Source organism: Nicotiana tomentosiformis, chromosome 12 (assembly GCF_000390325.3).
Source record: "Nicotiana tomentosiformis chromosome 12, ASM39032v3, whole genome shotgun sequence".
Taxonomy (NCBI): Eukaryota; Viridiplantae; Streptophyta; class Magnoliopsida; order Solanales; family Solanaceae; genus Nicotiana; species Nicotiana tomentosiformis.
In genome coordinates this window covers 31,290,739-31,362,827 of record NC_090823.1, presented here as the reverse complement: position 1 = coordinate 31,362,827, position 72,089 = coordinate 31,290,739, and the positions used below count along the sequence as shown (strand labels likewise).

The window sequence follows — 72,089 nt, the reverse complement described above, 5'->3', positions numbered from 1 at the left end:
TCCTGAAAGTTCAAACCGGATTTAAGTCTGAGGATAAAAGAAGAAGTGACCAAACAGATAAAAACAAATGTAGTAAGGGTCACCAACTATATAAGATGGTTGGCAAACATCGTCCCAGTGCCAAAAAAGGACAGAAAGATCAGAATATGTGTAGACTACTGAGATCTCAACAAAGCTATTCCAAAGGACGATTTCCCCTTCCAAATATCCACATCCCCATCGACAATTGTGCTAAGCATGAACTGCAGTCGTTTGTGGATTGTTTTGCTGGATACCACCAAATCTTAATGCACGAGGAAGACGCAGAGAAGACAACTTTCACCATGCCTTGCAGAGTTAACTGTTATAGAGTTATGCCGTTCGGTCTCAAGAACGCCGACACCACCTACATGAGGGCCATGACGACCCTCTTTCACGACATGATTCATAAGGAGATTGAAGGGTATGTGGATGACATTATCATAAAATCTCGAAGGAGTTCAGATCACTTGGACGACTTGAGGAATTTTTTCGAACGTCTGCGAAGGTAAAGTTTGAAGTTGAACCCAGCAAAGTGTGCGTTCGGAGTCCCCGTTGGGAAACTATTGGATTTCATTGTAAGCATGAAGGGGATAGAAATGGATCCATCAAAAGTTAAGGCCATCCAGTAATTACCGCCACCAAAGAGCAAAAAAGATGTCATGAATTTTCTGGGCAGACTTAATTACATTAGTCATTTCATAGCCCAGCTCACGGTAATCTGTGAACCCATTTTCAAGCTGCTAAAGAAGGATGCTGGCACGAAATAGACGGAGGAGTGCCAGAAAGCCTTCGACAGAATCAAAGAGTATCTTTCGAACCTGCCAGTGTTGGTTCCCCCTGAACCAGGGAAACCATTGTTACTCTATTTGTGACTCTTGGACAATGCATTCAGTTGTGTGTTGGGGTAGCATGACAAAACTTGGAGAAAGGAACATGCCATCTTCTACTTAAGCAAGAAGTTCACACAATGTGAGGCCAAGTATACCTTAATAGAATGCACTTATTGTGCTTTGACCTGGATTAATCAGAAGGTAAGGCATTATATGTCGGCATACACTACGCATCTGATATCTCGGCTCGACCCGCTCAAGTACATTTTTCAAAAGCCAATGCCTACCGGGAAGCAAGCTAAATGGAAAATTTTCCTCAATGAATTTGACATTATGTACATAACTCAGAAGGCTATCAAAGGGCAAGCTTTAGCTAACCACCTCACCTAGAATCTAGTAGATGGATATTACGAACCGCTTACCACGCATTTCCCCGATGAAGAAGTACTATTTGCCGGGGAGGATATTGCTGAATCATACCTTGGGTGAAGAATGTTTTTCGATGGAGCAACAAACTTCAAAGGAGTCAAAATTGGGGCATTCCTAATTTTGGAATCTGGACAACACTATCCAGCATCGGCAAAGATAATATGGCTGAATACGAGGCGTGCATCCTTGGGATCAGAATGGTAGTCGACATGAACATCAAAGAACTTTTGGTCATAGGAGATTCCGATTTGTGGAAACACCAAGTCCAAGGAGAATGGTCCACCAAGAATATTAAGATACTGTCGTACCTTCACTGCGTGAAGGAGCTGTGCAAAAAGTTCACAAAGATTGAGTTCAGGCACGTCCCCAGAATTTAGAACGAGTTCGCCGACACCCTTGCAACCTTATCATCTATGATTCAACATCGAGACAAGAATTACATTGACCCAATCGAGGTAGAGATCAAGGATCAACATGCCTATTACTTCCATGTGAATGAAGAACCAGATGGTAAACCATGGTAGCACGACATCAAGAAATTTCTTGCCACCTAGGAGTACCCAGAAAATAATACTAATGGTCAAAAGCGAGCCCTCAGGAGGTTAGCAAACCACTTTTTCCTCAACGGGGAAGTCTTATACAGGAGGACCTCAGACTTAGGTTTGTTGAGATATGTGGATGCCACTGAAGTGACCAGACTGTTAGAAGAAATACATGTAGGGATGTGCGGACCCCACATGAATGGGTTGATATTAGCCAAGAATATTTTGAGAGCTGGATACTTTTGGATGACTATAGAAAGAGATAGTATCCCCTACGTGCAAAAGTGTCACTAGTGCCACATTCACGGAGATTTCATCCGGGTTCCACCAAATGAGTTAAATGCAATGGGTTCACCCTAGCTGTTCGCTGCCTGGGGCATGGACGTGATAGGACCCATAAGCCTGCAACATCAAACGGACATCATTTCATTTTGGTAGGTATCGACTATTTCACCAAATGGGTCGAGGCATCTACTTACAAGGTCGTCACAAAGAAGGTAGTGGTAGATTTTGTCCGAAACAACATCATCTATAGATTTGGGATACCGGAGTCCATTATCAGTGACAATGCCGCTAACCTCAATAGCGACCTCATGAGAGAAATCTGCGAGAAGTTCAGAATCGTCCACCGCAATTCTACATCCTACCGACCGCAAATGAATGGGGCAGTTGAGGAAGCTAAGAAGAATATCAAGAGGATTCTGCGAAAGATAGTGGACAATCACAGACAATGGCATGAAAAGCTACCCTTCGCTTTATTAGGTTATCGAACTACCATGAGAACATCCATTGGGACAATGCCATACATGTTGGTATACGACAGTGAAGCGGTGATACCTGTATAAGTTGAGATACCGTCCATAAGATTCATTCAAGAGGCAAAATTAGACGACGCAGAGTGGATACGGGCAAGGAAGGAACAACTCATGATCATTGACGAGAAAAAATGGATGAAGTGTGCCATAGACAGCTATATCAGAACAGGATATCCAGTGCATCTAACAAAAGAGTGAAGCCATGCCAATTCACACCGGGCAGTTGATTCTGAAGAAAATATTTCCTCATCAAGAAGAAGCCAAAGGAAAGTTTGCACCAAACTAGCAAGGTACTTACGTGCTTCACCGAGCACTGTCTGGTGGAGCTCCAATCCTGGCAGAAATGGATGGAAGAGTCAGCATAGAGCCTATCAACCCAGCCGCAATCAAGAGATACTATGCTTGAAGATGAATAGAGTTAGGGCTTTTGATGTAACAGAACTACGTTTAACCTAACTTCCCACGGAGGGATACATAGGCAACCCACATAGGGTTCCATTTTTCTCCCCTATTTCTCTTATAATAGAAAAATCAAATATCACTTTTGTATGTTATTCAGGAACTACGTTGACTTGATTTCCTCAGAAAAGAATACGTAGGCAATCCTCATTGGATTCAGTCATCTTTTGCAACTGAACTACATTCTGGCCTAATTCCACTTGGATACGCAGGCTGTCTGAGTCATACTCGGCCATTTTCATTCTTAGTCTCATCATTTTGCATGTGTTGCAATCGAACTACGTTTCGACCTGATTCCGTTTAGATATGTAGGTTGCCTGTGTCAGGATCGGTCATTTTTATCATATTTTATCATCATCCCACGAACTACGTTCAAACCTGATTCCATTTTGGATGTGTAGGGAACCTGAAAGGGTTCGATCATAACCTTAGAAAAGCCTTTGTAATGCATTAGTTCTAATTAGGACGCGGTCACAACAACAAGGTGCCGCATTGTTAGAGACATCACCTAAGATCGACTTCAACATGATCCGGAATGACGACATTTGCCTTAAATGAAACAACTATTTTCAAAATGTTTTCTAATATATATATATATATATATATATATATATATATATATATGTGTGTGTGTGTGTGTGTATGTATGTATATAGTTCCATCTACCGAACTTCGCGGCACAATCATGTTAAAGGCCGGGGCAAACCAACACTGTGGTCGACACAAACCAACTTCCCCCCCTCCCCCCCAACACTAAGAAGTTTTCTTTGAGTGCAGGGTCAACAGGGAAAAGGAAGCGCTAGGACCACACTGGGGAAAATAACGGATCCGCCACTTGCCTAATATTATATCTCCTCCTTTTTGCTTAAAATTTTCTAGTACATCTAAATCTAACTGTTGAATCCTCTACAAGTGCCTCGAAATCAAACAGTTGACACAGAAATTTGTACATAGAGAACCGTCTGCTCAATCAATCGGAGCACCCTATACAAATTGCACCTCGGCTTCACCAAGCGAAGTCCTGTATATAGCATACCGGCAGCTCAATCAATCGGAGCACCTTGTACAAATTGATCATTGGCTTCACCAATCGTCATCTTGTATATAGCAAACCGTCTGTTCAATCAAATCGGAGCGCCTTGTACAAATCGAATGACAGCTTCGCCAACTGGATCCTTGCATATAGCAAAACTGCAAACTTCGCTAGCAAAAGCAGTTTGCAACACCACCCCGTCAATCAAGGACACCTGATCCTCATTAAGCCCGAGGTATGTAAGCAATTCAAAGCCAGAATTCGGCCCAATATCCCCAAATCTTTCTAGATTCTTCCTCAATTCAATCCCACAAATTCCCCATCTCCATTTCCTGCAATACATGCTTAAAAGTCTGGAAAAAATTGGCTTTGGTTCAATTTCATTGCCCGAAAACTCTTTTATCGTCGCCTGTCAAAAAGGGGAAGCTGTTGACGACCAATTTTGACCCTCCCTTTTAAAATTAATTTATTTATACTTAATAATTTGCAATAAATATTTTCAAAGTATTTTTCAGTAATGAATACCTATTTCTATAAATTAATTTAGTGTTAGTTTCAAAATTAATCATTTGACATTAGTATTATGTAATTATAAATATATTTACTATTTTAGGATTATTAAAATAATGTCTATACGTAAGTTCTATAATTAATTCAATAAATTATTTCTTAAAATAGTTAATTGGTTTACTACTTCAATTATTCAAAATTAATGTCTCAGTGAAGTATTTTTACAAATAATCAATTAATTACATTAATTAGTACTATTTAAAAATTGTAACGTTTTACCACATTTATTAAAAAAACTATTATGTTTATTTAAATTAATTTCAAAAGGGGTTAAAAGACCAAAAATGCCACAATTGCAATTCTTGAATCAAATGTAAAATGGCTACCCTTTAAATGCTTTTTAGCCCAAATACAAGGCCCAATTCGGACCTGACCCAGTCTAAACACCCATCTCCTTCTCCACTTTGGCAATCCAAGTCACTCTCCCTAAACCAATCACAACGTTCCACATCACTCGCCTTTCTCACTCATAAAGAAAGCACAATGAATCTGGACCGTTGATCTATCTAATCAATGACACACGTTTTATTTCTAAATTTTCCTTTAATTTTTGTATCTCACCAGACTCAATCTCAACCCTCCAAATCCAACCATACAATGAACGTAACGTTTTACATCCTTTATTCTTTAATGCCTAAATTATCATGGCCATTGATCATTATATCCAACGGCCCGGAACCTATCTCTCACTCTTAAACCTAGATCCACCTCCAATACCCAAAAACCCTAAATCATTCTAACACTCACCCGGCCGCCTCACCTCCCCCTTTCCTCTTCTTCTCTCATCTCTCTCAAACCCACAAACCCATCAATCACCCAAACCTTGCACTAATTAGTGCAAGGTCACAAGTTCATTAGAGAAACATGCTTCCTGTCTCTCATGTCCGCGATTCTCGCCGATTACTTCCCAGTTTTACCATTCCATTTCAAATCTCCCAATTCTGAACCCTAGGGTTTAAACACGAAACATCAAATCTTCGAATCGCTATTTTGTTATGTTAAATAAAAGCATGCATGAGGCTTCTTCAGAGATTTCATGATGAATATTCTATATCCAGAGGTCAAACACAGTGACCTCTGGGTGTTCGAGCTTTGTTCGCTGATTCTCACTTCCAACGATCAACCTTCTCTCCTATCAGGTAAAACTCCTTACTGATTTTCCCTCTGCTCTCTTTCAATTTCACCAAATCGTGCTCATATCACCTGGTAATCGTCATTTTCCACTATCTTAGTTTGAATCATAAAACCCTAAGCTAATGAATGCCACTATAAATAGGGCTTTCAATGCTCTCACCGAACAGGGGATAATCACGAACCAACTATCTAACATTAAAGAGATAGCCACACAAAAAACATTGAGAATTTTAGCCTTAGGTTTCTCACTATTTTCCTTTTCCTTTTTGTTGAGTACTATGGCTGGTCTAAACTTGAGTGTTCTGGGATCTTAAGCAACTGAAAAGAATTCTCGTTTGGTCTAGTGCTCTCAAAAAGGTCAGCACCTCTCACCTCTCTCACTTTTCTCTTCTGTTCATTTTCTTTGAATGATATAAGTATGCCAAGTTAGGTTATGTATATTGCAATGGTTCTATGGTGTTTAATATGTTAATTAATATTTGTGCTCTGTTAGTTTAATGACTACTTGTGATTAGTTGTCCTCCTATAAGTCTTTAAATTATGGTTGATTAAACTATATGATTGATTCTTGTTGTTCTTATTCCCAGAGTTCCAACAGTTTACATACTTAAGTTGTTATATGTTCATGTTCACATGAACCTTATGAGCTTTGTTGGCATACAATAACCTTTATCCTTGTATGTTGCATCTTTGTAGATTGTGAGTTTCTGAACCGATATTCTGATAATTATGATTGAATGGATCTTAAGGTATTTTAGTTTATATCTCATATCCTTTAATCTTAAGAAGGAACCCTAAGTGTTTATATGTTATTTCCTTGCTCATGTCTGTTAGACTGTTTCTGAGTTGCTACTATGGTCTTTCATTTTGTTTAGTTGTTTGTTGCTTTTGTTAACATGATCTTATTTGAACTAAACCTCTCATTTCTTCTCTCTATAATCTTATGGTACACACTTGTTAAGGTTATGTCATCTTTCCTCATAATGTGATTAGGATTATGTTATTTCCTCTCTGTTATAAAGAATGGTAATAGGATAAACTGAACATAACTATTTTCTTGATTAGTCAACTCCCTAAGTAACATGTTTATTTGATATCTCCTACCTCTTATATTTAGGGTCATCATGCATATTTATATTTTTAAGAACCTAGCTACTCTTCCCTATTTAAGTAATAACTTATAAAAAAGGAAGTATGATCAACCCTGTATTCATGTACTGACTTAGAACAAAGTTTTTAGTTAAACCTGTGTTGATGTAGTGTCTTTCCCTTATCTGTAACCTTTTACTTATTTCAACTCTCAAAATGTATAAGGTTTTCCCTTGTTTACATAAGAAGCATCACTGCATTTGAAATGTTTTAGTACCTGACTGAATGTTGCATGCTCTTGTTTAGTTTATCATTATATATCATGTGCAGAACTGCCCAAATCCTTGCTCTTTTGATAACTCTAAAACCATGTGGAATCCCTAAAGTCTCATAGGGATCCTGGTTAACGTTATCTGAACTTGATGATATATTAGGAGTATGATTTGTAGAAATCCTTTGGAACCCCTGTTGTGGTATGCAAATTTATACTTGTTGAAAGCCTTGATCATGTCCTTGATGCCTTCAACAACCACTGAAAAATGACTAGTCATGACTGTGTTGCCTGAATTTACATTGCTCATTCTCTTTAAAAGTATTAATGTGGCAGTGCGAACCTATGTATGTGCTGAAAACAAAGTCATCCAGTTCACACTAGGTTTACCATACACAAGGAGCCTCTATATATGCTGAGTTGCTGTTGTATAGCTTTACCTTTCTTTGGAGTATTGCATTACTGTAAATTTGGAGTGTTGTAACATGTTGGGGATGTTTTTAATGTTCACATGTATGAGTTTCAGAATCAGAATTTTTCTTTCATGTGATGTATATGTTTGTTTGGTCATCCAGTATAGTCTATATGTTCTTATGATAGGAGGGAAGGTATATATTTTGTGGTAGGTAATGCTATAGCACTTGATTTGCATTGGAAGGGCCTCATTGGCATTTAAACCCATAAGAAAAATATGTTGTTAGTGTTTAAGGGTATTTGGGAGCGGAGTTCGACTCTAGGTTGGGCTGCCCTCCCTAGCACAAGCATTGCCCCAGGCCTTGAGTCCCTTGGGAACTTTGAAATGTCGGGGGATCCAAAGGGAGCATCCACCTCGAGTGGAGCTTCCTCCTTAGCCCTTAATTCATTGACACATTTAGTTCTTTATGGGTTTAATGTTTAATGACAACGAAAGATTTTGTGTGAATTATTTGTTAAGTAAAACCACCACATAAATATATAATTTCCCATAGTATTAATCATTTACTTGTTTCAATTATTTGTTTATATATTTGTCATGTATATTAGAATATGCTGAGAATATGAAGTATATTTCTAATGACCTTCTTTTTTCTTTTGGGCATGTGTATATTTGGGACAGCTGAGTTCTTAAGGAACTCAAGCCCAAACCAGCTCTTGTTGCATTTTGAAGAGTTCAGTATTTCCATGGCCGCATCTCTCAAGTCGCTGGGCCTACCTTGTTGGGGCCTAATTATCAGAGTCCAGTCCTCCCTCTGTACCTCATTTGTTATTGTTCTTCATTTCCATAGCTTAGTTTACTGCTTTCATCATCATTCGCTTATTGCCCTTGTTGTTGTTTTTATCATATGATGTCCTCTTGTATTTAACACTCGTATATTAGATTATGTACTTTACTTCCATGATCTAGTATTACATGAAACTTAGGTAAACCTTAATTAATATAGGACTTAAAAGGAAATAGCTAGTAATTGATCTTCGCTCCTGTTAATTCCAACCTGTTCATCTTATACTCTCACTTTTCTTAAAGGTTTTGAAGCTCATGTCTTTAATTAGAACTGCAGCTCGTTTTCAAAGAAAATTAGGAAATAATCACTGATTTTCACTAACAAGTAATGAAATCATATTTTCATGAAAAAGTAGTTACGGATAGTCTCAAATGAATTTCCAAAGACTCGCTTCTTCAGATATTTTGAAAACCAAGGTACATTTAAAAATCAGCTTTCTTACAACAACTCTTAAGATTACTCCCGCATCTATTCTTCAAAGATAATCACTTTTCCTAACTTAATAATTCAAGCTTTAAAATATAAACCACTTTCAAAACTCTCTTAGCCTCCAATAAATCTTTTATTATCTCATACCCTTCTTAAGTTTTACATATACACATTCCCTTTAGTATATAGCGAGCCCTGTCTTAGTAATAATCAAAGCATAGTATAAATAACCGAGCCTTTAAATTAGTCTAAAGTCCTATGGAGCTACCTCAGGTAGATTTTAAGGGGTGCCTATAACACCTTCCCCTTAAAAGAATAAAAACCCTTACCCATAATCTCACCGGTTTGCAGAACTATAATGAACATAACTTAGTAATTAAATAGGTACCCTAGTATCCCTTTAAATATTAGATGGCGACTTTCTTTCACCAACAACAGAGAAACCACAAGTTGAATCCTGTCTTGACTAGTGCAAAATAGGGTGCAACATAGACAGTGTGTGTTCCAGTCACATGACGGGTGACAAAAATCTGTTCAAAGAAGTTACAACAATAAATGAAGAAACTGTCAAATTTGTTAATGATTCAAAAGGAAAAATAGTTGGCATCGACATAGTTCCATTCAGCAATAATTGTGATATCACAAAAGTATACCTTGTAGATGGACTCAACTATAATCTCTTGAGTATAAGTCAACTATGTGATTCGCGGTGTCAAATTCAAGAAAACATGATGTGCCATTGAAGATGAGTTAGGTAAAACCATTCTTCTAGGTATAAGGTATGGAAATATTTATATTCTTGATGGAATTGAAAATCTATAGAGTCATATCTGTTTAGCATCCATATATGATGATCCATGTCTAAGGCATAAAAAATATGGTCATGCAAGCATGCATCTAATTGAAAAACTCTCCAACATGATTTAGTTATTGGCCTTCCCAAACTCAATTTTTCTATAAATCATGTGTGTGATGCATGTCAGATTGGTAAACAAACTAGAACTGCTAGTATTGGAGGCAAACGATATGCTTTTGTTATTGTTGATGACTACTCACGTTTTACATGGGTGATTTTCTTATCTCATAAAGATGAAGCCTTGAAATTTTTGAGATATTATGTAAAAGAATTGAAAGAGAAAAAGGGTATCTCTTCACAACCATCCAAAGTGACCATGAAGGAGAATTCGAAAGTAGAGCCTTTGAAGAATTCTGCAATGATCAAGGATATACTCACAATTTCTTAGCTCCAAGATCACCCCAACATAATGGAGTAGTTGAGTAGAAAATCGACCCCTACAAGATATGGCCAGAACAATGATATTAGATCATTCATTGCCAAATCATTTTTGGGCAGAAGCAAAAATTACATTATGTCATATTCTCAACATATGTCTTATAAGACCCATTTTGAAGAAAACTCTATATGAATTATGGAAAGGCAAACAACCCAATATAGGCTACTTTCATCCGTTTGAAACTAAGTGCTTCATCCACAATAATGGTAAGGACAACCTTGGAAAATTTGATCCAAGGAGTGACAAAAGTATTTTTCTTGGTTACTTTATTAATAGTAGATCTTTTAGAGTTTATAACAAACGTACTTTATCTGTAGAAGAATCCGTGCATGTTATATTTGATGAAAATTACATTACGGTCAAGAAAGGAATCATTGTATGTGATGAAGATATCAGCCAAGAAGCACCACATGCAAGCAAGTCACAAAAGTCGACTGATAGCACAGATACAGTCACAGATCAACTAGTGAACCTGCTCGTTATCAAACTGAACCACAAAAGGAGCCAACTACTCCTACAGTTGGAACAGGACCAAATGAATGGAGAAGTGTAACGACTCGGCCGGTCGTTTTGAGTATTACAACCCTGTTTCCCCATTTACTGCTCAGATTATGCTTTACTTTTGTTATATGACTTGTCGGGGTAATTGGTTCAGGTCCGATGAGGTTTTGGAATGAATTAGAACACTTAGTTCCAAGATTTAAAGCTAAAGTTGAAATAGTAACTAGATGTCGACCTATGTGTAAACGACCCCGAAATAAAGCATTGATGATTCCAATAGCTCCATATGGTGATTTTGGACTTAAAAGCGTGTCTAGAAAATTATGTGAAGGTCCGTAGTGGAATTAGGCTTGAAATGGCGAAAGTTGAATTTTTAGAAGTTTGACCAGGGGGTTGACTTTTTGATATCGGGGTCAGAATCTGATTCTGGAAATTTGAATAGGTCTGTTATGTCATTTATGACTTGTGTACAAAATTTGAGGTCAATAGAATGTGATTTGATAGGTTCCGGCATCGTTTGTAGAAATTTGAAATTTCAAAGTTTATTAGGCTTGAATTGGGGTATGATTCATGGTTTTAGCGTTGTTTGACGTGATTTAGAAGCTCGACTAAGTTCGTATGATCTTTTAGGATTTGTTAGTGTATTTTGTTGAGGTCACGGGGGCCTTGGGTGAGTTTCGGATGGTTAAACGAATTAAATTTGGACTTGGAGCAGTTCTGGAATTTTCCAGTTTAATAAAATGATCACATATACGGCCTGGACTAGGAAGGGCACTGTCCACAGATGCGCACTCATTACCACAGAAGTGGAGTCGCACCTGCGGCTTCGCGATCGCAGAAGCGGAAAAAGGGAAGGGCCAAGCCTCATCGCAGAGGCGGACTACTTCTTCGCAGAAGCGGACAACTTCTTCGCGAAAGTGAGTCCGCAGAAGAGTGAAGGCCCTCGCACCCTCGAGACCGCAGATGTGGCTAAGTGCATCGCAGATGCAAAAAATGCCTTGGCAGAATATAAACGTAGGGTCCGAGAGTTTTTCTCATTTTTTTACTTTCAAGCATGGTTTGGGGGCGATATTCAGAGAGAATTCACGGAAAAACTTGAGGTAAGTCACTTGTGATCAGTGTTAGTCAATAATATTGGATTATCATTGAGTATTTTGGATAGATGACATGTTTTTGAGGTAAAATTAGAGGATTTGGACCTAGGGATTTCAAAATAAGAATTTGAGATTTGAAGGTCGAGTTGATGTCGAAATTTGGTAGCATTTGTATGGTTGGACTCGTGGTTGAATGGGAGTTCATATTTTGTAACTTTTGTCGGGTTCCGAGACATTTTTTGAGTCAAATTATGGATTTTTGTTGAAAAATCTGTATATATGAAATTAATTCCTATGATTCGTATTGACTGAATAGAATTAATTATGACTAGATTCGAACCGATCGGAGTCAGAAAATTAAGGGAAAGGCATACTACTTGACTGATTGAGCAAAATTTGAGGTAAGTGTCTTGTCTAACCCTGTGTGAGGAAATTCCCCTAGGATTTGATACCGTTGTAACATTTTGTAATATGTGAACGCCGTGTACGCGAGGTGACGAATGCGTACACGGGCTAAATTTGGAAATATCGGCTCTTGATGAATAATCTTCGTTTAAATTCTTTAACTGAGTTTCCTTAGTATATGTAGTGATCATGATCAGTCTAGTATCACATGTCTACGTGCCTTAACTCTTACTTGCAATATGTGCAACATGCTTAGCTGAATTACCTGCTTTCTTCGATTTGATTTAAATCTTTATCTGTAAGATTTATGGCTGAAAATTTGTTGTTCTTCCGATTACCCACTGCATATTTATTTTGGGAGTACGAGGTGGTTCCTCGAGAGATCCCCTTGTACTGTAGATTTATTTTGGGAGTACGATGCGGTTCCTTGGGAGATCCTCCTGTATTGCATATTTACTTTGGGACTACGAGGCGGTACCTCGGGAGATCCCCTTGCATATTTACTTTTGGGACCACGAGACAGTATCTCGGGAGATCCCCTGTTGAGAATTTACTTTTGGGACTACAAGACGGCATCTCGGGAGCGCCCCCTGTTGTTTACCTCTATTTGATGTGTTGTTCACTCCTCAGTTATTTCATTATATTATTATATCCTTTGTCTTAATTTTTCTATTTCCAGTAGGACCTGACCTGACCTCGTCACTACTCTACCGAGATTAGTCTTGGCACTTACTGGGTACCGTTGTGTCTACTCATGCTACTCTTCTGCACACCCTTTCGTGCAGATCCAGGTACCGCTTACCAACCCATATATCAGTGAGCTACCTGTATACGGAGACTTCAAGGTACATCTGCCAGCATCCACAGACCTCGAAGTCCCCCATCTATCCTTATCATGGTGTTTCCTTGTTTTAATAGACTCTAATGTATAGAGACATTTAGTATTTCTCTTAGAAGCTTGTGACTTGTTTTTACCGGGTTTTTGGGAGATTGTAGTTCTTTGACTTGTACTTTTCATCTATTACAACTATTGAGGTTTAAGTTTCAGACTCTTATTATGTTATTCCCCAATTTGTTAGGCTTACCTAGTCTTCAAGACTAGGTGCCATCACGACATCCTACGGAGGGTGAATTTGGGTCGTGACAAGTTGGTATCAAAGCTATAGGTTCATAGATGTCATGAGTCACAAGCCAGTTTATTAGAGTCTCACGGATCGATATAGAGACGTGTGTACTTATCTTCTGGAGGCTACGGAAATGTTAGGAAAATTTCACTTCCTTGTCGTGCGAAAATTCTTGACTTCAAAAAAAATCTAAACTTCTGTATTCTATTTTCTCATAGATGGTGAGGACACGTACATGCGGATTTGATGACCAGGCACTCGCGCCCCTTGCTAGATCCACGAGAGGTCGAGGCCGGGGTAGATGGCGAGGATGTCCAAGCGGTGCAGCCAGAGCACCCACACGAGCTGCTACAGAGGAGCCCCCAGTAGCTCCAACTGGAGGGCAGACACCTGAGGTACCTGTTGTTGCACCAGCCCTCCAGGAGACTCTAGCCTAGTGTCTGAGAATGTTCAGCACCTTGGCTCAGGCTGGCTTGATTCCACTTTCTCCTGCCATATCTCAGGTCGGGGGAGGAACACAGAATCCCGACGCCCGTACTCCAGAGAAACGGGTTCAGGTCGACTATATCCATAGATTATACCGATGTAGCTGGTAGCTCCAGCTCAGCCCGAGGTTAGGGCAACAGTTTCTGAGACGGAGCAACTTAGACTTGAGAGGTACAAAAAGTACCACCCTTCTACCTTCAGTAGATTGGCGTCAGAGGATGCCAGGTTTTTCTGGAGGAGTGTCATCGTATTCTCCGTACGATGGGTGTAGCGGAGTCGAGTGGGGTTTCTTTTCCTACATTCAAGCTTAGAGGAGCAGTCTATCAGTGGTGGTGTGCTTATGAGTTGGGTAGTCCGCCTGAGGCAGCTTCACTTACATGGACCCAGTTCTCGGACATGTTCTTGAGGGAGTATGCTCCCTAGAGTCTTAGAGACGCATGGCACGCGGAGTTTGAGCAGTTGCGCCAGGGTGTTATGACTTTGTCAGAGTATGTAGTTCGCTTTAGTGATTTGGCCTGACATGCACCAGCCTTGGTTGCTACTCTTCGAGAGCGGGTTCGCCGATTTATTGAGGGGCTCCACCATAGTATCAGATTTAGTATGGCCCGAGAGTTGGAGATGGACATCGCATACCAGCATGTGGTGTCTATTGCTAGGAGATTGGAGGGTATGTGGATTCGGGAGAGAGAATAGAGGGAAGCTAAGAGACCTTGAGATTCTGTCACGTATAGCAGTTCTCATGCCCCATCTACAGCTCGTCAGGGTAGGGGTTATGGGAGTCGTCCTGTTCATTCACCACTTCCAACCTCCAGTAGTACTCCTGTCACGACCCAATTTTCCCTCTGTTTGGGTATCGTGATGGCACCTAGTCTTAGAGCTAGGTAAGCCTAACATTTATTGAAACAACAACATTATTTAAATAACATCTAACAATTTGAAATAGAAATCTCTTAAAATTTACAATTCCCAAAACCGGTAGTACAAGTCATAAGCTTTACAGAGTGTTTGCTAGAAAACTTCTAAATACAGCTGTCCAGAAATAAGAATAAACAGTGCAAAACGAAAACTTGAAGGTGACTCCGAAGCATGCGACCGCAGCAGCAGGTTTACTTTGAGTCTCCACAGCAACGACTAGCACAGCTACTAACGAACAAATACCTAGATCTGCACAAAAAATGTGCAGAAGTGTAGAATGAGCACACCACAGCGGTGGCCAGTAAGTATCAAGACTAACCTTGGTGGAGTAGTGACGAGGAACAGTCAAGACACACACTGGTCTAATAAACTGAACAAGTATAAGTATATGAACAGCAGAAATATGATGTCTACATAAAGACTATGCAATATGGCTCACAATACCATAATGGCAATAAGAAAAGAAACAACAAGTATTAGCGGAATACCATAAAAATGACATAGAAAAGTGAATGGCACACAACCTAAATCCGGAATCACAAATACAACAAGGACAAATAATAACTCAATAACTACAACCGCTTTTACATCAGGTTTTAGTCAACAACTCCACGAGGTACCGAACCTCGGACAAATCACAGCTCACGGGTCTCAATACCTGAACCCTAACACTTGGCATCCTGTGCCCTCATAATACCTCATAACCGCACTGACGACTCACGTTCCAATAGAGACATTCTCACATAGAATGCAAGTAAACAAGGGTGAGCATATATGCTCAACAATATCAAGAACACCTCGTATCCGATAAGAGTGCTTAACTACGTGTATGCTTGTGCAAGTGTCCTACCATAGTCCATATCAGCAAATAAGCATAAGGAAAAAGAACGGACAGTACGAATACTACTCCACAAATATCAACAACAAGAATGCCCCCACTCCACAAATCATCACAAATCAATCCCTGACATAGCCTACCTTGTCTCGCCACTTGTGCAATAGTAACATAAATGCCCGCCTTGTGTCGCCACACGTGCATAATAATGTTCCCACCTTGTCTCGCCACATGCGCAACCCCCCCCCCCACACACACACACACATATATATATATATATATATATATATATATATATATATATATATACATATCCCGCCTTGTCATGCCGCATATGCAAATATCAATGGTAACAATAGCACGGCAGAAACCTCGTGCAACCCCATAATAACAACCGCCCAGCAAAAACCTCGTGCATCACAATAATAACAACCGCATGGCAGAAACCTTGTGCATCACCACAACAAGTACAACAGCAACAATGACAAGAATACAAAGTACGACAAGTAAATCAACTCAAGAACTTTAATTCACAATGAAACGGTAGAACCAATTCACAAGGAATAACCACAGTAAAAATGCTAGGCGTAAAGAGAACAGCTCAACAAAGGGAAAACTAATGCGTAGCAACGATCCCACAATATACACTTCAACAATAGGGAAGCTAACACGAATCAAATAATTCCATTAAAACAAGTCGACTAAGATATAGGATATCTAAACTTCTTTTAAGGTTGAGGAAATTACAAAGGATATTCGACAATTCAATTAAGGATAAGCAGCGAAAAATAATCATAACCTCAATTAAGAACAAACAATTATAGGATGAAATAATATTAATTCCAAATAAAGATAAGCAGTTATGAAAAGATAGCATGACTATAAAAGAGATAACAGTTTCAATTAAGGCACATATGAATCAAGTAACAATAATAGTGGATCATGAAGCAACTGTTTCTAATTAAGCAGGTAGGTGTGAATCTAGTAATTTAGATATATAATCATAACAAAAACAACTGCATATTCAATGAATACAAGGACCTAAGAACCCAAAAAGGCCAACTTTCCACAAATAAGTCTGTGCACACACTCGTCACCTCGTGTACACGGACTACAATCAACATAGAAGACTCAAATCCTAAGGGGAAATTCCCCACACAAGGTAAGGCAAGATACTTACCTCAAAGAAGACAGACCGATACTCAAAAATGAACTTCTCGGGTGAAATGACCTCCGGACGGCTCAAATCTAATCAAAATAACTTCAAAGCACAAATAAAACTCATAAGAGACTATTCCGGATTATAAAGTCTCAATCTTTATTAAAATCTAAAAATCGGTCCAAAAGTCGACCCCCGGACCCGCACCTCGGAACCCGTCAAATTTTACAAAACCCAAACACCCATTCCGATATGAGACCAACCATACAAAAAAATATCAAATTTCGATACCATTTCGTCCCTCAAATCATGTTATTTTTCATTTTGGAAATTTTCTTCAAAAACCAACATTTTCCTTAACTCAAAACACAAATTAAATGATAAAAATAAAGATAAAATCATGGAATATAATAAATTCTAGGTGAAGAACACTTACCCAATCGATTTGCTTGAAAAACCCATAAAGAATCTCTCAAAACCGAGCTCTAGAACTCCAAAAATGGTGAAAATGGCAAACCCTCGGAATAGAGGACTTTATATTCTGCCCAGGTGTTTTGTGCATCGCGAACGCGGAGAAAGGGACGCGTTCGCGAAGAAGAAAAACAAAAGCTGCCCAGTTGTTCTTCGCGAACGCGACAACACGTTCGCGAATGCAGAGAGGAAAAATATGATGGCCCAATGACTGCTCTTCGCGAACGCATGAAGTAGTACGCGAACGCGAAGAGTGTAATGGAATAGCTACGCGAACGCGTAAGCGACACGCGAACGCGAAGAGGAAAATGATCACCAGTGCCTAGGGCCTGGTTTGCACTTCGCGGATGCGAGATAGGGAATGCGAACGCGAAGAAGGGGGTGGCAGAACTTCGCGAACGCGAGAGGGTGACTGCGAACGCGAACGCGAATGCGATGAAGGAAACCAGATGACAGATAACAATAGTTCAAAATAGGGGGAAATGACCCGTAGCCCATCCGAAACTCACCCGAGGCCCCGGGACCCCGTCTACACATACCAACAAGTTCCATAACCTAACACGGACTCGCTCGAGGTCTCAAATCAAATCAAACAACGCCGAAAATACAAATTGCACCTCGAATCGAACTTATGAACTTCCAAAACTTCCAACTTTGAAAACTCGTGCCGAAACCAATCTAACCAACCCGTAATGACGTCAAATTTTGCAGGCAAGTCCCAAATAACATAACGGAGTTGTTCTAACTCTCAGAATCGTATTCCGACCCTGATATCAAAAAGTTCACTTTCGGTCAAAATCTCCAAAAATTTATCTTTTGCCATTTCAAGCCTAAATCAACTATAGACCTCAAATTCACAGTCCAGACACGCTCCTAAGTCCAAAATCACCCAACGGAGCTAACAGAACCAACGAAACTCCATTCCGGAGTCGTCTTCACACAGTTCTAACTACGGTCAAAATCCTAAGACTTAAGCTTCCATTTTAGGGACTAAGTGTCCCAAATCACTCCGGATCATCCGGTAACTAAATTCAACCACGTACGCAAGTCAATACACATAATATGAAGCTGTTCAAGACCTTATGCCGCCGAACGGAGCTTAAATTCTCAAAATGACCGGCCGGGTCGTTACAACCTTCCCCTCTTAAATAAACGTTCATCCTCGAGCGTGCTAAGAATCGCCTCGAAGTCTTCAAATCATTGAAAGTACATATCCAACATACACCCACGGGCGACTCCACATCACCCCAATCTACATAAGCCTGACGACACCATCCCAACTATAATTCATCCTTTCTGCCACCACCAATAATCCTTAGAGTCAAATATTCTCACCTTCCATTTATCTTCAAAAGACTCGATTCTAAATCCATAACCGGTATCAGTTTCAACTAGCTGTAACAACTCATGCCTACACCCACAAGGTACGACCATACAACAAGACACACCACACATAGGCCCATAATAACATTTCAGATCACAATAGCTGCCCGTAATCAAAACCATCACCGGCAATTAGCCTCATATCCGTTAGAACCCTGTTCAAACCTCTACAACACTGACAAAGATGTAAGAAACACGAACATCTCTTAACTATACACCCAAATCAACAAGTCACAACTAACCCCAGCAGACTCACACCCCGCAAGCTAAAACTCGAAAAGCACAGAATAAAAATGACTGAATATGTAAAGAGAAATACATAAGGGAAATATCAAACAAGCCCGACAGGCACAACTCTATAACAGTATCATACTACAAATCAATTCAAAAGGAAAAGTCAAAGTACATGAACAAATCATAAGGATCTCATCCTGGTATAACCTTCCACCGCGGCACGCAGCCCGACTCAAACATATCAAATCACATGGAATCGCGAGGGTCTCACCCTCAACTCTGAATCACAAGTCGAATATACATCATACCAATGGAAATATTCCACTAATTCAATTCTGCCAATAAAATCACAACACTTACTAAACCCTCACCTCGGTACAGTATCAAATCAAAAACCGTAACCAATTTACTCAGGAATCGCATCAAACCTGCCATAATGGACAACATGAATTCACTTCTAGTCTCGTAACTTTCAATAATGAATAGAAACAAACGATAGACACAAGCTACCACTCATAGAGTCTCCCAACAGGGATAAACACCTAAACACAATACTAAGTCATGAACTCACCCATAGGTGGGACAACAAATAGTGGAACTCGCCCGATAAGCAGAATCGAATCAAAATACGAATGGTGCCCCTCTGTAACAAATCAAAACCATACCTGTATGACATCATCTAGCGTAGTGGCCTCAAGCCTACTATATGAAACACATCAACGGGCCGGGCCTTCCCCTCTTGGGCGCCCTGTACTCGCCTGAATACTCCGCTGTGATACACTTGTCTGGAGTCTAGGACTATCTCTTACCCTGTGGCTGGTATCTCCACACTCGAAGCAACCTCTCTATTGACGTGGCTATGGGAACTGTACGGTATGGGTACTCTAAGACCCGTGAGCACCTGAAACACTATGCGAAGCCTGAAGTGCAAACTAAACTGGCTGACCCACAAAACCTCTACCATGTCGTACCTTGCCTCCAAAATAAGGACCAGTAGATCTCTCCGGTCTACGAGGCCTCCCCACCTCTCCCTGTTCTCTCTCACCTAATCTCGCCTGTACTCCCTCTCATGGCCCTGCATGTCCTCTCTCTCCTGATCCCACATGCCCTCTACACGGCAAGCGATCCTTACCACCTACTGAAACGAAACATCTGACTCTAACTCCTGAGCCATGCTGAACCAAATATCATGCCTAAGTCCCTTAATGAATCTACGGACATGCTCTCTAACTGTGGAGACCAAAGCAGGTGCATGCCTGGCCAAATCATTGAATCTCACGGCATACTCTGACACTAACATAGTGCCCTAGCGCAGCTGCTCAAACTCTGCGCGCCATGCATCGCGAAGGGACTGAGGTACAAACTCTCTCAGGAACATCTCTAAAAACTGAACCCATGTAAGTGAAGCTAACTCGGCTGGGCTACCCAACTCATATGCCCGCCACCACTGATAAGCCGCTCCCCTAAGCTGGAACGTAGTAAAAGCAACCTCGCTCGTCTCCACAATACCCATAGTACGGAGAATGCGGTGACACTCCTCCAGAAAACCCTGTGCACTCTTTGAAGCCAAACCACTGAATGTAGGAGGGTCATATTTCTTGAACCTTGCAAGTCCAAGCTGCTCTTCCTCAGATACTACTGCCCTGACCACGGGCTGAACTGGAACCACATGTTGTGTCGCCATGACACCTGGAACCTGACCAACATGAACTCACTGCTCTGGGGTGTGGGCGACGGGAGTCTGGGTTCCTCTCCCGGTCTGTGAAGTAGCTGGCGCATCCGGATACCCCGCCTGAGCCAATGTACCAAACATGCTAAGAACTGTGCTAAGTTCTCCTGAAGTCTGGGGGTAACAGCAGGCGCCTATGGTACCTGCCCCCCCAACTAGAATTACTGGCGGCTCCTCAACTGCTTCTCTGGTAGGTGCTCTAGCTGCGGCACGTACTCCTCATCGGCCTCTGCCTCTACCCCTAGCGGCATCTACTCTGGGGTAACGTTATCAGCAACTGCAGCTCGTGTCCTCACTATCCGTGAGAGAATGGTATGATAAAAGTTCAAACTTTGAGATCAATGAACTCGCACGATAGAAATAAAAGAAGTGAGATTGTTCTAGTAGTTCCGTAGCCTCTCGAAGATAAGTACATATGTCTCCGTACCGATCCGCAAGACTCTACTAAACTCGCTTATGACTCGTAGAACCTATGAACCTAGAGCTCTGATACCAACTTGTCACGACCCAATTTTTCCTCCATTTGGGTATCGTGATGGCACCTAGTCTTAGAGACTAGGTAAGCCTAACATTTATTGAAACAACAACATTATTTAAATAACATCTAACAATTTGAAATAGAAATCTCTTAAAATTTACAATTCCCAAAATCGGTAGTACAAGTCATAATCTCTACAGAGTCTTTGCTAAAAAACTTCTAAATATAGCTGTCCAGAAATAAAAATAAATAGTGCAAAACGAAAACTTGAAGGTGACTCTGAAGCCTGCGAACGCAGCAGCGGGTTTACCTTGAGTCTCCACAGCAACGACCAGCACGGCTACTAACGAACAAATACCTGGATCTGCACAAAAAATATGCAGAAGTATAGAATGAGCACACCATAGCGGTGCCTAGTAAGTATTAAGACTAACCTCGGTGGAGTAGTGACGAGGAACAGTCAAGACACCCGCTGGTCTAATAAAATGAACAGGTATAAGTATATGAACAACAAAAATATGATGTCTACATAAAGACTATGCAATATGGCTCACAATACCGTAATGGAAATAAGAAAGGAAACAACAAGTATCAGCGGAATACCATAAAAATTACATAGAAAAGTGAATGGCACACAACCTAAATCCGAAATCACCAATATAGCAATGACAAATAATAACTCAGCAACTACAACCGCTTTTACATCAGGTTTTAGTCAACAACTCCACGAGGTACCGAACCTCGAACAAATCACAGCTCACAGGTCTCAATACCTAAACCCTAACACTTGGCATCATGTGCCCTCATAACACCTCATAACCGCATTGACGACTAACGTGCCAATAGAGCCATTCACATATAGAATGCAAGTAAACAAGGGTGAGCATCTATGCTCAACAATATCAAGATACCTCTTATCCGATAAGAGTGCTTAACTACGTGTATGCTTGTGCAAGTGTCCTACCATAGTCCATATCAGCAAATAAGCATAAGGAAAAAGAACGGACAACGCGTAGAATATTGTCTCACAGCTTTCACAAGATAAAGCTCACACATGTACGTATACCACTACACAAATAACAACAACAAGAATGCCCCCAGGCCACAAATCATCACAAATCAATCCCTGACACATCCCACCTTGTCTCGCCACGTGTGCAATAGTAACATAAATGCCTGCCTTGTGTCGCCACACATGCATAATAATGATCCCACCTTGTCTCGCCACATGCGCAACCCACATATATATATATATATATATATAGATATATAGATATCCCACCTTATCACGCCGCATGTGCAAATATCAATGGTAACAATAGCACGGAAGAAATCTCGTGCAACCCCATAATAACAACCGCCCGGCAGAAACCTCGTGCATCACAATAATAACAACCGTACGGCAGAAACCTCGTGCATCACCACAGCAAGTACAATAACAACAATGACAATAATACAAAGTATGACAAGTAAATCAACTCAAGAACTTTAAATCACAATGAAACGATGGAACCAATTCACAAGGAATAACCACAATAAAAATGCTAGGCGTAAAGAGAATAGCTCAACAAAGGGAAAACTAATGCGTAGCAACAATCCCACAATATACACTTCAACGACATGGAAGCTAACACGAATCAAATAATTCCAAATGAAACAAGTCGACTAATATATAGGATATCTAAACTTCTTTTAAGGTTGAGGAAATTACGAAGGATATTCGACAATTCAATTAAAGATAAGCAGCTATGAAAAGATAGCATGGCTATAAAAGAGATAACAGTTTCAATTAAGGCACATATGAATAAAGTAACAATAATAGTGGATCATGAAGCAATTGATTCAAATTAAACTGGTAGGTGTGAATCTAGTAATTTAGATATATAATCATAACAAGAACAACTGCATATTCAATGAATACAAGGACCTAAGAACCCAAAAAGGCCAACTTTCCACAAATAAGTCTGTGCACGCACTCGTCAACTAGTGTACACGGAGTACAATCAACATAGAAGACTCAAATCCTAAGGGAAAATCCCCCACACAAGGTTAGGCAAGATACTTACCTCAAAGAAGACAAATCGATACTCAAAAATGAACTTCTAGGGTGAAATGACCTCCGGACGGCTCAAATATAATCAAAATAACTTCAAAGCACAAATAAAACTCATAAGAGACTATTCCGGATTATAAAGTCTCAATCTTTATCAAAATCTAAAAATCGGTCCAAAAGTCGACCCTCGGACCCGCACCTCGGAACCTGAAAATTTTTACAAAACCCGAACACCCATTCCGATATGAGTCCAACTATATAAAAATTATCAAATTTCGATACCATTTCGTCCCTCAAATCATGATTTTTTTCATTTTGGAAATTTTCTTCAAAAACCAACATTTTCCTCAACTAAAAACACAAATTAATGATAAAAACAAAGCTTTTATCACGGAATATAATAAATTCTAGGTGAAGAACACTTACCCAATCGATTTGCTTGTAAAACCCACAAAGAATCTCTCAAAACCGAGCTCTAGAACTCCAAAAATGGTGAAAATGGCAAACCCTCAGAATAGAGGACTTTATATTCTGCCCAGGTTTTTTGTACATCGCGAACGCGGAGAAAGGGACGTGTTCACGAAGAAGAAAAACAAAAGTTGCCCAGTTGTTCTTCGCAAACGCGACAACACGTTCGCGAATGCGGAGAGGAAAAATATGATGGCCCAACGACTGCTCTTCGCGAACGCGAATAGTGTAATGGAATAGCTACGCGAACGCATAAGCGACACGTGAACGCGTAAGCGACATGCAAACGTGAAGAGGATAATGATCACCAGTGCCTAGGGCCTGGTTTGCACTTCGCGAACGCGAGATAGGGAATGTGAACGCGAAGAAGGGGGTGGCAGAACTTTGCGAACGCGAGAGGGTGATTGCGAACGCGAAGAGGAAATATTTCACCCTCCAAAATAACACTACGCGAACGCGAAGGCAAGGACGCGAACGCGATGATGGAAACCAGATGACAGATAACAATAGTTCAAAATAGGGGGAAATGACCCGTAGCCCATCCGAAACTCACCTGAGGCCCCCGGGACCCCGTCTACACATACCAACAAGTTCCATAACCTAACACGGACTCGTTCGAGGTCTCAAATCACACCAGACAACATCAAAAATACAAATCGCACCACGAATCGAACTTATGAACTTCCAAAACTTCCAACTTTGAAAACTCGTGCCGAAACGAATCTAACCAACCCGGAATGATGTCAAATTTTGCAGGCAAGTCCCAAATAACCTAATGGAGCTGTTCCAACTCTCGGAATCACATTCCGGCCCCGATATTAAAAAGTCCACTTCCGGTAAAAATCTCCAAAAATTTAACTTTTGCCATTTCAAGCCTAAATCAACTACAGACCTTAAATTCACAGTTCGGACACACTCCTAAGTCCAAAATCACCCAACGGAGCTAACGTAACTCCATTACGGAGTCGTCTTCACATAGTTATGACTACGGTCAAAATCCTAAGACTTAAGCTTCCGTTTTAGGGACTAAGTGTCCCAAATTACTCCGGATCATGCGGTAACTGAATTCAACCATGTACACAAGTCAATACACATAATATGAAGCTATTCAAGACCCTATGCTGCCGAACGGAGCTTAAATTCTCAAAATGACCGGCCGGGTCGTTACAACTCCGGCCATTCCTAGGCCCCAGGATTCTTAGTATACACCGCCAGTGTCTAGTGTACCTCCTATACAGAGTGCTTCCAAGGGCCAGTCTAGTCGATTAGGACCGAGCCAGTCACAATATCCACATCCTCTGAGAGATAGTTTTGAGTGTGGTGACACTCGTCATATGGTTAGGGATTGCCCCAGATTCAGGAGGGGTGCACCTCCATAGATTTCGCAGGCCCCACCTATTCCACAGGGCTCTCAGGCTTCTCAGGCCATGATTAATGCTCCAGTTGCCACTCCACCTACACAGCCATCCAGAGGTGGAGGTCGGATAGGTAGAGGTCGCCCTAGAGGGGGAGGTCAAGCCAGATATTATGCCCTTCCTGCTAGGACGGAGGCAGTTGCATCTGATTCTATTATCATAGGTATTATTCTGGTCTGTCATACGGATGCATCAATCTTATTTGATCCAGGCTCCACATATTCTTATGTGTCATCTTATTTTGCCCCGTATTTAGGCGTATCCCGTGATTGTTTGAGTTCTTCTGTTTATATATCTACACCCGTGGGTGAATCTATTATTGTTGACCGCGTGTATCGGTTATGTTTGATTGTTATAAGTGGTTTTGAGACCAGAGCTAATTTATTATTACTCAGTATGGTAGATTTCGATATTATTTTGGGCATAGATTGGTTATCCCCCTATCGCGCTATTCTTGATTGTTACGCCAAGATGGTGACGTTGGCTATGTCAGGTCTGTCGCGGCTAGAGTGGAGAGGTACCTTGGATCATGTTCCTAGCAGGGTTGTTTCCGCGGAGTCAGTTCCTATAGTAAGGGATTTTTCTGATGTATGTTCAGTAGATCTTCTAGGTATGCCACCCGACATGGATATTAACTTTGGCATTGATTTGTTACCGGACACTCAGCCCATTTCTATTCCACCATATCGTATGACCCCAACAGAATTGAAGGAATTAAAGGAGCAGTTATAGGGGCTTCTTGATAAGGGTTTTGTTCGGCCCAGTGTATCGCCTTGGGGTGCTCCTGTCTTATTTGTGAAGAAAGATGATGGTTCAATACGGATGTGTATTGATTACCGCCAGTTGAACAAGGTTACAGTGAAGAGCAGGTACCCATTGCCACGTATTGATGACTTATTTGATCAGCTTCAGGGTGCCAGAGTGTTCTCTAAGATCGACTTACGTTCACGCAATCATCAGTTGAAGATTCGGAAGCCAGATATCCCAAAGACTTCTTTCAGGACTCGGTATGGTCATTACGAATTCCTTGTGATGTCTTCTGGGCTGACCAATGCCCCAACGTCATTTATGCACTTAATGAATAGTGTATTTCAGCCCTATATTGATTCTTTTGTCATTGTGTTTATTGACAACATTTTGGTATATTCCCGGAGCCGGGAAGGTCATGAGAACCACCTGAGGACTCTGCTTCAGACTTTCAGAGAAAAGAGGTTATATGCAAAATTTTCAAAGTGTGAATTCTGGCTTGATTCAGTGGGAGTTTTGGGTCATATAGTTTCATGCGAAGGGATCAAGGTAGATCCGAAGAAAATTGAAGCAGTGCAGAGTTGGCCCAGACCGTCATCAGCTACTGAGATCCGGAGTTTCCTTAGTTTGGCAGGGTATTATCGCCGATTTGTAGAGTGTTTTTCTTCTATTGCTGCACCTATGACTAAATTGACCCAGAAGGGTGCTCCGTTCAGATGGACAGAGGAATGTGAGGAGAGCTTTCAAAAGCTCAAGATAGCCTTGACTACAACTCCAGTATTGGTGTTGCCTATAGGTTCAGGGTCTTATACTGTGTATTGTGATGCATCACATATTGGTCTCGGCGCAGTGTTGATGCAAGATGATATGGTGATTGTCTATGCGTCCAGACAGTTAAAGGTACATGAGAAGAACTATCCGGTTCATGATCTTGAATTAGCAGCTATTGTTCATGCCTTAAATATTTGGCAGCATTATTTGTACGGTGTCCATTGTGAGGTTTATACCGATCACCGAAGTCTACAATATCTGTTCAAATAGAAGGATCTTAATTTGCGGCAGCGGAGGTGGATGAAGTTGCTTAAGGATTGTGATATCACCATTCTCTATCATCCTGGGAAGGCCAATCTGGTGGCCGATGCCTTGAGTCGTAAGGCGGAGAGTTTGGAAAATTTAGCATGCTTACCGGTAGCAGAAAGGCCTTTAGCCTTGGATGTTCAAGCCTTGGCCAACTAGTTTGTTAGATTGGATATTTGCGAGCCGGGACGAGTTTTGGCTTGTGTGGTTTCTCAGTCTTCTATTTATGATTGTATCATGAAGCGTCAGTATGATGACCCCCACCTGCTTGTCCTTAAGGACACAGTTGAGCATGGTGACGCCAAGGAAGTCACTATTGGAGATGACGGTGTATTATGGATGCAGGGCAGGCTATATGTGCCTAATATAGATGGTTTGCATGATTTGATTCTCTAGGAAGCTCACAGTTCTCGGCACTTCTTTCATCCAGGTGCTGCAAAGATGTATCAGAATTTGAGACAACACTATTGGTGGAGGCGGATGAAGAAAGCCATAGTAGAATATGCAGCCCGGTGCCTAAATTGTCAGCATGTGAAGTATGAGCATAAGCGACTGGGTGGATTGCTTCAGAAGTTAGAGATTCCAAAATGGAAATGGGAGCGGATCACTATGGATTTTGTTGTTGGGCTCTCACGGACTCAGAGGAAGTTCGATACAGTTTGGGTGATTATGGATAGATTGACCAAGTCAGCTCATTTCATTTGGTTATATCTTACTCTTTGGAGCAGCTGGCTTAGGTTTACATTCACGAGATTGTTTGGCTTCATGGCGTACCAGTATCTATCATCTCTAACTAGGGTACGTAGTTTACATCACGGTTATGGCGAGCCGTACAACGAGAGTTGGGTAATCGGTTAGAGTTGAGTACAACATTTCACCCTCAGACGGACGGGAGTCTGAGCGCACTATTCAGATATTGGAAGATATGTTACGCGCTTGTGCTATAGATTTTGGGGGTTCTTGGGATCATTTTCTGCCACTTGCAGAATTTGCTTACAATAACAGCTACCAATCGAGCATTCAGATGGCTCCGTTTGAGGCTTTATATGGGAGGCGGTGTCGGTCTCCGATGGGCTGGTTTGAGCCGGGTGAGGCTAGGCTATTGGGTACTGATTTAGTCCAGGATGCCTTGGAAAAGGTTAAATTGATTCAGGAACGACTTCGCATGGTGCAGTCTAGACAATAGAGTTATACCGACCGGAAGGTTCGCGATGTTGCTTACATGGTAGGGGAGAAGGTACTACTCTGAGTTTCGCCTATGAAGGGTGTTATGAGATTTGTGAAGAAGGGCAAGTTGAGTCCTAGGTATATTGGACCTTTTGAAATACTTAAGAAGATTGGAGAGGTGGCTTATGAACTTGTATTGCCGCTTAATCTATCGAGTTTTCATCCAATGATTTATGTATCTATGCTTCGGAAGTATTTTGGAGATCCGTCTCATGTTTTAGATTTCAGCACAGTGGAATTGGATGGTCATTTGACTTATGATGTAGAGCCGGTGGCCATTTTAGACCGGTAGGTTCAAAAGTTAAGATCAAAGAACATAGCTTCAGTGAAAGTACAGTGGAAAGGCCAGCCAGTCGGAAAATCTACTTGGGAGACCGAGCGGGAGATGCATAGTAAATATTCACACCTATTTGAGGCCCCATGTATGATTCTAAACCCGTTTGAGGACGAACATTTGTTTAAGAGAGGGAGAATGTAATGACTCGATCCTTTGACCAGGGGTTGACTTTTTGATATCGGGGTTGGAATCCGATTCTGGAAATTTGAATAGGTGTGTTATGTCATTTATGACTTGTGTGCAAAATTTGAGGGCAATCATACGTGATTTGATAGGTTCCGGCGTCATTTGTAAAATTTAAAATTTCAAAGTTCATTAGGCTTGAATTGGGGTATGATTTGTGGTTTTAGCATTGTTTGACATGATTTGAAGGCTCGACTAAGTTCGTATGATATTTTAAGACTTGTTGGTATATTTGGTTGAGGTCACGGGGGCCTCGGGTGAGTTTCGGATGGTTAAATGGACCAAATTTGGACTTGGAGTAGTTCTGAAATGGTCGCAGGTGTGCGACTGAAAAAGAGACAAAATGGTCGCAGATACGGCCTGGACTAGGAAGGGCAGTGGCCGCAGATGCGCAGTCCTTACCGCAGAAGCGGAGTCGCATGTGCGGCTTCGCGATCGCAGAAGTGGAAAAGGGAAGGGCCAAGCCTTCCGCAGAAGCAAACCGCTTCTTCGCAGAAGCGGACTGCTGTCCGTAGAAGCGCCTCAGACCGCAAAAGCATGAAAACCCTAGCATCAACGAGACCGCAGATGAGGCTAAGTGCATCACAGATGCGAAAAATGCCTAGGCAGAATATAAACTAAGGATCTGAGATTTTTTCTCACGTTTGGACTTTTAAGTACGGTTTGGGGCGATTTTCAGAGAGAATTCACGGGAAAACTTGAGGTAAGTCACTTGTGATCAGTCTTAGTCAATAATATTTTATTATCATTGAGCTGCCTGCTACAGTGTCATACAGTGCGATGCAAGTGACACAAAAGCGACCCATTAAACTAATGAAACAGTGATTTCTCTACTGTTCATCACAGAAAAGCTGGAATTTTGAGCTTCAATGGCCACAATGGCCGGCGGCCAGCCATCTCTTCCGGCTGGTCAGCCCTCATCCAGTGTCGCACAATAACATACAACAACAAACACCAATCCAGCCCCTCTAGATTACTCAAAGATTTTGAAACCAAATACACTAAATCCTCCAGCGATGGCTACTACTGCAACTTCAGTGCAGCCCATTCCGATGCGACAAGCTACTTTCTTGAATGGTCATCCAGCTATTAGATTCACATCGGCAGAATTAGAGAGGATGAATGTTATTGAAGGTCTTCAATATGCCGTCGTCGGAAAACTCTCATATGGATCTTTAGAGATTCATGAGCTTCGTCGAATCATACCAACACAGTGTGGCATCAAAGCAGAGTGCAACATCGGATTTCTTAAAGATCGTCATGTGTTAATTAGATTAACTCTTTGTAAATACTTCCTCAATTTCACATCAAAGAGTACGTACTACATCAAAGCCAATGATGGGTACGAATACTAATTGCGAACTCTTATTTACGATGCAAAATTTAAGGCGGGTAAAGAAACTCCGATGGCGATGGCGTGAATTTCTTTCCCTGGACAGCTGCCTACCATTTTTGTAAAGAAAACTCTATTTTCCTTAGCTGCAGCTGTGGGGAGGCCCCTGTGTCTTGATGCGGCGACGATAAACAAAATTAGGCCGAGTTGCGCGAGAGTAAAAGTTCTAGTTGATTTATTGGCCAAGCTACCTAACAAGATACATCTGGACATTGATGATGAAGTTATTGGAGGGGTAAGAACAGATTGGGTAAAGGTTCACTATGACAAGCTGCCGAAATATTGTAAGGAGTGTAAGCTTCAAGGCCACAATGAAATCGAATGTTGGCGTTTGCACCCCGACCTAGTCAAAAATCGAAGCAATGACAAGACGGTTGTTGCTGATGATCTTTACGATGTCAAAGCTGCAATGGAAGACCATGGAAAAAAACATAATGCTCCTTTAATGATTCTCACAAGCGGAAAGGTTATCGGGAATGTGACTAAAACTTGGCAAGAAATCGTGCCAGTTGAGAAGACTACTCAATAGGTGAAAACAGCTAATAAATTTGCAATCTTGGAGATGGAGAGTAGCGAAGATAATGAAAAAAATCAGTTAGTTGTGTTAGAGGAAAATGCTTGGCAAAATGGAACTCCTAATCCTAAGGAAAATGGGATTAGAAGTACTGCAACACCTGGTACTAATCCTAAATCTGCTGGGGACAAAGCAAGGAAAGGGAACAATGTGAATCCATCTGGAACAGGGAAAAGACTCAACCTAGTAGCTCCATCTACTAGTCCTAGTCCACCTGGGATATTTGCACAAAATGATCGTGAAGTATCAAGGCTTAAAAGAAGAAGGACTGAGGAACAGGCAAATAAGGAAACTATTGCTCAATGGGTTCAGAGAACTTTCAATGGCAGTGTGGTTACAACTAATACCTCATGCCAAGATATTCCATCACAGGATACTAGAGTGGAAGGTGAACTGGCAAAGAATATTACTAAGGAACAGATTGTTGATGATGAATTTGAGAATTTTAAAAGCAATGAGAAACTTAAATGGAGTAGAGGGAGATTATGGACTGACCAAATAGAAGAAGATTCAGAGGAAGGGGAAATCCCAACTGAAATGCAAAGTGATGAGGAAAATGGTGGGGATACAATCGAAGAGGAGGATCAAGGTGTAAATGGTATTGCTAATGTTTCAAAGACCACTAAGGAACAGAATCTAATCAATAATGAGGTTGATCTCAATGAGCAGCAACATATCAATGTGGGTCAGAACAATACTGTGGGAAATAAGTCAGAAGCAGTGATATCAAAAGTCATTGATCCAGGAGGGACTGGGCAGGAGACTATTGCTGATATGGCTGCTAATTCCAAAACAAAAGAGAGTGTAAAAGAAGTTAAAAAATAGATGCCAATGCCTCAAGGTCAAGATTTAACTAGAACAAATGTTCCATTGAATCTCAGAATGTTGCAGACTAAGGAAAATTTTAGAGAGCAGGCTGTGATCTCCACTCAAAAGAACTCCAATATTGTGGTTGCAGAAGGTGATAAAGAAGTAGGAGTTCATGCCGATCATGCAGGCAAGGATTTAGATGAAGAATCTACTGCACAAAATTTTCTTAATGTAGCTAAGCAGGGAGATCTTTCTCCTAGGCACATTGAAAAGGTTAAATCAGCTGTCAAAGGAAGAAAGAAACAAGTAAAGGAGATTTTCTCTTCCACAACTGGTGGAGTACAAACAAGGAGAACACTGAATAAATCTCACAATCAGTAATGTAAGCAATCATATGGAATGTCAGATCAGTGAACACTATGCAAGCCTTTGAGAGGCTGATCACAATGCACAGGCAGAAAAATTTCGAGTTTATTAGGATTCTTGAACCTATGCAACAGTCTAGCAAGATGGAGAAATATAGAAGAAGAATTGGATTGGCACAGGCTGTGGTGAATGTGTCAAACAAAATATGGGCATCTATTGATAAAGTTTTTGAAGTTATAATTCTGTATAATATGGTGCAACAACTGACTTTGAAGCTTTTCTACACTGAAACTCATGTAGAACTTATACTCAATTGGTGTATGCCAGATGTGATGCTATAGAGAGGATAGAGTTATGGAATTCTTTGTACGCAATGGCTAAGGATATGACTGTCCCATGGCTCGTGGGAGGTACTTTTAATGTGATTTGGGATGAGGAAGAGAAGTTTGATGGTCTGCCAGTGTCTTTGAATGAAGTAGATGATTTTAGACATTGTATTACCACCTACAATTTATCAGATTTGGGCTTCAAAGGAAGTATATTTACCTGGTGGAATGGAAGGGCAGAGGAAGATTGCATTTTCAAAAGGCTTGATCGTTGTTTGGGCAATCTGGAACTACAGCAAACATTCCCAGGTTTGGAGGCTACTCATCTATCCAAGATAGGATCTGATCACAGCCCTATGTTATTAAAATGTGATATTGAAGTTGCTCCTATTAAGAAATCTTTCAGATTTCTAATTTTCTAGATTAAGCATGAAACTTTCAAGGATGTAGTAAGGGAGAATTGGAATGCAAAATTCAGTGCTAATCCATTTATACTTTTCAATTACAAATTAAAGAAGCTTAAGAAAGCATTGTCTACTTGGAGTAGAGCAACTTTGGAGACATTTTTCGGAAAATTGCGAGCTTGGAAGAAGTTGTACTAGTACATGAAAGGCAATTTGAAGCATATCCTACTCAGATGAATAGAGCAAGGTTGCATAAGGTTCAAGCTGAAATGATAAAATACCTTGCACTTGAAGAAGAGTTTTGGAGACAAAAATCTGGCATGGCTTGGTTCAAGGATGGTGACAGGAAAACAAAATTCTTTCACGCTCAAGTCAATGGTCGAGGGAAAAGATTGAAGCTCAAAAGGATCAAAAATAGTCTTGGCAACTGGATTGATGAGGAAAAACAAATTGCAGCAGAAGCAGTAAACTTTTATAAGGATCAATTTTGTGAGACTGTAGTCCCTACTGCATTCGATATTATTGATCATGTATCTTGTTTGGTGGAGATGGAGCAGAATGAAAAGCTGATAAGTATGCCTACAAGATAGGAGGTTCAACAAGAAGTATATGGATTGAATGGGGAATCAGCAGGAGGGCCAGATGGTTTTACAGGTGCCTTCTATTATTCTTGTTGGGAGATTATTGGAGAGGACATTTATGCAATGGTGTTGGCATTCTTCAGTGGACGGCAACTTCTGAAGTGTGTGACACATACAAATTTAGTGCTCTTGCCAAAGAAGAAATATGTCAGTACCTTCTCAGATATGAAACTAATAAGTCTCAGTAACTTCATCAACAAAAATTTTTCGAGGATGATCCATGTGAGATTAGTGGGACTACTTCCTAATCTGATTTCAGAGGAACAAGCAGGATTTGTAAAGGGGAGAAGCAATGTCGAGAATGTTCTATTAACTCAGGAAATTATCACTGATATTAGGCTTAGAACTAAGGCTGGACCTAATGTTGTGATCAAGCTCGACATGACAAAATCATATGATAGGTTGTCATGGTTGTTCCTGACCAAAATGCTAAGGAATCTGAGATTTTACAAAAGATTTATTGGGCTGGTGTTCGATATAATAGGAAATAACTGGTATTTTGTGCTCATCAATGGACAACCCCATGAATTTTTCAAATCATCGAGGGGTGTCAAGCAATGAGATCCCTTATCACCAACTCTTTTTATACTAGCTGCTGAAGCTCTTTCCAGAGGATTGAATGCCCTGCATTTGAACTTATATTTTTGTGGTTTTGGACTGCCTAAATGGAGTCCAAAAATCAATCATCTTGCCTACGCAGATGACACTGTCATATTTTCCTCTTCAGATGCAACATCGTTGCGTTTAGTGATGGAAGTTTTGCATGCTTATGAGACTGCATCCGGGTAGCTTGTGAACAAAGGTAAATCTGCCATTTACATGCATCATTCGACTGATTTAGAGGTGGTTAGGAAAGTCGAGAGGATCACTAGTATTGGAAGGCAGGAATGCCCATTCATTTATCTTGGTTGCCCCATATTTTATGTAAGAAGGAGAATGGATTATTACCAAGGCTTGATCACAAAGGTGTTGGACAAACTGCAGGCTTGGAAAGGTAAACTACTATCGATAGGAGGCAGGGCAGTTTTAATATTTAATGTCCTGCAAAGTATGCCAATACACTTGCTATCTGCTATTAATCCTGCAAACTTTATTATTAATAAGCTCCACACGATTTTTGCCCAGTTCTTTTGGAGTAGTTCTGTGGGAGGTTCTAGTAGGCATTGGACTTCATGGAACACTCTTTGTATGCCATGTGAGGAGGGAGAATTGGATTCAGATCTCTGCATGATGTGACTAAGGCACTTTTCTGTAAACTATGGTGAAATTTCAGGACAAAGCCAAGTCTTTAGAGCTCTTTTATGAGTCAAAAGTACTGCAAAAAACTCAACGCATTAGTAGTTCCATTGAGAGAAAGGTCGCATATGTGGAGAAAAATGGTGGAATGTAGAGACTTAATTGAGCATCAAATCACTTGGCAGCCCAAAATGGGATCCTCACTGTTTTGGTACGACAACTGGACTAGATTGGGAGCCTTATATTTCCTAGTTCCTCAAGAATTTGGGATTAATAAAGACATTCACAATGTATGTGATGTGGTGGAAAATAGTTATTGGAATGTAGATAGATTATTAGAAGTTCTGCCTGAAGAATATGCAATGCACATTGTAGAGAAGATTAGACCTCCAGATATGAATAATGTCCTAGATACTTCCTACTGGATGCTTGAAACTAGAGGCCATTTCAGTGTAAAATCAGCTTGGGATTATCTACGAAGGAGGGACGATCCTAAAAAAGCTTACAAGATGATATGGGTGAAGGGACTGCCATTTAAAATAGTTTTCTTCATGTGGAAGGTATGGAAAGCCAAACTACTTCTTGATGATTTCATGCGAAGACTGGATATTTCATGCCACTGAGGTCCTGGTGCTGTGCTGATCCTAAGGAGGAAACTTTAGTCACCTGTTTTTCACATCAAAGGCTACTACTACGGTGTGGAGATACTTCCTAATGAGGGCAGGAGTTGCAATGGAAGATTGTCTTTGCACCAAACCATCACTAAGTGTTGGACTGCACAGGTGTTACCCAGAATTAAGCCATTAATGCAGGCATTACCTTTGTGTATCATGTGGGAATTGTGGAAGAAAAGAAATAGCGTAAAGTATGGGGAGGCAGTCTCAATTAGCAGAGTCATTTACCAAGTTTCAACAACTCTTCAAGCTCTAGTTCAAGTAAGAAAACCAGGCCTACATGTGCCTCACAAGTGGCAAGATCTGTTAACTATGTTGGAGAACTATACTCCACGATTGAAGTTTGAGAAAGTAATCTGGGAATTTCCATTAGAGGGTTGGATCAAATTTAATACAGATAGAGCATGTAGAGGGAATCCAGGAAGAAATGCTATTGGTTTTTGTTTGAGGGATGAGGCTGGTGATTTGAGATATGCACAAGGATTGGAAATCACAGAAGGATCGAATAATGAAGTAGAGGCAATAACAATTGTGGAAGCATTGAGGCTGTGTAAAGTACTGAACTACACACAAATATGGCTGCAAACTGACTCAATGCTACTGAAGAACATAATTGTGGGATCATGGAAGCCACCTTGGTGTATTGTTGATCAGGTAGAGGAAATTCTAAGAATGAAGGAGGAGTTTAGTATCAGGGTGTCACACATCTTCAGAGAGAGGAACAAATTGGCAGATCACTTAGCAAACTATGCTCTTGATGTTGGCAATATTGAGTGTTATGATTTCTGGCACCTGGACACTCAAGGTAGGAGGATAGTGAATGAAGACAAGATGCAATGCCTAAATTTAAGAGTAAAAGTCGCAAAGAACTAGGAGGTGAAGAAGGAAGAGTAGAAGAGGGGGAAACTGGAGCTTACACAATTAATTACTATGCTCAAATCCTTCTGGAAGAGAGCATGGTGATGCAATATTTTACTAACATTGTCTTCTTTTTTGCAGGAAAAGCTAATGTCTCGTTGCTCTATTATTTGAGGAACTTTCAACTGGTGGTATTAGTAATTTGTACTCATTCCACTGGAAGGGAATAGAATATAGGCACAAGCATAGCAGCAAGGGGGAGCATTCTGCTCCCCAGAATTTTAATTGTATACAGATGTTTTTGGCAAACAAAATTGGGCGCAATGAGGGTGTTATGGGATGATTTTCAACTTCATATTTACACCTCAAGGTCACGGGAAATGAGTTACTTAGGTGGTCACTTAGATCATCAGCGGAAAACACACGCAAACTCAATCGAAATGTGCTGGTTCAATTGTTTATAATATTGGTGCATAATGCAGAATATGAACAATTTTGTAGCAATGCCTTATCTATTGACGAACCTTCAATTGGTGGCTCATTCCATTTAAGGGGAATCATGGATTAGCACAAGCATAGAAACAAGGACAGGAAGGGGCAAAACTGTTGCTCAGTTTTTACAAATGAAAGTTCATTCAAACAGTTGGAGTTGGCGAATTTTGCTGGGTAAAATGGCTATGTTGAGATGCATAATCTCAATGCAGCATTCTCATGCAACAACCCAGAGATCAAATCATGCAAAGATTTCAAGTAAAGACATAGCTTGTCTGACAACATATCTCGGACTCATTTGATCCAAAATAGGTGTATATCTCAATGCGACATAATGGTAGTACAACCCAGGAGGGATTCCATACAAAGACTTCAACAAAACACAGAAGGAGGTCATGCAAAAGTGAATGCAAAAACAGGAATGATATTGTATCCATGACCTACTATTTGCTACAACTTCAAAGGGTGGTATTAATATTTGATGCTCAGTATCTTGAAGGTGTAATAATAGTAGGCACAAGCATGGAGGCATAGAGACTAATGCCCAGAATTGTTAACACAGAGGGATGTTGAAGATCACACGATCACCTACTCAAACAGGGCACACGCGAGCAAAATATGCCCAGTTTGTTGGCCGACTCCCTATTTGACTGGAAATTTTGGCAATAAAAAATGGGGCAAAAGGCTGCAGTGTGGAATAACACCCCAATGCATCTCATTAATTTGACATCCCAAGAATGGTGCCAACCACTAATAGCAACAGATGACATCTTCAGATCACACGATTTTCTCCACAAACAGTGTATGCTCACACATGCTCGTAAGTGCTGGACGTTACAGTCATTGAGAGGTGAGTATTGTTGTACCATATTTTTGGAGAAAGCAGATACATTTCCGGTTTCAAGAGAAAATGCAAATGTAGACATAAAAACCAGTTGGACATGCATGATACTGGATTCTTTCTTCTCACAGTTGATTCACCACTGGGAATATGATCAAACGCGTAACAAAAGAAGATTTCATCTGAGCTTCAACTATGAAGACATTTCATGGCTAGTTTTTATAAATCAGTTCCTTTACCCTATTAGGTTGCATAATGTGATATCAATGTTGAGTTCATTACTCAACAGTGATAATAGCAACTGTGTACTCTTCAAATTTTATTACTTTCATCATCTAAGACCTCCTAACACTTTGTTTTTTGTTCTTTTTTGATTTATATATATAAAACCTAGCCTTAGGCACACCATCTAGTGGATTTAAAAATAATAAAAAATAATAGCTGAAAAATATAATTTATTTTATATATATATATATATATATATATATATATATATATATATATATATATATATATATATATATATATATATATATATATATATAAAAAATAAATATGTTGCATAGTTTTTAGCTAGAGAATGCAATTATTTTTGGTCGAACGACCAATTTTATATTTTTCCAAAAAAAAACAAAAAACCCCCCACAACACTAGGGATTCCAATAAAATTGGTAACGTTAAGGACTCCATCAAGAAAACGACATAATATTTTGCAAAATTAAATATTATCTGACTTTGCATTCCCAAAGCTCAAACGCAAAACGTCTAGTTAAATTCATTCCCAAAGGTTTTTTCCCATTTCTCTTTGTCTTTTGGTAAGAGTTTTAAAAGGCGTTTTTGGGCGAGCCCTGGGGCAAGGCGCACCAAAAATGTCCTGAGGCGATGGTGTGGGGCGAAAGTTTTAAAAGGTGTACGCCCAACAATTCGGGGCATATGCCCGGGCGTTCGGGGCGTACGCACGGGTGTTTGAGGCGCGTTATTTTAGTGAAGCGTAAGCCTCATAAACTTTTTCAAATTAAAATAAAATTTGGTGAATAAGTTCTTCATATAATACCCAAATTCTCAAAAGTCAGCTTGTTAATTACTCCAATGTTTTAAAAAGTAACTGAAATGTATTAAATTAAAAAGTTAAGAACTTTTTTATTGATTGAAGCCCTAATTCATGGTCTTTCCCAATTCTTTATCTTGTCCGCTAGTCTGCTAATATCTCCCAAAAGCAATGAATATTTAATTTTTTTTTATAAATACAAAGAGAACTTCATTCTCCTTCGTAACAGCAAGTTCAAAGTTCAAATTGCAGGTTAGTCATCATTTTTGTTCCTTCATGTAGAAAACTATATTCTTTTAGACTCAAGTTACTTATGCTTATAAGTAGAGTATAATAGATTGTTTTGACTATTTTTTGTGGGGATGAAGCACATATATATATATATATACATATATACCACATATTTATAGTTTTCTTCAATGTTTATGTAATTTTACCTGTTTATAAATATTTACTGTAATTATATTATTTTATAAAATATTAAAAATTAAATATCTATGGAGCTTACGCCCCATGTCTCGAGGCTTGCGCCTCACTGATGCATATGTAAAATATCTCGCTTTGCGCCCATGCCTTTTAAAATATTGTTTTTGGTTATTTGCTAAATGCAAATCCAATCTGGTCTGCAGCTTCTAGTGGAGCACTTATGTTTCATGCATGTGGAGACTTATCAAGTAAAGTTTGAATAGTGAATCATGGGAATGCAAATACTTCATTCTTTCGTCTTTGTGGCTCTTTTTCTTTAACTTTTTTCTTTTCTTTTCTTGTTCTTGTCCTTTTCTAATTTTCGATTACCCAAATAGTTGCCCTAATATGCTTCCAAAAGTTTAGATGAAGTAACCATTGACTAAGATTTCGAAATGTTTATTTTTGTAATTATAAACAAAAATATAAATATTAGCTGCTCCAAAAAATAATAGCTGAAAAATATATATTTTTTGTATATATGTAAATTATATACATAAAATATAAATATGTTGCATAGTTTTTAGCTAGAAAATGCAATTATTTTTTATCGAACGATCAATTTTATATTTTTTCTAAAATTAAAAAAATAAAAACACAACACTGGGGATTCCAATAAAACTGGTAACGTTAAGGACTCCATCAAGGAAACGACATAATAGTTTGCAAAATTAAATATTATCTGACTTTATATTATTAAATGAAAGTTACATAAAATTAAATACTTACTTATAATATGTACACGTAACCATGTTTTCATCGACCACGAGAGCATGTTTTAGCTTAACTAGCTAATTTGCCAGGCAAGTACATGTGAAAATACCCCCCCCCCCCCCCCCCCAAAAAAAATACTACCTAGAATCTTCTCTTTGGCTTTTGGTTATTTGCTAAGTGCAAATCCAATCTGGCCTGCTTCCAGTGGAGCACTTTTGTTTCATATTTCATGCATGTCTTGTGATTTCTTATCACTTGAAAAAAGGGTCTGTTTTGCATGTGGAGACTTATCAAGTAAAGTTTGAATAGTGAATCATGGGAATGCAAATACTTCATTCTTTCGTCTTTGTGCCTCTTTTTCTTTCACCTTTTTTTTCTTCTTCCTGTTCTTGTCCTTTTCTAATTTTCAGTTACCCAAATAGTTGTCCTAATATGCTTCCAAAAGTTTAGGTGAAGTAACCATTGACTAAGATTTCAAAATATTTATTTTTGTAATTTTAAATGAGAAAAACATAATATTATATTTAACGTTTTTTGGCATAGTATTTAACTACCTATATCTTATTATAGAAAGTAATATAACTCAAAGGCTGATTTCATTCTAAAATATCAAATGAATTCCAAAGAGCAATATTTTTTTTTATAGATACGGATCATTCAGATGCAGAATTAATATTTTAATTTGATGAATTTAACCTTAAAATATCTTAATTAATATAAAATTTACCGTACGTACTTTTAATTGTGAGTTTATAAAGATCCAATACATTTTGATTTTTTTTATAGTATTTCACATATATACCTATATATTCTGCGTAAAATATTGCTGGGATCAATAATCCGTAGAACTAAGACTATATCACTTCTTTAAATGTCGATATTGACTGTACGCCACTTATTATTTTACATCTTTATGCTCTAACGTGGTAGAGCCCGGAAGGGGCGGAACCACAATGTTGGTTGCGGGTTCGGCCGAATCCAGTTTCTTTTGTTCAAATCTTGTATTTGTATTAAGAAATTCAATAAATATGTATGAATTATTAATTTATAACTCAATAACATAAAATGATTATAATCCCGAACTCATCCTAGCTCCGCTTCTGGAACTAGCCCTAGATATCACAAAAAGTAAGACTGAGAGTATAGTAAGAACAAAAATGAAGTAAATTTTTCACGTGAAGAATAACAAACTAAACCAAACAGTCCAAGATTTGCACGGCATAATGGATATACTTATAATTTCCAAAAACATTTGACTTCAGCTTAATTATAAAAAATAAAAACTTGTGAAGAGGGATGGTTCCTCGTACAATAATTGAGATTTTCTAATTTATTCGAGCATCAGGCGTGCAAGAAGTTGTGCTACCTCCACCAATGCATGCATGCGACATGCCTAGTTTTATCTCAATCTTTTCATTTCCCTTTGTCAGTGCCGGCCCAAGGGTAAGACCGCTAAAGCAGTTGCTTTGGGCCTCATAATTTATTGGGTCCCAAATATTTCTAATAGGTTATATATTAATTTGTTTTTAAAAGAATATTTAGTGCTTTAAATGAGAAAGTACAAATTTTCATAGTAAAAAAGTAGGATTAAATTGTTGATCATAAATTGAGAAAAATTTCTTTTTGGGAATCACTCTCTAGACCATAAATTGAGAAAGGATTCGATTATTAATTCATAACTCAAAAAAGATTAAAACTTTAATACAGTCCCACAACGTGTATATCTCAAGAGAAATCAAATGGATTAGATAAAATTATTAATAACTTTGCATATGAAAAACTAGAGATACAGAATTAAAATAAAATTATATATGAATTTTTTCTTTTATATAAAAAAAGGTCTTTCATTGAATTTTTGCTTTAGGCCTCCATATTTATTGAGTCGCACCTGCCCTTTGTTGGCCCACTAGTGTTAAATTTTTAGCCCAGTATTTTTGACAGAGAACATAAATATATATATGTGAAAAATAATATAATTTTCATAAATAATAAATTTTAAACCCATAATTTTAAAATTTTAGTGAATTAATTAGCATTAAAACTTAAAGATTAAACCCATTTATGTAATGTGCATCCAACAGCCGAAGGCCGACATCAAGATGAAGTTACAAAGCAGTAAAAATAAAAATAAAAAGAGACAATAAGGAGAAAAGAAAAACACCAACAAACAAAAATTGGAAACAATTGATTGCCCATATCAATTTCTGCTATAAAAGATAGAGTGTTGGAGAAGAAAATATACTTTTTATAGTGAAGCAATATTTGATGGAAACCGTAATTATCACTTAGATATTATCTGGTAGATATTCAGTATTGCATCGTATGGCGATGTGAAATTACAAAGCCAGATATTTGAAATCTCCGGCAGAAATAGCAAAGGTTAGGCGATTCTTCTCATTTGTCTAAATTTAGACGGATCAATCATATGATATGAGAACAGATATTCAATAGTCGAGGTGTGCGCAACTTAACCAGATACTATTGTTATAAAAAGTCGACAGTTATGCATAGTAGAATTAGGGTATATGTGAATGTGATCATCACTTGTATACAATGTTATTATAATTTATCTCTTGTTGGTAAAAACAATTACTTTAAGAGTCTATTTGGAGAGTCTAGCAATAATAAGAAGAGGACCATTATAATGGCTAGAGAAGGGTCAAGGTTTCACTAACAACTTGTTTGGATGGTTGTTACATATCATTTCATAATATATCGTATTGTATTGCATTGTATTATATTGTACTGTATCGTTTGATGAATATAATGTTTGGATAAATTGTTTCATTTGCCGTTATTTCATATGTTACGTACAACCAATATGAAGAATAAACTTGTAGTATTACAAAGAAAAATTATGGTTTAGAGTATAATTATTATATAAAAAGGTAGAATAAAGGATTATTTAATAATAATAAAGGGCAAGGATAGAGAAAAAGTCAGGTAACGACGCGACCGTACCAAATCGGTCGTTACATAAAGTGACACTTTTCGACGTTACGTAATAACGGATTTAACAATACGATAAAATAAAATTTAAATAACAATCAAAACAAACATTGTATTTAAAGTAACAATACGATTCAATACAATAAATAACAACCATCCAAACAAACTATAATTTAAAGGTCTCCAACCGGCAGTTCAGCACCTGAACCCTTTGAGGATATATACAAAAGAAAAATTAAAAGGATTATTCAATTCTCAAAAGTAATTTTTTGACATTAAAATATTACGCAAAATTTACTCATAATAAGTTACATTTCTCCCCAAATCGACAAGATTGAAAATACATTTTAAAATATTTATTCATTTAGTCTAAATTTCGAGAAGCAAGTGTTCACGAACTCTCAAGGTTTTATGTTACTGGTTTATTGATTACACATGGTCTTATCAACTTCTTTTTCTAATTTAATCACATGATATTTCGGAACCCAATAATTCAACTAATGTAGATTTTTGTTGCGCAAAACTTATTAAAATGAAAGCATTTCCTCTCAGGGATTTTTATGTTCCCAATCTCAAACCTAAGACATCTGGTTAAGGTCAAGGGATTGATATGCATCGCACAGCATCTATTTGTATTATTCCTTCAATTGGTTAAGAGTTTCCAGTTCTATTCTTCTTTTCTGACAAAAATTTGGACCAAGATATTGTAGACGGATAAACTTTATACGTATGATTCCCAGATCACACTCGAGATTCAAATGTTCTTAATAAATCATGACTTCTTAAAAACATTTTAAAAATAATATGATTTCCGTAATTAGACTAATCTTTTCACCAAGGAATAGAACATTTGAGAAGGGTATAATTGATGCATCATGGTTCGCAGAAGATATACTATTTTCTTTTTTAATTTAACTATATGATATTCGAACCAAAAAAGGGAGAAACTTACCCTACTAGGGGTTTCTTAAAACCCAAAGCTCAAATCCCATATATCTGGTAAAGGAATTTCATCCTTTTATATACTCAAGATAATGAAAGAAAGAACATACACCTTTTATCTCTTTCTTTTTGGATCTTGATATTCCCTTTAATCTTTCTTTTCTTAAGGTAAGCAACACTCATGATTTATTGAAATGACTAGCCACTGTGAATTGAAACAGTTTAAAGCTCGATTCTCTCTTCACATATCTTCCTATATTGGAAAAGATAAGTACACTATCCGGTACACTAACGTTAATTAATTAATTAATTATTAGAGCCTAAAATTGTCACTTTAACAAACCTATTTTATGCCCATTCCAAAGAACTTTCTTGTCCCTAATTGAAACGTGTCCCGAGAAAAGTGATTTTAGTATGAATATTTTTTGAAAATATTTTTGGCTAGCGGATGTTTAAATAAATTAAAGTTGCATTTGACGAAAGCTTAATGGAGGTCTTTTTTGCTTGTACTTCTCTATCTTATCGGTCAAACATAATTATTCTTGTATCAAATTAAAGCGCTAACTAGCAAAAAAACAAATGCTTAGTTAAAGTGTACTAATTATATATCAGAAACACCCCTGATTAAAATAAAGAATAAAATTTTGCCTGAAATTAGAAATAATAAATTACTACTACGTGCTACTTTTGTAGGGAAACTAACTACATTTCCAGTTATACCAGCAACAGTTCCATACTTATATATCAAAAAACATTGAGACGTTATCTCTTACAATTTTGGACTTCAATAACAGGGGGAATTAAGGAAGTTATAACCGTGTTAACTAAAATCTCCTGCTATCTCTTGATATATTTAAGAAATGAGGAACAAATTATTTACAATTAAGATACTCAAGAGGGGAATGTGCATTATATGATTTGAGCATATCATTCCTTGAATACTTTTTAAAGTCGTTCTCTATTTTATACTTCAGATTTCCTATGCCTTTAATTTTCAGTAGTTTCTTCATTTTCTATACTCCCTCCGGTCCACAATAATTGACCATTCTACCTTTTTATTTTAGTCTAAAATAAGTATCCATTTATATAATCAAGAAAAAATTAATTTTATTTTTTCAAATTTTGCCCTTATTTACATATTCTAATATGTCAAGATAACAATTAATTAAGATTAGTTTGGTGAATACATTTTTTTTCTCTAGAAGTTCGTATTTCCTTAATGAATATGCCAAAGATAAAATGGTCAGTTATTGTATACCGGAAGAAGCATTTTGTTAAATGCACTTTTGTTGATGGTAGTTTTGCAATAATAATAATAATATTAATATATTAGGTTTCAATCTCAAGTAAAGTTAGGCTCGTCTGTATAAATTTTCTCTGGAATTCATTGATTTGATTATATTTTCTGATTGTGAACATATAGTAAAGTATTCCTCTTTCTTTAATTTTAGGACTAATTAAATCTCTTGATTCTGCGGCGGGTCAGCTTGAAAGCAAACCACATTTTACCTATCTGTCCAATGTGGTACCACATTTGTTTTGCTTCCCATTGGTGCTAATGGATAACGAGTGAAGTTGAAATATGGTCTGATTTGCAATCATTTCTAACTAAAATAGTCATAATATTCATTGATAGAACAAAAAGGACAAATCCAACGTGTGGTTCCAATATTTTATTATGTCCAAGATTTGATGTGGATACGCGGTGCATGCTTTGTCTTGTCTATGTTTGGTGCAAACAAGGGGAAAATATTTGGACGAAAAAGCCAAAACAAAATTAAATACTCCACGTAATATCTAAATATTTCATTAGAAAATTAAGCAAAGCCGAAAATTTCTCAAACCCTCTAAAATTCCTTTTAAGTTATCAATCTATTTTCACACACACGTCTTACATTCACGGTGCAGCTAGTGTATTTTGATACGGGTTTGAAAAAATCCAATAATTCTTGCTTAGTTTCTTCATATGTGTTAAGAATACATTAAATATAATATTTAATTACAAACTCAGTAGTAACTAAGACGAAATATGATTCGAAGGCAAGTTCAACTCATAAATTTCAAATCCTATAATAGAATACGCCCCATTATCATTTTGTTGTACTTACTTTGTGACACCCACGATGGAGGGCCAGTCAAGCAGGACTAACAGACTTCTAGGCTAGCAAGCATACGAAGAAGGGGTGCACATGTTATCTTAGGTGAATCTCACATCGGAATGAAATAAGAAAGTGAAGAACTTTATAAGGCATAATATAAGTTCACATTGTTGGGAATAAACCCCCTACAGAAATAATATTCACAGTAATAAAAGTGGAATAATAACGTATCACCGAGATTCGATAATTAGCAAGAATAAAAATGTGACAACAACACCAAAATTTTTACATGAAAAACCCTTTTGAATAAGGGAAAAACCACGGCCCTGAGAGGAGCAACTGATATCACTATAGTAAGGAATTTTATACTTTGTAGGTCCGAGTAAAATACTCCAAAGACCACTACAACACTCAAAAGAAATAACCCTCTTTTGATATTCTCAGCTCACTACAATATCGCTCACTCTCTATTTTTCTCACAGACTATTTTCTTATTCCCTGTCTGTGATGCCTCACTCTTTCTTTCTCTCTCTTTTTGGTGTGATACAAATGGCTCAGGAGCTTTCTATTTATAGAGATTTAATACTCCTCCAGATGTCATCAGTGACATCAAAAGAAAGAAAGAAACTTCAAGCTCTTCAATGTGGACAATTCAAAAAATGTTGGCTGCCAATTCAAGAAAGACTACTAACATTAGAAGTTATTTTCAAAGGAAGAAAAACATCTTCCTTAAGTCATGGGATAGACCCATCAAATCTCCCCCTCCAGTCTCATTCACCTGAAGGAGGTAACACCAGAGTTTCTAGTTTGAGTGCATGCCGACAAGTTCTTTGCAAAGCTCGAACTTGTCTCTTGGTACCACCTTAGTCAGCATATCCGAAGGATTCTCACTTGTATGGATCTTCTTGACATGTATAGATCCATCCTCTATTCTTTCTCGAATTCAGTGATATCTCACGTCGATATGCTTTGTCCTTGCGTGATACATGGTATTTTTGCTTAGGTCTATTGCACTTTGACTGTCACAATAGACGACATACCCATTTTGATGCAATCCAAGCTTTTGAAGGAACCATTTCAGCCAAACCATCTCTTTGCCAGCTTCAGTAGCGGCAATATACTCTGCTTCAGTTGTAGAGCATGCGACATACTTCTGCAACTTCGACTGCCATGATATAGCTCCCCCTAAAAATGTGAACAAGTATCCTATAGTAGATTTACGATAATCAAGATTACCTGCCATATCAGCGTCCGTGTAGCCCTTCAAGATTGGATCAGATCTTCCAAAACACAAGCAATCTCCTGTGGTACCTCAATATCCACTTGACTACTTTCCAATGTTCTTTTCCTGAATTTTCAAGGAACCTGCTGACAACACCAACTGCATGAGCAATATCTGGTCTGGTGCATACCATTGCATACATCAAGCTTTTAACTACTGAAGAATAAGGAACTCTAGCCATGTTCCCTTTCTTCTCCACTATTGTAGGACACATCTTCTTGCTCAACTTTAGATGACCAACAAGAGGTGTGCTGACTGCTTAGCACTTTTCATGTTGAAGCATTCCAGTCGCGTTTAATGTACTTCTCCTGAGATAGCCACAACTTTTTACTTGTTCGCTCTCGAACTATCTCCATCCCTAGAATTTGTTGTGCTGGGCCCAAGTCCTTCATGTCAAATGACTTGGGCAGATCTCCCTTCAACTTTGCGATCAACCCCTTGTCTTTTCCTATAATTAATATGTCATCCACATACAACAATAATATAATAAAGTTATTTTTAGAAAATCTTTTGAAGTATACACATGGATCAGAATATGTCTTTGTGTAAGTTTGACTTTTCATGAATGAGTTAAACTTCTTGTACCACTGCCTTGGTGCCTGCTTCAACCCATAAAGACTCTTATTCAGTTTGCACACTATGTGTTTCTTTTCAGCTACTTCAAATCCTTTTGGCTGCTCCATATAAATCTCCTCTTCCAAATCTCCATGAAAAAATATAGTTTACACATCCAACTGCTCCACTTCAAGATCTAGGCTAGCTGCTAAGCTCAAGATTGTTCGAATAGAAGTCATTTTGACAACAGGTGAGAAAGTTTTATCAAAATCAATACCTTTTTTCTGTTCAAAGCTGTCACACCCCAAACTCGGCGAGCGCGACCGGCGCTCAACCGAGAGAACCCGACTAAGCAAGCCTGCTAGATTTACTTCTATCCAAACTCATCCATGAATAAAGGGTAGATGTACTCCATTAATCAAACACTGAAAAGATTTTATTAACAACTTTCTTTTTATTCCCATTAGCAGTTTCATACACAATTTTCAAAATATTACGAGTTTATAGAATTAATGAAAAATATGATTTCCAAATACCAACATTTCTAATTCAATTCCCAACATCAACCACAACCCACAACCTGTCTACGGAGCCTCTAAGTACAATAGAAGAGTAATATGGAAATACCGGCAATAAGGCCCAGGTTATACGTCAAAACACAGTACATGAGAAACAAAAGATACATGACCCCGAAATAAAGTGGGGCTCACCAAATCAGCTGAAAAGAGTGTACTGCTATCACTGATCAATGCCGCTTGCTGTGGAACCACCTGCATCCATTTAAGATGCAGCGCCCCCGGCAAAATAGATGTTAGTACTGTCGAATAGCACTAGTATGTATAGCTAAATATCCTCTTTCAAAATAGAATGCCCATATAAGAAAAGACCACACATAGAAACAACAAGTCACAATCAACAATATCCAAATGTCCAATTAAAACATAATAATTTTCAAAATACGAACATTATATACAATTTTGGTTGGGAGATCATTAGCACTGATATACCACCGTCTTTATTAACACGGAGTCCGATCACGCCCGATCAGCTAGGGCATCTCCCCACGAACAATGTGGTTTGACAAGTGATGCGAAAAAAAGTTGTTACCAAGAGTAGTACCACCATATGAGCAATATGGCGTCTGATCTCCACCCGATCAGCTAGGCCGCCTTCCCACATATGCCGTGTGGGTTGACTTTTCTAATCCACAATTATTACAAGTTTCATCCCAATTAAGGGGAATAATATCATAATTTCTCCAATATTTTAATTTCATCCCAAATAAGGGGAATAATCATAATCCATCTCTACACCTGCACGTGTAGTTTTAGGTGTGGGCCTTATGACCTACACTTCCTCGGTTTTGCTAATGATGCTCCCAGAAATATTTTTGATTTGATTTGCAAACGAAAATATCATAAATACAATTGTACTCTCCTCAACATTTTTCACATTATATAAATTCTTATTAGTATTTTCGGTTATTCACAACAATAATATTTTCTTGGCTCATTAGGCCATTCACAAGATTCTTTATTCCCGACACGATATCCGTATTTCATATTCCACACTTTCACCTCTTTCAATTTCAAGATCACCATCAAATATCAAGATATAGAATATTCCGAAAATCACAACTTAAAGTTCATTAGAAATGAATAATTTAAGCATAATAAATTTCTTTCTAAAAATAAAATGGAGTAAAATAATTGGCAATTGATGTGCAAGTTCAAATCATCAACAAGTGACACCCCATTTATTCTTGAAATACTTTTCCCCAAAAATGACAATGTACAATTTCAACGCATGAGTATATAGAACTCGAATTACACTAGATATATTTATAAAGCAAGACATTAGTTAAAGCAACCACTTATGGGCATGAATTGAGAACAAAAACCTTTAGGCAATTCTATTTTCGAAATCGTTTTCAAACAATCGAGTCGAGGCTCATTTCATATTCTTTATTTCATTCTCTCAAATCATTTGCACTACTAGCCACAGTCGTAACTTAAATTCTTGGCACGTTGGCCACACACTATATCCCCAATTCAATTATTTTATTTCCAAATACCTTTATAGGTTATCAACAATAATACATTTCCAATCCAGACTTTAGGTACACGTATGAGCAATTTTGAGTCTTAAGAATATTGAGATTTTCTCACACAATTTGGCATACTAGCTTTCATTTGAAATACGATTCAAAGACACAACATTTTAATACGCAGCCCATACTTTGAAACTCACGGGAGCATTATGGAGTTCGATTCCAAGAGAGAAAGTTTAGTCAACATACCTCAATTGAGCTTTCCTTAAATTAATACAACATTCTGAAAATTCTAGCAATCCCAATCTATTTTGAGACATAATAAAATTGAACCATAATTAGGAAGATATTCATGGTCTCAGCTCATTTGAGCATTTTATCAAAAACTAGGTGTGCAAATTTAACCACAATGTTCTTCTACAAGATTTTCTTCACTACACAACCCAATCCTTACTTATTTAAGCTCAACAATCTTCCCACAAATCTTATTAGTACATCCATGCATAGATAATACTTTTATACCCAAGAATCATACTCCTAATCAACCATCTTCTACCCAAATTAGAAATTGAAAAACTAGGGTATGGAACCTTACCTCTTAGATGAAGAACTTATGGGTTTTCCTTGTTAATCTTCCAAGATTTGAGCAAGACTTGATGAATAATTAGTCTAGGGTTTCCTCTCTTTCTCGCTCTCTCTCTCTCTCTCTCTCTCTCTCTCTCTCTCTCTCTCTCTCTCTCTCTCTCTCTCTCTCTCTCTCTCTCTCTCTCTCTCTCTCTCTCTCTCTCTCTCTCTCTAAAACAATCTCCCTTCTCTCTAAAACATCATAATATTTGCTCAAAAATGACCATTTGCGTGTATTTAACGAAATAGGGCCGGGTTTTAAAAACCCAAAAATGGAGCTCCAGAATAAGGCCTGCGATCGCATAATCGATATGCGGACCGCATATCGGTCGCATAATTGGAGTCCAAAACGGGCAAAAATCTATCTGTGTCTGCGATCATTATGCGGTCGCATAGTCAACCACATAATTGCTTCCAGACTACCCTCTCCTGCCTTACTTCTGCGGCCATTATGCGGCCCGCAGAGTGATTCTGCGGTCGCATAATGGACCGCATAAATGCACTTTTCTGCCAAACCTTTTCCTTTACTTTCCGGTGCATTGTTCAACCCAAAAGGTCCGAGGCATAGAGTTGCCTACTAGGCATTGATAATGTAGGGACCATGTTCATGATTCTGAGATGTAATAGAAGAGAGTCACTTTAGACATATGACTTATGGGAGGCATAATCGGAAGGATAAAGACATTAGCGTCAGTTATTCTTGGAAAGCTATGAGTCATGAAGAGGAAAACAACAATTATTTCATTCCATACGTGCCTTATTTGGAAATAGTAGGCCTCAAAGAGAGAAAACACTTATGTGACACCAGTCACCTCCTGGAGTGTAGGGAAAATCAGTATAACTCGAAATGAGAACATTCTAGCACCCTGAATGTGATATGGGTTTCAAAATACATGAAGTTTCATTATGCCCTTAACAGTAAGTAGCACAAGGAATCTATGCCACAAGCCTACGAGGATGAAAAAGAAGTTGAACACTTGTTGTATTATTATCATTCTGATAGCTTAACCCCTTTCCGATAGTTGGTCCTATATGAGAGAACTAGAGACGCGACAACTTGTCTTTCAAATCAATATGCTCATGATATCTGCCCAAAAATCTAGAAGCATCTAATTTTAACCTTTCACGAGTGAAACCACATAGCTGGGACATCTAAATATTTGGGATGAAATCATGTATTAGTTAGAGAGAATGAACACTTTGCTATGAGCTAGACATGTTTCTACCATAACAACTCTCAAACTGCCATATCAGGCCACTTTAAAGGGCAACTATAATACTGGGAACAAAGTGAGTTACTCACTGAGGCATGAGCTAGGTGGACATGAAAGTCATATTGAGATGGGTAAACAACAAGATCTCCCTGTGACGAATTTGCGATAAATCTCAAATTTCTCAAAAACTGTATGCGGACAAGTGGCCCCTTTCAATTGACATGTATGCACATGATAGGTACTGAGATATGCTCTCATGTTACTAGACAGTGAAAACGGTTCATGATATTATTCATAAAGGGGTAAAATGATTGTTGTCTTAAGAAGGATCTCAACACTAGGCTGCCTTACATTAGATATAATACCACTTAGGTAAATATTATGATGGTGTGTGCATAGGCACAAATGAGCAAATGTTATTCACCCGAATCAAAAGGTTCCGTAAGAAATTCATCAGATATAGTCCCTTGTTGGGAAGTTATGAAAGTAGTGGAAAGTATTAACCTAGGGTTATAACCCAATTCAAGGAATTCATTATAGAACTCAATTTCTCAAGAGGTTGTAAATATATGAGAATTTGGTAATAGAGTGGCTTCACGAATAATGCGTCTCGTTCAAGGAGTAGATAAAGAAAACGATTCATAAAGTTATTCTGGTTCTATCCCAACTTCTATAGTAACATAAGGAGTGACATATGACAAAGTGGAACCGGGATCAATAAGTGCATACACATCATGAGGTTGGACAGTCAATATACCTGTAACCACATCTGGAGAAGCCTCAAAGTTTTGACGTCTCCTCATAGCATAAAACTTGTTGGGCCCTTCCGAGCTATGAATACTACCCCTAACTCCACGCCATGCAGGCAGTATAGTGCCTCTAGCTGGGGGAGGTGCTATGGATGTAGTAGCTATAGAACTGGTTAGCTGGGCCATACCCCTGCCCATGCTCTAGCGAGACAAATAACAATCTCTTTGAACGTGACCCCTCATACCACACTTGTAGCATATATTGGTACCATAGTGACATACTCCCGGATGACATCTCTCACACTTCACACAACGGGGATGAGGTCTGCTAAACTAACTCGTCTCACTGACCCGATATTTACCCTTTTTGCATATATCATAAGTATACCCCTTATCCTTCCTCCAAGCTTCCAATGCGGGAGTAATAATTCCAGCACCGGTTTGTTGTGTGGGACTTTGGTATTGCCTAAAGCTATCACCCCTAACACGCTGCTGAGTATACTCACAACATGACGTCAAATGTTCCTTCCCGCAAGACGGACATAACTGGATGGTGTACCCAACCTAGGGCATTTGTTCTTCTTATGCCCCCTCTTTGCAGAACCATAACATATTTCAAGGGTCATCTAACATGTTCCCAAGTGTCGCTTGTTGCAAATCACACAATCTGGTTTGTTAGCACCAACAACCCTCTTTTGTTTCTTAGATTCTCTCACCACACGATCTGGTGGTGCGGTGACATTGGTAGGAACAAGGACACTTCCCGTAGCAACAAGTTTCTCCAATCCTTCAACGACTCGACGCATTCTCCCAACGAACTCTTGTGTAATCTCCCCAGATTCAATGGTGCGGTCATTCCCTCATCGTTGTTTTGAACTCGTGGATTACTCATCTAGAAAAATGAGACATAACGAGGAAATTAGTTTCCTATATTGAGCTTTATCACACGATCAGGAGTATCAAAGAAGTGAGAAATTCCTAAATGCCCAAGTAGCCTCCCCATTATAGATATGGGTGACAACACACCGATAAGAAGGACTCTACTAGACATGACTCCGGGACATCCTAGGACACTTTAAAATCTTAGGCTCTGATACCAAGTTTGTCACACCCCAAACTCGGCGAGCGCGACCGACGCTCAACCGAGAGAACCCGACTAAGCAAGCCTGCTAGATTTACTTCTACCTAAACTCATCCATGAATAAAGAGGAGATATACTCCATTAATCAAATACTAAAAATATTTTATTAACAACTTTCTTTTTATTCCCATTAGCAGTTTCATACACAATTTCTAAAATATTACGAGTTTATAGAATTAATGAAAAACATGATTTCCAAATACAAATATTTCTAATTCAATTCCCAATATCAACCACAACCCACAACCTGTCTACGGAGCCTCTAAGTACAATAGAAGAGTAATATAGAAATGCCGACAATAAGGCCCCGGCTATACCTCAAAATACAGTACATGAGAAATAAAAGATACATGACCCCGAAATAAAGTGGGGCTCACCAAATTAGCTGAAAAGAGTGTATTGCTATCACTAATCAATGCCGCCTGTTGTGGAACCACCTGCATCCATTTAAGATGCAGCACCCCCAGCAAAAGGGACGTTAGTACAGTCGAATAGCACTAGTATGTATAGCTAAAAATCCTCTTTCAAAATAGAATGCCCATATAAGAAAAGAAAACACATAGAAACAGTAAGTCGCAATCAACAATATCCAAATGTTCAGTTAAAACATAATAATTTTCAAAATACGAACTTCATATACAATATTTGTTGGGAGATCATTAGCACCGATATACCACCGTCTTTGTTAGCACGGAGTCCGATCACGCCCGATCGGCTAGACCATCTCCCCACGAACAATGTGGTTTGACAAGTGATGCGAAAGAAAGTTGTTACCAAGAGTAGTACCACCATATGCACAATATGGCGTCTGATCTCCACCCGATCAGCTAGGCCGCCTTCCCACATATGCCGTGTGGGTTGATTTTTGCAATCCACAATTGTTACCAGTTTCATCCCAATTAAGAGGAATAATATCACAATTTCTACAATATTTTAATTTCATCCTAAATAAGGGAAATAATCATAATGCACCTCTACACCGGTACGTGTAGTTTCAGGTGTGGGCCTTATGACCCACCTTTCCTCGGTTTTGCTAATGATGCTCCCAAAAATATTTTTGATTTGATTTGCAAACAGAAATATCATAAATATAATTGTACTCATCTCAACATCTTTCACATTGTATAAATGCTCATTAGTATTTCCAGTCATTCACAATGACAATATTTCCTTGGCTCATTAGGCCATTCACAAGATTCTTTATTCCCGGCACGATGGCCATATTTCATATTCCACACTTTCACATCTTTTAATTTCAAGATCACCATCAAATATGAAGATATAGAACATTCCAGAAATCACAACTTTAAGTTCATTAGAAATGAACAATTTAAGAACAATAGATTTCTTTCCAAAAATAAAATGGAGTAAAATAATTGGCAATTGATGCGCAAGTTCAAATCATCAACAAGTGATACCCCATTTATTCTTGAAATACTTTTCCTCCAAAATGACAATATACAATTTCAACGCATGAGTATATAGAACTCGAATCACACTGGATATATTTATAAAGCAAAGCATTAGTTAAAGCAGCCACTTATGGGCATGAATTGAGTACAAAAGCCTTTAGGCAATTTTATTTTCGAAATCATTTTCAAACAATCGAGACGAGGCTCATTTCATATTCTTTATTTTAATCTCTCAAATCAATTGCTCTACTAGCCACATTCGTAACTTAAATTCTTGGCACGTTGGCCACACACTATATTCCCGATTCAATTATTTTATTTCCAAACACCTTTATAGGTTATCAACAATAATACATTTCCAATCCAGACTTTAGGTACACGTATGAGCAATTTCGAGTCTTAAGAATATTGAGATTTTCTTACACAATTTGGCATACTAGCTTTCATTTGAAATACGATTCAAAGCCATAACATTTTAATGGACAACTCATACTTTGAAACTCACGGGAACATTATGGAGTTCGATTCCAAGAGAGAAAGTTTAGCCAACATACCTCAATTGAGCTTTCCTTAAATTACTACAACATTCCGGAAATTCTAGCAATCCCAATCTATTTTGAGACATAACAAAATTGAACCATAATTAGGAAGATATTCATGGTCTCAGCTCATTTGAATATTTTATTAAATACTAGGTGTGCAAATTTAACCACAAGGTTCTTCTACAAGATTTTCTTCACTACATAACCCAATCCTTACTTATTTAAGCTCAACAATCTTCCCATAAATTTTATTAGTACATGCATGTATAGATAATACTCTCATACCCAAGAATCATTCTCCTAATCAACCATTTTCTACCCAAATTCGAAATTGAAAAACTAGGGTATGGAACCTTACTTCTTAGATGAAGAACTTGTGGGTTTTCCTTGTTAATCTTCAAAGATTTGAACAAGATTTGATTAATAATTAGCCTAGGGTTTCTTCGCTCTCTAAAACACTCTCCCTTTCTCTCTAAAACACCAAAATATTTGCTCAAAAATGACTCTTTGTGTGTATTTAACGAAGTAGGGTCGGGTTTTAAAAACCCAAAAATGGAGCTCCGGAACAAGGTCTGCGATTGCATAATCGATATACGGACCGCATATCGGTCGCATAATTGGAGTCCAAAACGAGCAAATATCTGTATGTGTCTGCGGTCACTATGCGGTCGGCATAACTATTCTGCGGTCGCATAATGCACCACAGAACAGTTATGCGGTCGCATAGTCGACCGCATAATTGCTTCCAGACTACCCTCTCCTGCCTCACTTCTGCGGCCATTATGCGACCCGCAGAGTGATTCTGCGGTCGCATAATGGACCGCATAAACGCACTTTTCTGCCAAAAATTTTCCTTTACTTTTCGGTGCATTGTTCAACCCAAAAAGTATGAGCCGCGAAGAATGTTTACAATCCACAAACACGTAAGCCTAGTCCGCCACCATGAAATATTATTTACTTTTGCAAAAAAAAATAAAAAAATTACGTGGCTTTACACTAAAATACTTCAAAATTTTTCGGGGTGTTACAGAAGCCTTTAACCACCAATCAAGCTTTATATCTGACCAGCTTGCCATTATCATCTTTCTTGAGTTTAAAGACTCACTTACATTTGAGTGGTCTTTTACCCTTTGGAAGTTCAACCAGCTTGTACGTGCTATTTTTCTACAAAGATTCTATCTCCTCTTGCATGGCTTTCCTCCACTAGTTCTTTGCTAGATGAGACAACACCTCCTTAAGACTTTCTGGCTCCCCTTCATCAATGATGAGGACATACTCTGTGGAAGGGTACTTGCATGACTCTACCCTTAGCCTCTCTGATCTTCGCAGAGGTTGAGATTGTTCTTCTTCCCGAGTGGGGTACTCCACTAGTTCGACAAAATCATCAAGTTTCTCCCCCTGCTCAATAGCCTCACCAAGTTGCTCCCCCTGCTCAGCAACCTCGTCGGTCCTACTTTCTGCACTTGTGGGATTGTTAGAAGTAGAAGGTATAGTAACAAGGTTAGGAATTATACCATTCTTGGCCTTCTCTGGCATATATCAGCAGTTCCAACTTCACTTTCTCGAAATACTACATCTCTGCTTCTGATGAACTTCTTCTTTACAGGATCCCACAATCTGTATATGAACTCTTCATCTCCATATCCGATGAATATGCAGGGAACAGATTTATCATCTAATTTTGTTCTCTGCTCCTTTGGTACATGTGCAAAAGCTCTGCAACCGAACACCTTCAGATGCGAGTAGGACACTTCCTTGTTGGTCCAAACTCTCTCTGGGATGTCAAATGCCAACGGAACTGACAGACTCCTATTGATCAGGTAACAGGATGTCTGAACTGCTTCACCCTAGAATGACTTAGGCAGTTTAGCCATTCTGAGCATGCTTCTCACCTTCTCCACAATGGCGCGGTTCATCCTTTCGGCTACGCCATTGTGTTGTGAGGTTCCAGGAACTGTCTTTTTATGTCTGATCCCATGGCTCAAATAATACTCTTCAAATTCCCTTGAAGTGTACTCGCCTCCATTGTCACTTCTGAGACGCTTTAGCTTTTGGCCTGTCTCTCTTTCCACCATAGCATAAAACTTCTGGAAAACTTGAAACACCTGATCTTTAGTTTTCAAAATATAAACTCATAATTTTCGTGAAGTATCATCAATAAAAGTAACAAATTATTTGTTACCGCCCATCAATTCAATTTCCATTGGACCACAAATATCAGAATATATTAAATCAAGCATATTTAATTTTCTTTAAGATGATGTCTGAAATGAGACTCTATGCTGCTTACCAAATAAACAGAAGTCACAAGGTTTTACTGTTGTACCTTTGGCATAAGAAATGAGTGATTTCCTGGCAAGAATCTGCAATCCCTTCTCGCTCATATGACCTATTCTTTTGTGCCACAAATCTGCAGAAATCTCATCTTGTGCCGCGTTCAATTCACCTTGGCATATTTTTGTATTTGTCTTGTTCAACGTGCCACGAGCAACTCCCTTTGCAATCACCAATGATCCCTTGGTGAGTCTCCGCTTTGGATTTGCAAAATAGTTCTCGTATCCATCTCGGTCTAAAGCAATTCCCAAGATCAAGTTCATCCGCAAAGCAGGTACATGTCGCACGTCCTTTAGAACCAATGTGCATCCGACATTTGTCTTGATACAAATATCACCGATCCCTGCAATCTTTGAGTAACTTGTGTTACCCATTCTCACAAGGGCGAAATCACCTGCTACATATCTGCAAAAAAGATCTCTTACCAGTGTGGCATGGTAAGATGTTGTTGTATCAATCACCTATTCCGACTCTGGACATGATAAGTGCATGCATTCCTCTTCCTCATTTATACAAAGGACAAAATTATCATTGTTTTGCACCATGGCAGCTGTGTTGTCGTTATTCTTCTTGCCACTAGTTTCACCTTTGCCCTCCCTTGGATTTGGGCAATCTCTTTTGAAGTGACCTGGTTGATCACAATTGTAGCAATTTCTAGCTCTTGATTTGGATCGGTTCTTAGACTTCCCACGAGCTCCGAATCTACCATAGTTGCTCGAACTCCTTTGATAACTCCTGCCTCTACCTTCTGTGATGAGAGCATGTCCTTGAATTTCAGGCTTCTTTCTCATGTTCTCATTGAGTAGAAGAGCCTATGTGACATTTTTCAACTCAATGGTAGTCTTACCGTGCAGGATGGTTATTACCAGATTATCGTACGAAGATGGCAACGAGTTCAACAGCAAGATGGCTTTATCTTCTTCCTCAATTTTCACTCCGAGATTGGTGAGCTGTGTGATTAGTCAGTTAAATACATTTAAATATGATAAAAAATTCGTACCTTCACCCATGTGTAGGGCGTATAGCTGCTTCTTTAGGTATAATTTATTTATTAGCGTTTTGGACATGTATAGGCTTTCCAACCTTGTCCAAATGCCACGTGCGATTTCTTCATCAATGATGTTATTTACTGCATCATCTGATAAGTGCAACCTAATTGCACTAGCAGCCTTTTCATCTAAGTCAGCCCAATCCTCAGCTTTCATGGTATGAGGCATTTTAGCATCAGCATCTAGTACCTTGTGTAATCCTTGTTGGATGAGCAGATCTCTCATCCTTCTTTGCCATATTGAGAAATCGCTATCTCCGTTAAATTTGCTACCTCGTACTTTACTCCGGATATTTTTATTTTTTACCGAGTATAGTACTACCGACAGTGAATAGTATTTCTATAAACGAGCAGAACCTGAGCTCTGATACCAGTTGTTGGGAATAAACCCCCTACAGAAATAATATTCACAGTAATAAAAGCGGAATAATAACGTAGCACCGAGATACGGTAATTAGCAAGAATAAAAAAGTGACAACGACAACAAGATTTTTACGTGAAAAATCCTTTTGAATAAGGGAAAAACCACAGCCCTGAGAGGGGCAACTGATATCACTATAGTAAGAAATTTTACACTTTGTAGGTCCGAATAAAATACTCCAAAGACCACTACAACACTTAAAAAAATAACCCACTTTTGATATTCCCATCTCACTACAATGTCGCTCACTCTCTAGTTTTCTCACAGACCATTTTCTTATACCCTGTCTGTGATGTCTCACTTTTTCTTTCTCTCTCTTTTTGGTGTGATACAAATGGCTCAGGAGCTCTCTATTTATAGAGATTTAATACTCTAGATGTCATCAGTGACATCAAAAGAAAGAAACTTCAAACTCTTCAATGTGGACAATTCAAAAAACCTTGGCCGCCAATTCAAGAAAGAATACTGACATTAGAAGTTTTTTTCAAAGGAAGAAAAGCACCTTCCTTAAGTCATGGGATGGACCCATCACACATGATACAAGCGCTTTTGGGCTCGATAATAGCATAACCCAAAGAACAAATCAGTGAGATTTGTTAAGCCAAAGCAAACATGCCATGAACTTGGGGCATACTTTCAATCTGTTGTTCCTCTTGTGAACTGGCTAATTCTATTCATGGGATACAATCAATTTTCTCCTTTAATTTTGTGTTAAAAATCAATTTTTCTTAACTTTGAACTATACACATTATTCTTCTGTTATCTCAAGATTCTGTCATTAGCTGTTGATGTTAGGAAGAAAATGTACCTATTTAGCCCTTTAAATGTTAACATTCCATTACTTTATATTTAATACGTTCACCTTAATTCTGCGCAAAGTTTTCGTATCATGACATTTATTCCTATTTTCGGTACGAAATTGGTAAAATTGGCTTTATGTTTTTTCCAGACTTTTGTTTTAAATATTTTGAGTCATCACATTAATTTGAAAAGATTTTCACCCTTTACTAATATTAATTTCTCAAGTATAATTTGAGCTAAAAGTTTTTAGTTTGAAACATATGTTACATTTTTCTTTTCAGTCCAGTTGAATTTACCATATATTTACACCTGAATGATTTTGACGGTGTTTTCTACGATGTATAGGAAATCTCAGATCTGAATATTAATGAAATAAATCACATCCACTGTCTAATAAGTACATGTTAATGGTGTTTTTCACGCGTTTAGACAATATATATACACTCTTAGACCTAGACGTCTGATCCAATTTAGTGAAAAGAAAATGGCTACATATACTACTCGAAGAGAAGAAAACAGAAAAAATGTGGAATATGAAAGTGCCTCTTCGTATGAGATGACCCCTTGAAAACCCACATAACACTTAGTCGTAGCACATGCAACTCTCTATGCCTTGACTCTAATGGTTGATTTATTTTTTTTATTTTTCACCCGATGTTTCATATATAACCGTTTTGTAGCCCGAATAATTTGAATTCGCACCGGGAAGTTTTACTTTGGAAGGTAAAGCACTCCTTACCAAAGATGATCTATACTCAGGGGCTCGAACCCGGGACATCTGATCAAGGAGGAAGGGTACTTACCACTCTATCACAACTTTGGGTGGTGTTGTAATGGTTGATCGAAGGCCATGACCGGCGTGCAAGCACAAATTCACAAATATAATTATATGCTGATGACTGGGCAATCACTTCAATATGGGACACGCCTTAGTTGATCTATGTATTTCTGAATCGAATCTTTCTATAGAGAATATGAGGAGAAGTGTAGAGTTAAAGGCACCAAATCGTTGAAGTTTTTACCATCGGAGTTAAACGTTTAAAATCATATAAGTGACGTGAATGTCTAATATTTATTACACTAACCAACAAGGTATAATGTGAGGACATTAATTGTTGAATGTTGACCACCCAAAGTTACTTGTATCTTTAATTAAAAGACCTATTCAAATAAGTCGCCAATTACGTAAAGGACCTCAAGTTATCTTTTATTGGGTGGATGAACCCTTAATTAGATTAAAGAATATAAAAAATGTCAATTTTTGGTCAATTACTTCAGTAGTCGTTTTGTTAACTTCCTTCTCAGGTCGATTACTAATTATTTTTAGTGAATTATCACTGAATTATGGATAATCAGCCTCGTTCTTGAGAGTTTATCAACCCATGGTCGCTAATCAACCTCATTCTTGGTTGATGGAGGTAATTTCCAACCTCATGTTAGGGTTTTGCCTGAATTTTTAATCTATTATGACTCTTTTTTTCCTTCCTTGAAGGAAGGAAAAAAAACACCTCAAAGGAATAAATCTCCTTCATATATCGTATCTTTTCTTGGAGTAAAAGTCTTGGACATCTGATCTCTGCTTCTGACAATAATAATAACAATATCCACAATATAGTCATTAAGAGAATCGCGTTTAGGGGGAGATTTATATTTTAATATTATCTTTTATGTTATATTAGTCTTTTAATCTTTTTTTCTATAAACGTAGGTCAACTGACTAAAACACTTTAAATGATAGTCTTTTTAATATGTCTGATTCATCGTCAACAAGATTTTCTTTGTTAACTTCCGCTTATGTACCTTGGTAATTCGATCCTAACACCTCCTTCGCGGATGTTTATTAACCCATAATCGCAAATCAACTTTCTTCTTGATCGATGAAGGTCATTTTCTTCTTAATTTCAAACGTACTAGAAGAAAATAAAGAAAAAAGAAAATGAAGGTCATGTTAACTCTTCTTGAGTTACTTCGGTTCCTCAATACAATGATAAGTAACAATCTTGAAATTGAAGTACGTACCTTTCCACCTTAGTTGGTTTTGAATTGTGCAAAAGTAATTAATAACTATGTTCAATATGTTGATTTGTTACTCTCCAGTCTTTCTTTTCATCAGTTAGGCGAGTTGAATGCTCTAACCAACAGAAGAGTGTCTGTTAATTACTTTGATAAGTTGTTATCGAGAAAACCCCAATACTTTCCAGAAGTAGCATCTTAATTAGAAAAGGAAACTTCCTACAAATGTACGAAAGGAACTCTTCACTAAACTCAGCAAATGGACAAAATATGCATTTCTAAATTCTCCCCCAAAAATATGTCTATTTAGCCAAGCAATTTGTGGTCAAGGACCACAAGAAGATTGTAAATGTACAGAAAATAAGGGAATTAGTTCTGGTATATATAGAGATATTGGACCACCATTCCTTGGGACCTGGGCATCATCCCAAATTAGGCTATGTTAAATATTTACTCGCTCGATATTTATATTAAATCATATTTTCTCTCATTCATTGTAAGTGACCTTTTGGCCTTTGGCACACTCCTCAAAGAAATACTAACTCTTAGGGAAAAAAAGGTATTTTGACTAAATTATCTTTAATTAAAATTAGCATATTGTTAACTTGACATATTGGGATGTAAATAAGGGCAAATTTGGAAAGACAAAGTTAATTCCTTCTTCATTATGTAAACAGATACTTATTTTGGACCAAAATAAAAAGGCTAAAAGAAATCAATCTCCTTTCTCTAATATATATATATATATATAATAAAGGAGATTGATTTCTTTTTAACATGACACGGAGCACCATTGCGCGCGGTTACAAACTATTTTATTGAATAAATGAGTTAAATCTGTACAATTAAATCAAATCTTTTTCAGTTAGTCAAATACTTTTAAAGTTTTATTTTGATGGAAAGAATGAAAGCGAAAGGGAATTAAAAAGGAGGTGAGAATCGCAAAAACTTGGTTGAAACTATATCGCTAAGATTAATTCCTTTTTGTGATACTTTTAAATTCTCTTTACTGCTTTCAATAACAGTGCATCTATTCAGCCAAAAAAAGAAAAATAAAAAGGAGGAGAGAAATGATAGTACTAATTTTATGTACAAAAAAATGCTCTATCATTAACCATGCAAACAAGGAATGAAATGATTGGAAGAGAAAAGAATCAAACAATGGAAAGAAAAGGATTTGTAAAGATAGTGTATTTTCACTTTAAAATAAAGGATATATCCTATTTCTTATTTGTCTTTATCTTTCTTTTATATTTATTCTTTTGACTAATTAATCGACCCTTAAGAAGTTCATACACCGACCACGTGCTATAACAACAGAAGAAAAGAAAGCGGAGTTAGACCCTTTCACAAATTTAACATTTCTCTATCTATTTATTTTTTCCTTCTTTAAATATTACGTAGTATTTTAATTCCCCTAATTGGCAGGACATTTAAATATACATTGATTTTTGAATTGACATGTATAATAACTTAATAATATATCAATCCAAAGGGATCTCTCTTTTTCTCTCTCAATTAGTGGTTTTAATCCTATATGCTTTTTCATGCACCCAAAAAAGTTTAAAAGTCTTACTAATATATATATATATGCCTTCCCAAAGACTTCATAGAATTCATATTCCCTTTTATCATCTTATATATTTTAATTTGCTGGGGTTTAAATAGAACATGAATGATTTCACTTTTTTTGGTTTCTCATTAATTCAGTGTTTGAAATATGTATTGAAACCTAATTAATTTGAATTCGCACCTCGTAAGGCTCATTAAAGGGAACTATCGATACTTTTTTCATTCACATATCTCGAACTTCAAATCTTTAATTAAGAATAGAAGATTCCTATTCATTTCACCGTACCCAATCGTGGTTAGTAATTTCACTTTCATGAATCTTGAATTTGATCTAAAAATAGCTCTAGAAAAATAACTTTCTTGATTATTCTTGAATAGCCTCAAAAAGGCTCAGGCCTTTCTTCATCACTTTGGACTACTGTTGGCTTTCCTTGTTGGCTTCACCAGTACAACACACACGCATTTAAGTTTTTTTGTTCCCTTTTTTTTTTTTTGGTACGGTGTGAGACAGAGGCAGTTGTACATTTTATTGTCGGGTTCATCTGAACCTACTATTTTAATATATGCATATATATTCAGTAAAATCGTAACAAGTAATATATAAGTCCATAATTTTAAAAATATAATAAATTTAGACGTTAAATTCACAAAAAATTAAATCTGAACCCGCCACTACCGAGCGGGAAAATAAATGGTCAATTGAGTCTCCCAAAGTGTAGGATGTTGACAAGGATGAAAAGTATGAATTAGAAGTTAGAACTACCCGAAGTTCAATGTATTGCACTCAAGAAAGGTGGGTGTACGACGGAAGTCCTTTCCTTTTCAATATTCGAAAGCAAATGATCATCCTTCCAATAGAGCTTGAGTTTGCAGCTATGAAAACGACTCGTGAGGGTTTTGCCTAATTACACCAAAGTCTAGCCATATTCCATAGAACCAACCCCCCTCATCAAATATGATTCATGTGCCATATATTATCGGAACCCTTCAAGAAATGGTAGAGAAGGAGCAATGGAACTTCGGGGAAAAGAAAGAAAAGGTAGGCTTAAGTCTCTCGTTCAAAATCAGATGCGGAACCATGATTTGAAACTTATAGATTTAGGGTTTAAGTTCTTTTAAGTTATTGGGTTCTAACTAAATAATCTGTGCATATTCAATGAACGTTTTGAGACAAATATAAGGTTTGAAGTTAATGGGTTCAGTCGAACTCGTACATGAAATGGTGACTCTGTCCCTATTCACAATAATAAATAACGAATAATGGTCATCAAAAGGTGCAGTAAGATAATCCTTTATATTTAATTAGTTTTTTTTGTAAAAATTTTAAAGCATCAGTGCAATATAACTAGTTCAAATTTTCACTTATTAAAACTTCGATGGACGTGGAAACCTAGCTCTTGATGATCATGACCCGAAAAAGCTTCCTCCTCCGTCTTCACCAGATGATTGTTCACATAAAAAACATACCACTTTCTGAATCACATGGCCCAAACTTTTTTCACGAATATCTTTCACGAAGATTAGGGTCCGCACATCCTTACTACCACCAGACCATCAATCACTATGTCACGATCCAAAATTCGGCCAGCCGTGATGACACCTAACCCAACTCGCTAGGTGAGTCAATTAACAGTCTAACACATCTCAAATAAGAAACATAGGAGTCAGTGAATAAAATAACTGAACTTTTATACAAGATCCCAAGGATCGGTAATACAAATCATGAGCTTCTAAGACTTAGAATATACAAAGCTAGTACGAAATAATTGTTATTCCCGTCAATATTCCTGTATTTGTAAATATTAATTCTGCAAAATATAAGTTAACGTAATGAAACAATAATAATAAATTCGAGCCCACTGAATTCACAGTGTTTCCTTAAGGAATTTAATCCCCTCCTAGTACCCAAGGTAATGGATTATTTCCTCCCAGGATAGAACGAATAACACACTGGTGTAGCGGTACTTCAAACCCCAGTGTTTCGGCGAACACAAAGTTCGGTAGCAAATCACACTTACAGTTGCTTTGTTTGAAGTTAAAAACAATGCAGAACGAAGGAGTATATACTCAGAAAAACGTATGGAAGTTCTGAGAGGAAGGAATGCAATGTATAGCCAATTTGTTGAGCGAATTGTATGTTGAGTTTAGTATCTTTCTTCAACATTTGCTGCTCATATATATAGCAGCCAAGAAGGAGTGCAAGACCAAACGTCCACCCTTCATGGTGGAGCAAGCATTACATGTTTGTGGAGCAAGCACTTCATGTTTGTGGAGCAAGCACTTCATGGTGGGAAGACCATTATCCGGCTGCCAAATTATCAATACACGGATTGGAAAATATCCATTTACAAATACGGATAATCTTACGTTAATATTTACTATTAACAAATAAATTTGGTCCAAAAAATTAATCAATCAATCGATCATTTGACCAAATCCAAATCCAAATCCAAATCCGAAGCCGAAGCCGAAGCCGAAGCCGAAGCCGAAGCCGTAGCCGTAGCCGAAGCCGAGCCGAGCGAGCGACGACGACGACGGCGCGAGGCTTGCTTTCTTCTTAACTCTTTAAGAGCTACAAGAAGAGCAATTATATATATACCCACCAAAAATGTCTTCCACTTCCAATATGGGACAATGTCTCATTGTTAAGAGGGGAAACTTAAAATTTTACTCAAAATTTCATTTTCCCTCCATTTCCCATTCACCCTCATTTTAAGAATATTACATCTTAAAAATAAAACCTCAACAATCCCCCACATGAATGGGGAATGGCTATATCACGGAAGTATGCATGAAAAACTGTGTGATTTACAAGCAAGGATTAATTGCATCTGGATAAGTAGGTTTCCCTTTGAACTTTCCGTAGTAAACTTATGTCGGATATACTCGGTCAATCGGTAGATTTGATATCTTTGAACCGTCGATCTTTGGTGTATACCTAGACAACCATAAGTCACACAATCAACCCTTAACCGTCTTTGGTTCTCATTGTTGTGTTCGTTTCAGCCATGAACACCGCCTGGTTTCATAAGTGCGTAGAGAACTGGCCTTACAAAGTTCTCCTTGAAGCGGCTCACACTTCACACTTAAATAGGTGATTCCTAAACGTGTCATCCTGTAGATACACTATTTGATATACCCCGTATCAAATTTAGAAATCATTAAAAAGCCTTAATGCTTTATCCTTGGTACTGAACATTGTCTCATCACGAGAATGGACTAAAATTTTATTTGACAATGTTGAACCGTCATTAATGACTTTGTTTGATCTCTTTGAACCTAGATCTTGGGATCTCCAGTCTTCTAGGTAGAGTTACCGCCACAATGACTTGTTCTCGGCCATAGCCCCATTCCCCTTGATGATTTCTCAACTACCTCTCTAGTTAGGCCTTTTGTAAGTGGATCCGACACATTATCACTTGACTTTACATAGTCAATTGTGATAATTCCTCTAGAGAGTAATTGCCTAACGGTTTTATGTCTTCGTCGTATATGACGAGATTTACCGTTATACATGACGCTCCCAGCCCTTCCAATTGCCGCTTGACTATCACAATGTATGCATATTGGTGCCAACGGTTTGGGCCAAAATGGAATGTCTTCCAAGAAATTCCGGAGCCATTCAGCTTCTTCACCGGCTTTATCTAAGGCTATGAATTCAGCCTCCATTGTAGAGCGGGCAATACATGTTTGTTTGGACGACTTCCAAGATACCGCTCCTCCACCAATAGTGAATACATATCCACTCGTGGACTTAGAATCAGTTGAACCGGTGATCCAATTTGCATCACAGTATCCCTCAATCACCGCAGGGAAATTACTGTAGTGCAATTCAAAGTTCTGGGTATGTTCTAAATATCCCAAAACTCGTTTCATTGCCATCCAATGAGATTGGCCTGGATTGCTCGTATATCGACTCAGTTTACTTATAGCACAAGCTATGTCTGGTCGTGTACAATTCATGATATACATTAAGCATCCCAATACACGAGCATAATCCAATTGTGATATGCTTTGGCCTTTGTTCTTTGCTAATGCAAGATTCACGTCAATTGGAGTCTTTGCAACTTTAAAGCCCAAGTGCTTGAATTTTTCAAGTACTGTCTTAATATAATGAGATTGTGACAATGCCAGACCTTGAGGAGTCTTATTGATCTTAATTCCCAGAATTAAATCAGCAACTCCCAAGTCTTTCATATCAAACTTGCTATTGAGCATACGCTTAGTAGCATTTATGTTGGCAATGTCATTACTCATTATCAACATATCATCCACATATAGGCAAACAATGACTATGTGATTTGGAACATTTTTAATGTACACGCATTTATCACATTCATTTATCTTAAAACCATTTGACAACATTGTTTGGTCAAATTTCGCATGCCATTGTTTGGGTGCTTGTTTTAGTCCGTAAAGAGACTTAACAAGTCTACATACCTTCTTTTCTTTACCTGGAACCACAAACCCTTCAGGTTGTTCCATGTAAATTTCTTCCTCCAACTCTCCATTTAAGAAGGCCGTCTTAACATCCATTTGATGAATTTCAAGACCATACACTGCAGCTAATGCTACTAACATCCGTATGGACGTAATTCTTGTAACTGGAGAGTATGTATCAAAGTAGTCTAGACCTTCTCGTTGTCTATACCCTTTGACTACGAGCCTTGCCTTGAATTTATCAATAGTGCCATCATCTTTGATTTTTCTCTTAAAAATCCATTTAGAACCCAAAGGTTTATTTCCAGGAGGAAGATCAACCAATTCCCATGTATGGTTGTTCAATATGGATTCTATTTCACTATTGACTGCCTCTTTCCAAAACAATGATTCCGAAGAAGTCATAGCTTCTTTAAATGTTTGAGGCTCATTCTCCAATAAGAAAGTCACAAAATCTGGTCCAAATGAAGTAGACGTTCTTTGACGTTTACTACGTCTTGGATTCTCCTGATTACATGTACTTTCTTTTGTTTCTTCCCGAGGTCGTTTAGATCCTTCACCAAACGACTCACATTCCTTTTTATACGGATATATATTTTCAAAAAACTCAGCATTATCTGATTCTATAACCGTATTATTATGAATGTCGGGATTTTCTGATTTATGAACCAGAAATCGATATGCTTTACTATTTGTCGCATATCCTATGAAAACACAATCAACGGTTTTCGGTCCTATCTTTACCCTTTTGGGTTTAGGAACTTGCACTTTTGCCAAACACCCCCACACTTTAAAATAATTCAAGTTGGGCTTCCTTCCTTTCCATTGTTCATATGGAATGGATTGTGTTTTGCTATGGGGCACTCGATTTAATATTCGATTAGCCGTAAGAATGGCTTTCCCCCACAAGTTCTGTGGCAAACCAGAACTTATCAACAACGCATTCATCATCTCCTTTAATGTGCGATTCTTTCTTTCCGCAATCCCATTAGATTGGGGCGTGTAAGGGGCTGTTGTTTGATGAATAATTCCATATTCTAAACATATTTCTTCAAAAGGAGATTCATATTCACCACCCCTATCACTTCTTATCATTTTTACTTTCTTGTTAAGTTGCGTTTCAACTTCATTTTTGTATTGCCTGAATGCGTCTATTGCTTCATCTTTACTATTCAGTAAGTAAACATAGCAATATCGAGTACCATCGTCAATAAAAGTTATGAAATACTTCTTTCCACCGCGAGATGGTATTGACTTCATGTCACAAATATCTGTGTGAATTAAGTCTAAAGGATTTGAATTCCTTTCAACTGACTTATAAGGATGTTTAACATACTTAGATTCCACACATATTTGACATTTTGATTTTTCGCATTCAAACTTGGGCAGTACTTCCAAGTTAATCATTTTTCGCAAGGTTTTATAATTGACATGACCCAAACGTACATGCCATAAATCATTTGACTCAAGTAAGTAAGAAGAAGCTGAAATATTATTATTATTTTCAACAACCATTACATTTAGGTTGAAAAGGCCCTCGGTGAGGTAACCTTTTCCCACAAATATTTCATTCTTACTAATTACAACCTTGTTGGATACAAAAACGCACTTAAAACCGTGCTTAACAAGAAGTCCAGTAGAGACTAAATTCTTTCTCATTTCGGGAACATGAAGGACATTGTTCAAAGTCATGACCTTGCCAGAAGTCATTTTTAGAAATACCTTCCCATATCCTTCAACTTTTGCTGTTGAAGCATTTCCCATATAAACTGTCTCTCCGGGTTCAGCAAGAGCATAGGTAGCAAAAGCCTCTCTAACTGCACAAACATGGCGAGTGGCTCCTGAATCAAACCACCACAGTTTAGGATTTCCCACCAAGTTACATTCAGAGAGCATGGCACACAAGTTATCAACATCATCATGGTTTACTACCATGTTTGCTTGACCCCTTTTCTTGTCTTTCTTCGGAGCACGACACTCCGTAGATTTGTGTCCGGTTTTCCCACAGTTGTAGCAGTTTCCACTGAACCGCTTCTTGCTTGGGTTGTATTTCGGACCAGAAGCCTTCTTCCTCTTTTTGTTAGCTTCAACAATATTTGCTCCCATTATTGTTGAATTTCCACGGCCTCTCCTTTCAGCAGCTTTATTGTCCTCTTCGATTCTCAACCGAACAATGAGATCTTCAAGGGACATTTCCTTTCGTTTGTGTTTCAAATAATTTTTGAAGTCCTTCCACAACGGAGGCAACTTCTCAATCATTGCTGCTACTTGGAATGCTTCGTTGATTACAAGACCTTCAGCAAGTAGATCATGAATAATCACTTGCAATTCCTGGACTTGAGTAATAACAGACTTGCTATCTATCATTTTGTAGTCCAGAAATTTTGCGGCAACGAATTTCTTCATCCCGGCATCTTCAGTCTTATATTTCTTTTCAAGCGCATTCCACAATTCTTTGGATGTCTCCATGCTACTGTATACATTATACAGATTATCATCCAGTCCGCTAAGAATATAATTCTTGCATAAAAAATCAGAATGCTTCCACGCTTCAATCACGAGAAAGCGTTCATTATCTGGAGTTTTATCCGGCAGATCAGGAACATCTTCCTTGATGAACTTCTGTAGACATAACGTAGTTAAGTAGAAGAACATCTTCTGCTGCCAGCGTTTGAAATCAATCCCGGAAAATTTTTCGGGTTTTTCTGCCGGTGCCAACGCCGGTGTTCGGCTTGTCGTTGCGTTGGCAGTCGCCATCGGAACAGCTTGGTTTTCGTTTTCAGTCATCATCTTTTCTGTAAAAGAATGACACAAACAAACGTTTAATACACGTTTTCAAACTGGAGTAAAAATCACGTAGATTTTAATATCCAACAAAACACCACGAAGGCTTAACTCTCCAAAACGGGAGTACACAAACCACAAAGGTTTTAGTTTGCAGAATAATAAGAATAACACAAGTACAGAAATAAATATTAAATTCCTTAAGATTGTTATTCCCGTCAATATACCTGTATTTGTAAATATTAATTCTGCAAAATATAAGTTAACGTAATGAAACAATAATAATAAATTCGAGCCCACTGAATTCACAGTGTTTCCTTAAGGAATTTAATCCCCTCCTAGTACCCAAGGTTATGGATTATTTCCTCCCAGGATAGAACGAATAACACACTGGTGTAGCGGTACTTCAAACCCCAGTGTTTCGGCGAACACAAAGTTCGGTAGCAAATCACACTTACAGTTGCTTTGTTTGAAGTTAAAAACAATGCAGAACGAAGGAGTATATACTCAGAAAAACGTATGGAAGTTCTGAGAGGAAGGAATGCAATGTATAGCCAATTTGTTGAGCGAATTGTATGTTGAGTTTAGTATCTTTCTTCAACATTTGCTGCTCATATATATAGCAGCCAAGAAGGAGTGCAAGACCAAACGTCCACCCTTCATGGTGGAGCAAGCATTACATGTTTGTGGAGCAAGCACTTCATGTTTGTGGAGCAAGCACTTCATGGTGGGAAGACCATTATCCGGCTGCCAAATTATCAATACACGGATTGGAAAATATCCGTTTACAAATACGGATAATCTTACGTTAATATTTACTATTAACAAATAAATTTGGTCCAAAAAATTAATCAATCAATCGATCATTTGACCAAATCCAAATCCAAATCCGAATCCGAAGCCGAAGCCGAAGCCGAAGCCGAAGCCGAAGCCGTAGCCGTAGCCGAAGCCGAGCCGAGCGAGCGACGACGACGACGGCGCGAGGCTTGCTTTCTTCTTAACTCTTTAAGAGCTACAAGAAGAGCAATTATATATATACCCACCAAAAATGTCTTCCACTTCCAATATGGGACAATGTCTCATTGTTAAGAGGGAAACTTAAAATTTTACTCAAAATTTCATTTTCCCTCCATTTCCCATTCACCCTCATTTTAAGAATATTACATCTTAAAAATAAAACCTCAACAATAAATACATCATTTGTTCGAAATATATATAAACAAATTTGAAAATCTATAGCTACCAAGGACAAGTGGTAGCTATAACCGGAATGCAAGTACATCTTCAATGCTAGCTCCCGCCATACTCAGCGACATCAGCTCCAAGATCTGCACGCAAGGTGCAGACGTGTAGTATGAGTACAACCAACCACATGTACTAAATAAGTAACAAACCTAACCTTAGGTTGAAAGTAGTGACGAGCTCGGATGATAGTCGGAGTCCAATATCAATAGCCAATAACAATTCATAACAGTATAGTGAAGACAGTAAAGATAGATAACTAAAGAAATATAATTCCCAGCGCGTTCATGAATACGGAAAAGTAGACATGCTTTTCTAGTATAACAGTCTCAGTTTAAATCTTACCAATGAAATCAATTAAACATGAGAAGGACTATGTTTTTCCCTATTTACAACATTAGATATGACTTTTTATTTACTAGTTAGCATGAGAAAAATGCATCTCTATGCTTACATGTAAAATATATATGTCATGTAATTAAATGTCATGTCACTGTCTAGCATGAGGAATGTATATCTTTGTGCCTACATGT

General features: G+C 38.1%; 1 protein-coding gene across 1 annotated transcript; it reads left to right on the top strand.

The window, feature by feature from the left end:
- The first annotated feature begins 34,441 nt into the window (after nucleotides 1-34,441).
- Nucleotides 34,442-36,012, top strand: LOC138902420 (uncharacterized). Its single transcript, XM_070190286.1, has 3 exons — nucleotides 34,442-34,810; nucleotides 35,033-35,729; nucleotides 35,924-36,012. Exons 1-3 carry the CDS (start codon nucleotides 34,442-34,444, stop codon nucleotides 36,010-36,012), a joined length of 1,155 nt encoding a protein of 384 aa, XP_070046387.1.
- Nucleotides 36,013-72,089: the final 36,077 nt, after the last annotated feature.

What these genes read in the sequence shown, in the direction of transcription:
- LOC138902420 (XM_070190286.1), top strand. Translation starts at nt 34,442, where the DNA reads ATGGGATCCTCACTGTTTTGGTACGACAACTGGACTAGATTGGGAGCC. An exon ending in TAGTTTTCTTCATGTGGAAG is followed by an intron (nt 34,811 to 35,032) that starts GTATGGAAAGCC and finishes TGGACTGCACAG; the next exon opens with GTGTTACCCAGAATTAAGCC. An exon ending in CTGGCACCTGGACACTCAAG is followed by an intron (nt 35,730 to 35,923) that starts GTAGGAGGATAG and finishes TCTTTTTTGCAG; the next exon opens with GAAAAGCTAATGTCTCGTTG.